Source organism: Bubalus bubalis, chromosome 16 (genome assembly GCF_019923935.1).
Source record: "Bubalus bubalis isolate 160015118507 breed Murrah chromosome 16, NDDB_SH_1, whole genome shotgun sequence".
NCBI classification, from domain to species: Eukaryota; Metazoa; Chordata; class Mammalia; order Artiodactyla; family Bovidae; genus Bubalus; species Bubalus bubalis.
The window spans coordinates 39,636,987-39,709,075 of NC_059172.1; the positions used below are offsets into that span (position 1 = coordinate 39,636,987).

At 38.9% G+C, this 72,089-nt stretch overlaps 5 protein-coding genes across 19 annotated transcripts in view; 3 read left to right on the top strand and 2 right to left on the bottom strand.

Annotated features, from left to right (window-relative positions):
- The first annotated feature begins 4,219 nt into the window (after window positions 1-4,219).
- LOC102407713 (olfactory receptor 10A4) lies at window positions 4,220-5,167 on the top strand. The gene has a single exon (XM_006049731.4). It carries the CDS (start codon window positions 4,220-4,222, stop codon window positions 5,165-5,167), a length of 948 nt encoding a protein of 315 aa, XP_006049793.2.
- A 1,364-nt stretch (window positions 5,168-6,531) lies between these two features.
- On the bottom strand, window positions 6,532-7,479 carry LOC102410015 (olfactory receptor 2D2). Its single transcript, XM_006049735.4, has one exon. The coding sequence runs from the start codon at window positions 7,477-7,479 to the stop codon at window positions 6,532-6,534; it is 948 nt and encodes a 315-aa protein (XP_006049797.2).
- Window positions 7,480-25,159: 17,680 nt separating this feature from the next.
- LOC102407387 (olfactory receptor 2D3) lies at window positions 25,160-26,119 on the top strand. Its single transcript, XM_006049730.4, has one exon. The coding sequence runs from the start codon at window positions 25,175-25,177 to the stop codon at window positions 26,117-26,119; it is 945 nt and encodes a 314-aa protein (XP_006049792.1). The 5' UTR covers window positions 25,160-25,174.
- Window positions 26,120-30,976: 4,857 nt separating this feature from the next.
- Window positions 30,977-55,516, top strand: ZNF215 (zinc finger protein 215). Of its 10 annotated transcripts, XM_045162935.1 has the most exons (8): window positions 31,229-31,510; window positions 36,897-37,454; window positions 42,665-42,753; window positions 44,153-44,285; window positions 44,826-44,921; window positions 47,551-47,795; window positions 49,122-49,202; window positions 55,248-55,516. In XM_045162935.1, the coding sequence occupies exons 2-8, from the start codon at window positions 37,055-37,057 to the stop codon at window positions 55,428-55,430; spliced, it is 1,227 nt and encodes a 408-aa protein (XP_045018870.1). In that variant the 5' UTR covers window positions 31,229-31,510; window positions 36,897-37,054; the 3' UTR covers window positions 55,431-55,516. The 10 variants fall into 10 exon arrangements, with proteins under 10 accessions (XP_025122344.2, XP_025122345.2, XP_025122348.2 ...); XM_025266559.3 differs by lacking the exons at window positions 49,122-49,202; window positions 55,248-55,516 and adding an exon at window positions 34,050-34,126 and having other exon boundaries at window positions 30,977-31,510; window positions 47,551-48,664; XM_025266560.3 differs by lacking the exons at window positions 49,122-49,202; window positions 55,248-55,516 and adding an exon at window positions 34,050-34,126 and having other exon boundaries at window positions 30,977-31,476; window positions 47,551-48,664.
- A 14,340-nt stretch (window positions 55,517-69,856) lies between these two features.
- Window positions 69,857-72,089, bottom strand: part of ZNF214 (zinc finger protein 214) — an 18,631-nt gene continuing 16,398 nt past the window's right edge. For all 6 annotated transcript variants that reach the window (XM_006049727.4, XM_006049726.4, XM_044929452.2 and 3 more), the window contains one exon: window positions 69,857-71,833. In XM_006049727.4, the coding sequence (XP_006049789.2) occupies window positions 70,143-71,833 (1,691 nt within the window). In that variant the 3' untranslated portion in view covers window positions 69,857-70,142. The remainder of the gene's footprint in view (window positions 71,834-72,089) is intronic.

A 72,089-nucleotide genomic window follows, 5' to 3' on the forward strand; every position in this document is an offset into this window, starting at 1 on the left:
CATATCTCTTACCAGCTAATAATTTAAAACACTGTTAAAAGGATTTTTACAAATATCAAAAAAGATAGTGATGAGTTTAATCCATGATGGAATCCCTAAGAATTTCATGACAAAGAGCTCCATTAACTTTTTAAGGTATTAGTGCACATGGACATGTTCAGTTGCTCAGTCTTCAGACTCTTTGCAAACTTATGGACTGTAGCTTGCCAGGCTCCTCTGTCCATGGGATTCTCCAGGCAAGAACACTGGAGTGGGTTGCCATTCCTTTCTCCAGGGGATCTTGCCAACCCAGGAATTAAACCTGGGTCTCCCCACTGCAGGCAGATTTTTTACCATCTATTTACTGTTATTTTGTGGGTACTAGATAATGTAATGTGAATATAGCGATGGATACCTTTTGGTTTGTGGCTTAAAGAAGCGTACAGTTTGCAGGCAAGGGCACATATAAAGATAACTGTGACACAAAACCATTATTATAATAAGAGTATTTTAAAATCCTGGTGGATACAGGGAAAGAGTAACTAGTTATATCCAGTTAGGGGTTGGGAATGATCAGAGAAAGTTTTATTAGGAACTTGACATTAGACTTTGGGTTAAAAAGTAAGTATTTATATGGTTTATATGTGTTTCACCTAAGGCATTTGATGAACTTTTTATGAGACCTCTGTTACTATTTTAAAGAGATGCATTCCAGATGAGAATACATATAACTCTGTTTATTTATACCCAATCATGTCCAAAATGATTTAAGGTCGCTGATAAAAATATAAGGTTAGCTTTGCTATTTGTCTAAAGAGTAAAAAATAAAAATTCGTTTCAAACCATTTGGGAATAAGCCTTAAGTTATGTGCCCTAGAGTCTTGGCTCTGTCCTAAGAAATATTTTGATTAAATATGCGAGGGAACCAGACTTCTATGGAACACTGAGTAATGCAATGCTGTTATAATGGAGTAAAGCTTTAAAAATGTCTTCTCAGTACACAGCAAAAATAAAAATAAACAAAACAAATATAACTTGGAAGATAAAATCTAATGTATCAGTTAGGATACACACACACACACACACACACAGTCTTATATGACTATTGGTTCAACCAGAGATCCAATAGTATCATCAAACTGCTTTGAAAATAGTTAAACCTTAGGCTACATTAATTATTAAGCACTTAGAGTTAAGCATTCTGCTAGTTGCAAAAGATACAAAGATGAATGAATGCATTTGTCCTCATGATGTTAATAATTATATAACAAAACAGATGCACGCATACACAATTATAAAGATGCTCTAATAGCAGTTTACATCAAGTGTTGAAAGAGTAAAAGAATAATCCCTTGATCTGGCCAAGGGAGGACCAGAAAACTTCACAAAGAAAATGATGCTTCCACTGAGACTTGCAAAATTAGCAGAAAGTTATACCTAGTTGTGAGAAGAGGTTCCCAGAGTAGAGAGCCACAGGCACAAAGGCAAGGAGGGGTGAGAGAGCACCATGTGTGCACAGAACAGAAAGTGTTTCGGTGTGATTAGAGCATCAGCTCTGTAGGGGATTTCAAACTGGAAAAATAAGCAGAAATCAGAGAAAAAGACTTTTAAGAATTTTACCTATTCCAAGAACAGTATGGAGTGACTGAAAGACAGTTAGCAGGTAAATAACCTTGTTTGAGCCACTGTCAGATCACATACACGGCAAGAATGGATCAAAGAGAATGAGATAGAGTCGGGTTCCTCGAAGATTCTAGGCCAAAGGAAATAAGAGCCAAAACCTAAAGCCATGGTGATAGAGATGGAGAAGGTGATGTTGAATCAGTGTTTAAGAAGAAAAGTAATCGAGTTTGGGGGATGAATTAAGAATTTTTAAGTCAGTTCCTGGGGACACAGCCAGGTGGCATCATTTCCTGAAATGAGGTAGATGAAAGTGGGGAGGAGAGGGTGGCGGAGGTTGGGCAGGGGGAAGGTATGACTCATCAATATGTATGCGTCTTCCGTGTCTAGATTCCTTATGAATGTGGCTCTCTGTGCCTACACACTGCCTGTATAGGTGTTTCCCTAATTATTTTCATATCTTCTTCATTCTTCAATTAATAACAAATAACTGGGCATCTGCCTTGCAAGGTGTTGGGATAAAAAGTTGAATAACACAATTTCTGCTCTCTAGGAATATACCCCCTAGAATATGAGATGGAGACATATATTCATGATTATTCTAAGAGAAGGACTGTGAAAGTGGTATTTCAGGTCTCCAGTGGTGCTAACACCTAGAAATATTCTGCCTTTCTAGAAGTAATCTTGCTTCTTTTCTCCTTTGCTACCATCCTAGGCCGAGCGCTCCAGCTTAGTCTAACCTGTGAGTTCAGATTCATTTCCGTTCTCAGAAAGGGGCTGAAAGTTGCACCTAACAGGCAAACCCATGGTTTGCAGTCAGATGCCAACACTTGCTGGCTGCCTAACTTAGGAAAATGACGCCCTTCTCTGGGCCTCAGATTCCTTGGATGTAAAGTGAAACTAGTAAGAGTCCCTACATCTTCTGGTTGTTGTGAAACAACCCTAACCCTTGCAAACGCTCAGAGTACTGTCTAGTACTGACTTGGTGCTCGATAAATGTTCATTTTTACTATGAAAATAAATAAGATTCAAAAAGTTTCTACAAAGTAAGTAAGTGATGCCCAGCTTGAGATTTTTAAAATGAATAGGAATCAAAAAAAAAATTTTTTTTTTAAGACTCTTTCTCACTATTTTTGCTCATTACCTCCCTCTTTCTTTCACCACCTTGACTTCATGTCTTGCACCTGCTCAGGACATTACTCAAAAATCATCTTCTCAGTGAGACCTCCTGTGACACACCCCACACCCTAAATCCTGTCTTCTCCACTGCTTTATTCTTCTCATCATCTAACATAATAAACATTCTATTCTTATAACTTAATATAACCCACATTTCCTGGGCTCACATTAAAAAGTGAGTTATATGAGGGTGGAGATTTTTGTTTGCTTTATTTACTAGTGTATTATCTTCAATATCTAGAGCAGTGTCTGGCACACTAAAGATAATCAATATTTATTGAATAAATTATTTTTTTCTCATAGGGATTGAAAATAAAAGGCTACAGTGATTTGGGGCAATAGATTATATAAGAAGTAGGTTTTAGAAGGTAGATCTAGCTTTAAATCATTATAATTGTAATGATTAGCATTCACTGAGTGTGTATTATAGGTCAGTCACCATGCTACGTGCTTTAGATTTATTCCTTCATTTAAGTTTATAGTCATCTAAAAAACTTTCAGGGTTCCAATTTTGAAGCTTAGTTATTGATACAATGGTGAAACCTTCTGATTCTTTTTCACAGGATTTAACATTATTAGTCACACTTGCATATTTGATTTGGTCTTTATTAATGTGTACAATTTGTTTCATATTTCCTGAGAGTCAAGACCCAAGATAACCAACAGAAGCTGATGAAAGGGTTCATACATAACATACCTGGCTGCTCACTATGGTCTGACAGTATTTTGAGTCTATGTTCTCTTTGTCTGATCACATATAGCCACATGCAGTGTATTTAGTCCTGTGATCAAGAGAAGCCACAGTTCCTATACTATTCATCTTGTTTACAATTGTTCAAGTTTAGAAATGTCTGAGTTTAGAATTGATTGAGTTTAGAAATGATTCTTCCATTATATTGAACTCTTCCATGTATGAGCTGCTCCAAACTGGGACACATTCAGGTTTCCTCCTCAGGGATCATTGGTAATGGCTGACTCACTTTCTTTGACTTTCTCCTTCCCTCTTTCATTTTGCAGAAAACACACCCTCACCATCTTTCTGTGCATTAAGACCCTTCTCTTCAGAAATGTTGGCCTGGCTTCTTTTTTAGCACTACTGACTGTTGAAGAGAGATAGGATAGAAGCACAAAAATGAAGCTGTGTCTTTGACCATCCTCTACTGAGTAAAGAAAAATTAGGACATGTATAGATATATATGGTATGCCTCATTTCAGTCTGAAAAAAAAGTTGACATTCTTCAAAAAAACAAGTGACTCCCATAATCAGACTTCTTTTTACCATTGGGAAGTATAGCTGTTTGAGCTTCAACAATAATAACAAGAGGAAGAAGAATGAGGCCATGGGAATTTCCCTTTCTAAGGGTGTAATAAAGTCTAAATAACATATGGAGACTGCCACCTTCCTTGGGTGTGAATGTCCAGTGAAATCCTGAGCAGAGGAATGATGCAGGGAAACTGGACAGTTGTCAATGAGTTTGTTCTTGTGAGCTTCTCAACCCTGTCCTCTCAGCTACAAGCTCTGTTGTTTCTCCTTTTTTTGACCATTTACCTTGTTACCCTGATGGGAAATGTCCTCATAATCCTGGTTACTACAGCTGACTCTGCCCTCCAAAGTCCTATGTACTTCTTCCTCAGGAACTTGTCTTTCCTGGAGATAGGTTTCAACTTGGTTATTGTGCCCAAGATGCTGGGGACCCTGATCATCCAGGACACAACCATCTCCTTCCTTGGCTGTGCTACCCAGATGTACTTCTTCTTCTTCTTCGGAGCTGCTGAGTGCTGCCTCCTGGCCACCATGGCGTATGACCGCTACGTGGCCATCTGTGACCCTTTGCGCTACCCAATCATCATGGGTCGCAGGGCCTGTGGCCAGCTGGCAGCTGCCTCCTGGTTCTCAGGATTCCCAGTAGCTACTGTGCAAACCACATGGATTTTCAGCTTTCCTTTTTGTGGTCCCAACAGGGTGAACCACTTCTTCTGTGACAGCCCCCCCGTCATCGCACTGGTCTGTGCTGATACCTCTCTGTTTGAACTGGAAGCTCTAACAGCTACTGTCCTATTCATCCTCTTCCCTTTCTTGTTGATCCTGGGATCCTATGTCCACATCCTCTCCACTATCTTCGGGATGCCCTCAGCAGAGGGGAAGCGCAAGGCCTTCTCCACCTGCTCCTCCCACCTGCTGGTTGTCTCCCTCTTCTACAGCACCGCCATCCTCACATACTTTCGACCTCGGTCCAGCAACTCTCCTGAGAGCAAGAAGCTGTTGTCGCTCTCCTACACGGTGGTGACTCCCATGTTGAACCCCATCATCTACAGCTTGAGGAATAGTGAAGTAAAGGCTGCACTAAGGCGGGCCATCCACAGGACCTTGGGCTTTCGGAAACTATGACTTAGATGGAAACTGAGGGGGTAGAACACATAGACAAAGGAAAGAAAAGCAAGTTCCCCAAATACGTCTTTGGTCTCTATTCTTTCCAAGAGCCACAGTATACACACTGGGACTTTGGACTTTCCATTGGGATCCATTAATGAATGAAAGAACATGAGTCATGCAATAAAGACTTCCGTAGGCCCAGTATTCTCTGGGACTAGGGTACCAATGTCTCTGAGGATGCTATATTGGTTTACACAGATTAGCAGTCTGGTGGTTGACAACTTCATTACTTTTTGTCATTTCTTATTTGCTTTGACTTTTCTTGAACTTCTTCATGTCATTTTATAATTTTCTGCTTTATTTTCTTTTGTATGTCCAAGAATTCCACCAGTAACTTTCAAAGATCTTTCTGTTTAGGAGATAAATTAATGATAATTGTGATAATAAACAGGAGAGTTTGCTTCATTCTTTCACTCACTTTTTTTTTCAAAATTTTTGGATTTAGAATCAAACTTTCGAAAATTTAAGAACTCAAAATGTCAACAAATTTTTATTTGGCATATGTCAGACATTATTTAGACCCTGAAGACACATGGGTGAATAAAACAAATTTCTTCCCTCATGGAATTTATATTCTAGTGAGAAAGAGAGAAAATAAAATGATACTTTAAATCCTCCATTTTCTTGTAAAGTACCCATGGTTAGAGGGGTATGATTTCAGGACTTCCTCTGCTACCATAATTGGTCTGTGCCTCATATGGGGAAAACTAATTCACTACATGGAAAACTGCCTTAATCTCAAACTATCCACCTTGGATATGGGAGTTGCTTGACAGAAAGGGTGTAAAAGAATCCCAAGTTAAGTAGATGTGGACAGATTATGGGAAACTACAGTGAATAACCAAAAGATTTTTTTGTTTCTAAATTTTTGGGGGGTTAATGTCATTATGATTGGATGGAATCAACTGTCCTTCTTAAGCTTGCATATCCCTCAGCAAATTTTGCTGCCCCTTTATGACTTTGTCAGTGAACATAGTTCAGTTCTAGACTCTTGGCAAAGAGCAGACTTGGGACATGGGCACTGTAGCTTTGTGTAAAGTATTCATATGAATTTATTGATAATTCATTGATATATTTATTGATATAAAATGGGAGTGTTTCTCAGGTGATTTTTTTAAAAGACCGACCAGAAGGAAGCAGAGCATCCTTCCTAATACTCCATGAATTATTGTCTTTCTTCTTCTACAAAGGGAGTGCTGGATAAAGGATGGAGCATGGGTCCACAGACAAGTACCAAGGATGAAAGTTACCATATTCCAGTCTTGCAGAGGCACCTACTCAGCCAGTCTTAGAAGTAGACAATCAGGAGGTTCTCAGCGTCAGTGGAAAACCCCAAACCTGCATGGGAAATTCCTTGTGACTACTTTCCTCAGAGCTCCCTTCACATCCTTGTTCCTCAGGCTGTAGATGAGGGGATTAAGCATGGGGGTCACCATTGCATAGAACACAGATACCAGCTTTTTCTGTTCTTTGTAAGACTTTGGTGTCATGTAGGTAATAATTCCTGACCCATAAAAAAGGATGACCACCACGAGATGGGAGCCACAGTTTGAGAATGCCTTGAGCTTGCCCTCAGCTGACCTCATCCTGACCACAGTCACTATGATACGGCCATAGGACACCAGGATTAGAGAAACTGGTATGAGGAGAATCACAACCCCCATGAAGAAAATGGCCATCTCTGAAGTGTGGGTGTCTGTGGATGCCAGGATCAACATTGCAGGGGCCTCACAAAAGAAATGAGCAATATTATTGCTGCCTTGGTAGGGCAGCCTTAGTGTGAAGGTGGTGTCCACCACAGACACCAGAATGCCACTGGTCCATGATCCTACAGCCAGCTGGATGCACACCCTCCAAGTCATGGTGCTAGGGTAATGCAGAGGGTTGCAGATAGCCACATATCGATCACAGGACATCACTGCCAAAAGGGCACACTGGGTACACCCAAAAATGAGGAAGAGTAGAAGCTGAGCTGCACAACGTGTGAATGAAATCACTTTCTTTCTGGATAGCAGGTGGACTAGGGCTTGAGGAACGATGTTGGTAGAGAAACAGAGGTCAGCCAGAGATAAATTGCAGAGAAAAAAATACATGGGTGTGTGAAGCTGAGAGTCAACCTGAATAAGGAACATGAGAAGCAGATTTCCAAGCACAGTGACCAGGTAGACACCCAGGAATAAGGTGAAAAGCAGTTTCTGGGTGTGTTGGTCATCAGAGAGTCCCAGAAGGAGGAATTCTGTCACCTGCGTCTGATTGGTCTGTCTCATGGTTTTATCAGTGTGAAGTCACTAAACGGTATATATAGGTGGGTATAGCCTATAAGATTATACAATTCAGAACTGGAAGGCTTAGAAATTGCCCCCAATCATACCAACTATCTTAAGAATTCCCTTTATTAGGCTGTTAGAAGATGACTATACTGCTTTTTCGGAATGTCTTCAATGTTGCAAAACTTAATACTTCATAAGAAGGTACATTCATTTCTAGTGTCATCTGACAAGCATATGATAGATCAAAAGAATCATCTTCATCATCTTCTCTATCTGAACATCATACTTCTGATGATAAAAACAATAGATTGAATTCACCTGTAAAGTCGTGAAATTTAATTTCTCTTTATTATTAGCAAAAATATTTGAGTCTTATTTTGCTCTTGTAACACCTCCCCCATCTCATGATGGTGTAGATATTTTTTTTAGTTTTTCAAACACTCAAATCTTCCTATTGTTTCTTCCCTGAAAACAAAACAAAACAGTCACTCACCAAGGTATAAGTAAAAGAACCAAAGTACCTTGTAGAATTGATTTTTTTCTTGGACAAAATAACCTATTTTGAAAGAGCTAGGAAACCAAGGGATAACTCTGCACGGTGTGCTATAATCTTTCTGACAGTCCTGTCCCCCACTTCAACTGGAGCTCCTGAATATAAATCTTAGCCATCAGTGAACTTTCAAAACACCATTATAACATAATTTCCATTTTAAGCCAGCACCCTGTCTGGTTTTGTTCAGACTAAACAGCACTAATCTACCACTTCCAGCCCATCATCTCTCGCTTATTATTGCATCATCGTCTGTCTTGCATTATCTGTCTACTCTTCTCAGACACTAAAAACTCCTTTGATAACTGTGTCTATGTTTTTTCATTTTTGTGTTCTTTAAAAGACATAGCATAGGACTGTATTCAATAAATTACGTTTCATGAAGTAAATAAAAATAATTTGACCACATAGTTTTTAGTCGAGTTGTTTAGAAAGCCTAGAGACACTTACAATAATGTGGGAACAATAATAAAATTTTTTGTGGAGCTGTTGCAAAAAAGAAAGGAAAGAAATTTACTTAAGACTAAACTTTAGAAGCCTATGCAAGTTTCGGTCTATCAGTCCTTTATGTGTTTGGTAAAGGTGATTTAAAGTATTTTTTTAAATATATCACATTAAAAATAAATTTAAAAATACATACATCAAATAGAATGCATAAGATTACCAAGGAAACAGTTACCAAAATAGTTTTGGGAAAAAAAAACTATGTGATATAATAATACTTGTGGCTCTTTAACACATTAAAACTTAGGCAGATCTAATAATCACCTTAGTTTCAAAATTATGAGCTTAAGTAAGATTTTGAGGTAACTTCAACAGCTGAAATATTATTTTAAAATACTTCTAATTTCTGTTGGTGATAAAGTCATGGATACTGCTACATCCAAACAAGAAAGAAATTTCAGTTAAAGTAAGAACAAAGAAGTAGCATTTATATCTAAATTGAAGAACCCTCATGGAATTGAATTTCAACTTAGGAAGTTGTGGGCTAAAGGAGTTCCCAGGAGTTTTCTCAAAAAGTCATAATTACATTCTGTGTTATCAGATAATGGAGTCTTCGGTTTCTGGATGGTTCTAGATGGGTCAATATGATGAAAGATTTCAATTCAACATTGAAATAATAAGTGAACAAATAAAACATTAGTAAGAACAATCTCATCTCTGCTTGATTTATGGCTTCCTTATCCAACCCCAAGTCACTTTTCTAGCTATTTTTCCTGCCACATACCCAGGACACACTGCATTTTTAAACCTCATTGGATTTTGCTCAGCGTAGTCTATTAACAGGTAAGCCTGCTACACAGAGATAGCATTGTTTTCCTTGAGCATTCAACACTCTTGCAATATTCAATTACCCGATTTCTGAGCATTATTGGCCAAGCACATGCTTAGTAAAGGGGATACAGATAGAAGACCCAAAGCAGAAGCCCTCAGATAGGAGGGACCAAACTCTAGTCGTGTTTCATCTCTAGTGCCATAGTCGTCCCTAGAACAACATAGATTCACAGCATATTGTGGTTTAATGAATGAATGTACTGGGCCAAGTGAGTCTGTATCACCTAACAATTACTTACATCAAACTGATATAGAATTGCTTCTAAAGGGAAATATAGTCTATTGTCAAAACAGCTGATATAAAAATAAAATTTGAGAACACAAGCTACATTAAGATAGATACTTTTAGAATTATCACCCATTTAGTGGAAGTTACTACTTCATAGGTTCTTAGTCTCCAGGATATAGTTCAGTTTGGGTCCTTTAGACTTATTTCTCTGCCACACATCCTTCCCAGAATAGAAATTAGTGCAACTGTATCAATCATGTGACTAGATCTCAGGGAAAATTAAATGGTAAGCAAATATCTTTGTGTTTTAATGCAAAGAAGTAGAGAGCATAGAACTAAACACTTGTTGCAAAGTTCAAAGTGATGCCTATAATCAGTGGTTAACTTATTGAATGGGCTGTTACAGGATATTGGTAATTTCTATGCCTTCTTCATCTGCTATAGATTTTTCAAGATACTGTTTGGGAAAAAATATTATTTTGGAACATTTTCTTTTCTGACCCACACATTTTCCCCACTCCCCACTCCCAGCCACTCCCAACAAAACAGACATAGACACACACACAAATACACACATTCTCAAACATCTAGTCTATCCTAGGTGCATAAGTGTACCTATAGCATCATAACTCTTAATGAATTATATTGAAATTATTTTCTTTCTCTGAGACTGTAAGATGTTCGGGGGCAGGGACCTCAACTGAATCATCCTTATTTAGAGTAAATAAGATAAATCCTGGTACAGAAATAATTAACTCAGCTTTTTCAAATTGATTTGACCTGAGCCAAAGTAGCAGGAGACAGAGAGGGCAATGTGAGTCAGAGATGAGTGTGAACTGTCAGTAGGTAGCAGCTCTCATGGACCTTGGGAGGCAGCATTAGAGGGCTACACTCTGACCTTGCTTGATTTGTTTTTAAAAGCGTATTATTCTCCCATGCAAGCATGGAGAAGAAAATGTTCCCCCAGGTGACTGCATATCTGCCCCTAAGGTCAGCAAGTCTTTGTAAGAAAATGATGTTTATTGTCAATCTTTCTCTTGTGTTATTGTGCCTTTTCCTCAGATTCAACATAAGATTGTAAGTTCATTTCTCTAAAAATGATATGTGTTACTGGATATGGAACAGGACAATAGGGTCACAGAGCCAGCCATTGTCTAATCTGACATTTCTTTTAGGAAGAGGATACTGAGGAAATCCATAGGAACCAACAAAAAAATATACTAAATTTATTTTCTGAGGCCAAGATCTTTTGGGCTCAAAATCACCTAGTCCCTATTTCCCATACCTATTTACCGTCTTCCATGCCCAGCTCAACAGCATGAGAAGTGTAAGAATCCCCATGGAAGTTCCGCTTATGTTTCCGTCAGGTGAGACTCACAATTCCTTGTCACAAAGAATTTGACATTGCAATTGTGGTTTGATAAGGTAAATTCACTGTGGAAAAAACCTTGCCTAGATCTATGCCAGAAGATTTAACAGGAAGAATCAGACTATTGGGACAAAATCATTAATAGTTGAATTAAAAAATTGAATCTATGAAGAGATTTAAACCAGTTCACTCCCAATACATGGCAAGTTATCCCCTTTGTTCAACTCATACCTTCTCTTTTCCTCCCTCTAACAATCATATCAGCATTTTCTCATCCAGTGGAGAAAAAAAAAAAAAAGATCACATTAGCATGTTAAAGCCAGTAAAAACATCTCAGTGTTGAGGGGAAAATTGCTGCAGGTGTATTGGTTGCAGAATTAGAAGAGCGGAGACTGGGGTATTGTGTTATCAAGTTAAATTGCTCAGTAAAATCTCTGAAGTCAAGATCAAGGACAAAGCAGGAAAGGGAATCCCCACATCTCCTGTGTCCTCCTGCTCTATCCAAAGTTCTTATTGATCTGAGGGCATATTGTGCAACAATAGTTCCTTTTAAATGAGCTAAACACCAGGATACCAGGAGCAGCCTCTGGAGCAGCTGAAGTGCTCAGGAGAATTTGAACCATTAGGGTGGATCCTGAGCTGCATTCCTCTCAGAAGGTTCCCAAATGGTTATAAGGAGAACAGAAAATAACAGAAAAAGCACCCACATCTCCATTTACAAGCCACATTACCAGTTCTTCTAACATGTCTTTTCTTTGGAGAAGTGTTTTATTTTGTAATTAAGTACTGTTTTCTGGGGATTCCCTGGTGGCTCAGACGGTAAAGCGTCTGCCTGCAATGTGGGAGACCAGGGTTCAATCCCTGGGTCGGGAAGATTCCCTGGAGAAGGAAATGGCAACCCACTCCAGTACTCTTGCCTAGAAAATTCCATGGATGGAGGAGCCTGGTGGGCTACAGTCCATGGGATCGCAAAGAGTCGGACACGACTGAGAGACTTCACTTACTCACTCACTCATTCTTTTCTGGAGGAAAAATTATCAGGTTGCAACCCCAGGTCTATCACATAGTCTGTGTATGATTTTGAGGAATTTTATAATTTATAGAATGCAAATGTAGTATGCCTCAGAACATAACTAGATCCTCTAGTTATTAACATTTAATAATACTTTATTTTCACATACAGTATTTTAATAATTTAATAGTAAGCTATAGACATGATGCCCAGAATATATAAAGAACTTCTACAAATTGATTAGAAAAGTCAGACAATTCCAGTTTTTAAAATGGGTAAAAGACTTGAATATGAACTTGCAATATAGAAAATAGTTCATAAGCACATGAACAGCATAATTAGACACCAGAGTGTATAAATTTAAACCATAGTGAAATACCACCAACCCTTAATAAAAATCCATAAAATGACTGAGGATGTGGGAAAATTTTTATTGCTTATTGGAGCATAAATTGGTACAATGAATTTTAAAAGTCCATTTGTAAGTATCTTTGAAAACTAACCTAAGCATATGTCTTCACTCCAACAACCTAGTAAATTTTTTCCTGAATATATACCATATAGAGATGCATGTTTATATTTATCACAATATATGTACAAGGATGTCATAACTCTATTCATAATAGCTACAGGCGGAAACAATACAAATTTCCATAGACAACAGAAAAGGTATACTGTGGTACAATCAAGCACTGCGATACTATTAAATAATTTTAAAAGGAAGAACACCTGCTATGTACAACCACACAGATGAAACTCACAGCATGATGTGCTGTAAAAGAAGCCAGACATACAAAGAAGTATGTACTGCATGGTTCCATTTATTTGAAGCACAAGAACAGAAAAACCTAATCTTTGCTTTTAGAATTCCAAATAATGGTTACTGTTGAAGGAGTGTTGACTAGGTGCATTTTGATATGCTGTGAATGTTCTACATTCTGACCTACATAATGATTATGTAGGTGTACACATATGTAAAAACTTCTTGAGCTATACTTAAGATTGGCTCACATTACTGTGTGTAAGTAACACCTCATTAAAAGAAAGAGAGGTGAGAGAGAGAGAGGAGACAGAGAGGAGAGAAAAAATAAAGTGATGCATTTAATTAAAGCTACTGGGGGCAGAGGTGTGAAGTGGCAGAGCAAATTCAAATTCAAAAGAGGAGATTAATGAAATAGACAACAAAATATAAACATGATAAGGTTATCAAAATACCAAACTGGTTCTTTGTAAAGATTACTAAGATAGTCAAAGTTCTGTCCAAAATTATTTTTAAGAATGAAACAGTAAAATAGAGGATCCCAAAGGGCCATCCCACCAAAGAAATATAGAAGAAAAAATGGCAAATACTGTCAGAAAAAAAATCTTTATCTGGACTCTGGAAAATACCAAAAGCTTACAATAAACAGTTGCACATTTAATCAAGAAAAAGACAACTGGAATCCAATTAGGAGAACTTGGTGCTGTTTTAACCAAGAAACTGAAAAGGACAACCTATACAATAGGAGAAAATATTTGCAAACCTTATAGCTGATGACGGTTTAGTATCCAGAGTGTATAAAGAACCCAGTCAACTTAAGATGAAAACAACCAACCTAATTTTAAAGTGGACTAAATAAATAAAGTAAAAATGCACAAAGCACTTAAAAGGCATGTCTCCAAAGAAAATGGCTAAGAAGAACATGAAAAATGCTCAACACCATTAGGCATTTGGGAAATGGAATTTAAAACCACAATGAGATATCACTTGACACCCACTAGGATAACTATAATAATAATAAAGACACAAAGGAAGGAAGACAAGAACAAGGATTGGTGAAGATGTGGAAAAAGTGGAACCCTCATGCATTGCTGCTGGGAATGTAGATTTGTGCAGCTGTTGTGAAAAAGTTTGGCAGGTCTTCAATAAGTTAAGCATAAAACTACCACACATCTCGGCAATTCCACTCCTTGGTAAACACCGAAGAGAACTGAAAACAAGAACTCAAACAAATACTTGTACATAAATATTCATAGCAGCACTGGTCAAAATACCCTGAAGTTAGAGACAACCCAAATGTCCACCAACTGAGGACTGAAGAAGCAAAATGTGTTATACCCATAGAAGGGAATTAAGTACTGATATTTGCGACAACATGGAAGGACTCTGAAAACATGTACAAGGCTCTCAATACCTTTATCAGCCTATGGTTTGCAAATATTCTTTCCCATTCTGTGACAAATTCATTTGAGGGAAAGAACCGCTGCTGCTACTGCTGCTAAGTCGCTTCAGTCGTGTCCGACTCTGTGCAACCCCAGAGACGGCAGCCCACCAGGCTCCCCTGTCCATGGGATTCTCCAGGCAAGAACACTGGAGTGGGTTGCCCTTTCCTTCTCCAATGCATGAAAGTGAAAGTGAAAGTGAAGTCGCTCAGTCGTGTCCGACTCTTAGCGACCCCGTGGACTGCAGCCTACCACGCTCCTCCGTCCGTGGGATTTTCCAGGCAAGAGTACTGGAGTGGGCTGCCATTGCCTTCTCCAGAGGGAAAGAACTAAGAAGCCCCTATCCCACTCCTTACATCAAAATACATTCTGGATGGAGCAAGATATAAATGTAAGCAAAAATATGAAAATCTTAAAATAAAGAAATTAATATTTTTAAAAAGCATAATGATTTAAAATATCAATAGAGACCTTTTAAATATTAGACTGATTTGGTTAAATTATAAAAACACATGTGATATAAAAATCCGTAAAGTAGGTCAACCAACAAAATGGAAAAATACTTATTTCTGAGGGAAAATCAAAGAGTCAATTTTTCAAAATATTCAAGGATCTTACAAAGCAGTTAAAGAAAGTTGGGGTTTCCCTGGTGGCTTAGCAGTAAAGAATCCTCCTGCCTACGCAAGAGACGTAGTTTTGATCCCTGCGTCAGGAAGATCCCCTAGAGAAGGAAATGGCAATCCTCTCTAGTATTCTTGCCTGAGAAATCCCATGGTCAGAGGAGCCTGGCAGGCTACAGTCCATGGGGTTGCAAAAGAGTCAGACAGTACTTACTGACTTAACAACAGAAAGAAAGTTGAACAACCTAAAAAGAGAAAATGAGTAAATAGTCCCTTTACAGAAAAGGAAATGAAAAGGATGAATAAACATATAAAATTATGCTCATCCTCATATATAATTGAAGATTATATAATAAAATAACAGTGAGGGTTTTTTCCCTAATGGATTAGCAAAATTGAAGAGCATGACATACCAACTGTAAGGAAAGATGTAATTAAATAGGAACTTGAATGCAATTTTGATGGAAGTATAAATTAATGCAACTGACAATATTTGTTAATATTTTAAAGGAATATACTTTTAGACCCTCAGGAAACTTACTCAACAAATATATTTGAAAAGGACACAAAGATGTGTATTCAAAAGTATTCATCATAGCACTGTGTTGATATCTAAAGATTGGAAATAACCCAGAAGTCCATTAACGTGAATATAGTTAAATAGATCACGGCATATTTATTCCACAAAACAAAATCCATTTATTTTTAATGAGTTACATTTATATGTTCTGTGAAACCTCAACTAAACTACCAATAATGTCTAAGCCAAACCACAAAGCCAGTAAAACTATAGAATTCAAATTAATAGCATTTCCTTAATGTGACAGATGATGTCTTGCTGAAACTAAATTGCCACTTGAACTATGATTGGAAAACTAACAACTTCAGGACATTTTCTAGGATCTTATATGCCTATACTATCCTTTGATAACTCGATTCTTCCATCATTTTTATCTTGCTTTGCTTGGCCTTTAGATAATATGTATGCCTCATTTAGATATATTTACTTTTTTTTTCATTAGCTTGAGAGAACTGTAGCCGTAGTTCCATTTTCACATAGTCAAAGCAGTCTTACTAGTTTAAGAAACAAAGCTAAAGTTTCATTCTACAAAACTGTCTTTTGATTGTAAATTTTCTCTACAAAAGAAAAGCTTTGACTTTGTGTTCAGTAAAAGTATACAATTTTAATATAACAGCACACCCTGTTCTCATGTGATATCAGACAGCACTAACCAAATTAAACTCTACCACTTAAGCTGATCACACAGCACCTAAACCACCATAAATTGAAATGAAAATACAAGCCCTTCACCCAAGTTGCATAACTCAATTAGAAAGCTAGCATCTGCATAGTCCAGTATCTGCTCATTTTCATTTCTATTTAATTATCATATGAACGAAGACATAATTTTTGATGACTTATGAACCTCTGAGACTATATGTGCTGACATTATTTGAATAATATTATAAGGTTTAAAAGAGAGATGATTATGATTTGAAGGCTTTAGTCTGTGATTTCAAATATAACATAAAATACACTAGGGTGCCTCAAAGGATGGAAAGTATTAAGATAATAAGGTAAAAAGGCTGAGGGTTCTTGGACTCCAGGGATTGCCCTGTTTACATCACTTTCAGGACCTCACCTTTAAATATTCCCTGGAAGGAAAATCATCTGTTCGGAACTGGGACATAGAGAATGGGAATTCGTACCTTGAATTAAGTGAGGCAGAGAAGCTTGGGTTGGAGTGACACTCACAGGATGACTCCAGTATGGACCTCGAGAGGCACTGCTTAAAAGCCTACCTACAGCTGGTGATGTTCTTCAAGAATGGCTATGCAGGCTACAGGAATCGCTCCTTCTGGCTCTTGATCCTCATTTCCTTTACCAATGACTCCTCAGCCTTTTTCTATTTTCTCTCTGCTCTCAGGTAAGAGTAGGAAAGTCTCTGATGGACCTCAGTCTACAGTTCTGCGATACAGGTTGGGGACTTGGTTGTGGGCATGGTGTTGGCAAAGATGAGCTTTGTCACTTCTCTTACCCATTAATTTTTTCCTTGCTAAACTCTCAGAGACAATTCTATTTCCAGTCTTCTCCTCCAGAATCCCAGTCCCAAATCCTCTTCCAGAATTTCTCCTTCTGGGATGAGGTTGTTTCCAAAGATGTCACATGACTTCCCTTTTGCTGTTGAAAAACAACTCTGATTCTCCCCTGCCCTCTGCTGTCAGCCCTTTGGTCTTCACTGTTCCCCCACCGTCTGCTCTTGAATAGGCAGGGAGCTGGAAGGATACTGGGAATCTTGCTTTGAGGAATCCCTTCAAGAGTTTCTTGTCTGTGAACATGCTCTGGGTGTAGGAGACGTGAAGGAACCTGGACTAGGAATACACTGGGTTTTTTTTGTTTTTTTGTTTTGTTTTGTTTTGTTTTTTCAGATTAAGCTTTTTTTTTTTAATTTTATTTTATTTTTAAACTTTACATAATTGTATTAGTTTTGCCAAATATCAAAATGAATCTGCCACAGGTGTTCTAGGAACGCTAGCACTGCCGCCTCCAATCCCCTTGATGAGTCGGAGCAGATGGAGGAAAGCTACAGTCGGCACTGTCCTTCCAGGCTGGAGGAGGACACTAGCCCCCACTGCTGGGCCATCACACGTATACCTCATATTCCAACACTCTTCTCATACGGTCAGGCACAGTGACTTCCCATATGACCCAGCCTTGGTCAGTATCCAGTTGGCCCAATACTTACTCTGCAACTCCTTTTGTTATGGTAAAGATTTGGGGGCTATGAGAGTAAGTATATAAGAATGCAAAATCCTCATGTGAGTCTATCTGTGATGTGTAGCTGTCTGTGTGTTTGTGTGAAATTGACTGAGCAGGTATGCATAGCATCGTTATCTGTGTTTGACAAGGAGTCATTCCCAAGTTTGCAGTTGTGTGTACATAAGATTAAATCACTAAGAGAAGATATCTGGAAAGACCATACTGGTTATGATGTTATTAGGGCCTCAGAGATATAAAAGATTCACTGCCTGTCTTTTTTGTTTGGGAAAACAGCCAGATTTACAGATCTCCTCCTTTTGCTTTTCTCCACATCTCTGGCTTCCTGTCCTCTATGTTCAGCCTCCCCTCCCTACTTTCTTCTAACTTAAATTCCCATTAATATTTTTCCCATCCATTTTTGCTTCCTCATTTTCTATCTGTATTTAAGAGAATTATTTAGTCAAGTTGACAAAGTTATATGAAAATTTAGAGAGTAAAGGAATAATTTTCCCTGACCTTCCTTGGGATATAAAGGTACTACATTTCATCTTATTTGGCTCTTTTTTTCACTCATTTATTACTCTCCCTTTCTGCTTGGAGATTAAACCAAATTCTTCCCCAACCCACATATATACACACACGTATGTTAAATGTACAAATCCTAGCTTAGATAGAGAGATAACCATTCTTCATATATACAGTACAGTTTCTACCTGAATTCCTAGTTTTGTTGTGTGTTAAGTTTATCAATGTGATAAGGGTATTATTTAAAGGATTCATTGAGATACACAGACACACACATACACACACACATGTTATTTTGCAACCTACTTTTTTGATGCAACAGTGTCACACATCTTCCTATGGAAAATATAAATCTACTTACCTTTTAATGGTTTATCGCATCATCATCACCCTAACAGTAGGCAGGCATTTCTTTAATGTAGTTGCCAGACATGAGCAAACCATTTTCCATTAAGTTCTTAATTTAATCTTGATAATCATACAGTGAATTTGTGTTATGTCCATTCTATGTTAGAAAACTGTCACATGCAAGCAAGAGATAAATTGTCCAGGGATACAGAGTTAAGAAATAAGGGGGAAAGGACCCGTTACATCTGCGAGACTCAGACATCTTTACTCTTACCTGTTTCTCTTGCTATATTGATTACATTAAATAGTAAATCTAGAATTTATTTAACATATCACCTATTGTTAGACTTTAAGTGGTTTTTTTCTGGAAATAATTATATATGTGAATATCATTTGAGACAAAGATGTTGAATATCTATAATGATTTCCAAAATATAAAGATCTAAAATTAGCATTGTTCAGAAAAAAAGATAAGCTTATTTTAGAATTTTGTGATATTTTGAGATTACTTACCAGAGATATTTTGGTAAATGTACATGCTACATACTTCAAATCTGTTTGCCCCACTCTCCAATACACAGTGGGTGGCTTCAATCTATTTTCACTTTTGCTAATCTTCTTATACAGGATTATATTCTGAGTTGGCTATTGTCCAATGTCTGAAAAATGATTGTTCTATATTTTGTTTTATATTTGCTTCCAGCAAGATGACCAGTTCTATACCACTTATTTTATCAAGACTAAAAGTAGAAGCAATAAAATGACCTTAGTTTAAACATCCTCAGTTAAATACTGAGATTTTCCTATTTTCATATTTTTTCCTATATTGTAACTATGTGGCCTTTAAAGAACAACTTTAAAGCATCACAGTATTAGAAAAGAAGAAAAATAAGCCACCTACAATTCCAGTACCCGGAGTAAACTGCTCTCAACATTTTGGAAAATTTTGTTCAATATTTTCTATACATTTTGAATGTGCGTGTGTGTGTATATGTGTGTGTTTGTGCTCAGTTGCTCAGTTGTGTCTGACTCTTTTGCAACCCCATGTTCTGTAACACACCAGACTCCTCTGCCCATGGAATTTTCCAGCCAAGAATACTGGAGTGGGTTGCCATTTCCTACTCCAGGGGATCTTCCCCACCCAGGGATCGAACTTGCATCTCCTGCATTGACAGGCAGATTCTTTCCCATTAGCACCACCTGGGAGATATTATTTTTCTCTCTCACACCAATGGAAGATTATTGTCCTCATTTTCATTATTGATACTCACTATTTGTAGGGTATAGAAGAAATGGTGCTCAGATAACACCTAGACAAGAGAACGGAAAAAAGAAAATGACAGACTTGACTTTGAAGCTGAGCTGCTGAGAACAGGTAAGTTATTCCCTGTGGAATTTCAAAAATAACTGGAAAAGGAAATATTTCTTTGAATAACTACAAGAACTATGCTATACAGTACATCTTTAGGACTTATCTTGTCTAACTGAAACTTCGTATCATTTGACTAATACTTTCCCATTTCCTCCTCCCCACAGCCCCTGGCAACTCTCTGCTTCTATGAATTTGACTATTTTATATCCCTCATATAAGTGATATTACCTATTTGTACTCCTGTGTCTGGCTTATTTCACTTAGCATAATGTCTTCTCAGCTTATCCATGTCATCACAAATAGCAGGATTTCCTTCTTTTTAAGGGTGAATAACGTTCCACTGTGTGTATATCCAACACTTTCTTTATCCATTTTTTATTGAGGTATACTTGCTTTATGATATTATATTAGCTTCAGGTGTACAACACAGTGATTCAGTGTTTTTATATACAGATTATACTCTAAATTTACTATAAAATGTTGACTATATTCTCTGTGCTGTAAAATATACGCATGTAGCTTATTTACTTTATACACAGTATTTGGTTCCTTTTAATCTCCTACTTCTGTCCTGCCCCTCCCTCTGTCTTTCTCCCCTTCAGCGACCATAAGTTTGTTCTCTGGATCTGTGAGTCTATTTCCGTTTTGTTATATTCCTTCATTTGTTTTATTTCTTGGGATTCCACATGTAAGTGAAGTCATACAGTATTTGTCTTTCTCTGATATATTTCACATGATACCTTCTAGGTCCATCCATCTTGCTGCAAATGGCAGAATTTCATTATTTTTCTGGCTGAGTAATATTCCTTTGTGTGTATATACTACATCTTCTTTATCCATTCATTTGGTGGATATTAAGATTGCTTCTATATATTGATAAGTAATGCTGTTATGAACATCAGAATTCACTTATCTTTTCAAATTAGTGTTTTTATTTTCCTTGGATATATACCCAGGAGTAAAATTGCTGGATTATAGGATAGTTCTATTTTCAGTTTTTTGAGAAACTTCCATGATGTTTTCCATAATGCCTGCACCAATTTACATTCTCACAGTGTTGAAGTGTTCCCTTTTCTCTACATTTTTACCAACATTTACTGTATCTGTTTTGTTTTTTTATAATAGACATCCTAACCAGGATGAGGTAATCATTGTGGTTTTGATTTACATTTCGATGTTGATTAGTGATGTTGAGCACTTTTTCATATACCTGTTGGCCATTTGTATGTTTCTTGGAAAAACATCCATTCAGTTCCTTAGTCCATATTTTAATTGTGTTATTTGCTCTTTTGACATTGTGTGTATGATTTCCTTATATACTTTAAACATTAACCTTTTTTCTGATAGATGGTTTGCAAATATTTTCTCCCATTCCATAGGTTACCTTTTCATTTTGTTAACTGTTTCTTTTGGATGTAGAGGCTTCTTAAAGGTAGTTTCACCTGTCTACTTTTGCTTTTGTTGCTTGCGCTTTTACTGTCATATTCAAGGAATCATTCAGTTCAGTCCAGTCGCTCAGTCGTATCCGAATCTTTGCAACCCCATGGACCACAGCACGTCAGGCCTCCCTGTCCATCACCAACTCCCAGAGTTCACCCAAACTCAATGTCCATTGAGTCGGTGATGCCATCCTAACCATCTCATCCTCTGTCATTCCCTTCTCCTCCTGCCTTAAATCTTTCCTAGCATCAGGGTCTTTTCAAATGAGTCAGCTCTTCACATCAGGTGGCCAAAGTACTGGAGTTTCAGCTTCAACCTCAGTCCTTCCAATAAACACTCAGGACTGATCTCCTTTAGGATGGACTGGTTGGATCTCCTTGCAGTCCAAGGGACACTCAAGAGTCTTCTCCAACACCACAGTTCAAAAGCATCAATTCTTCAGGTGCTCAGCTTTCTTTATAGTCCAACTCTCACATTCATACATGACTACTGGAAAAACCATAGCCTTGACTAGACGCACCTTTGTTGGCAAAGTAATGTCTCTGCTTTTGAATATGCTGTCTAATTTGGTCATAACTTTCCTTCCAAGGAGTAAGCAACTTTTAATTACATGGCTGCAGTCACCACCTGCAGTGATTTTGGAGCCCAGAAAAATAAAGTCTGTCATTGTTTCCATTGCTTCCCCATCTATTTGCCATGAAGTGATGGGACCAGATGCCATGATCTTCGTTTTCTGAATGTTGAGCTTTAAGCAACTTTTTCACTCTCCTCTTTCACTTTCATCAAGAGGCTCTTTAGTTCTTCTTCACTTTCTGCCATAAGGGTGGTGTCATCTGCATATCTGAGGTTATTGATATTTCTCCTGGCAATCTTGATTCTAGCTTGTGCTTCTTCCAGCCCAGTGTTTCTCATGATGTACTCTCCATATAAGTTAAATAAGCAGGGTGACAATATACAGTCTTGATGTACTCCTTTTCCTATTTGGAACCAGTCTGTTTTTCCATGTCCAGTTCTAACTGCTGCTTCCTGACCTGCATACAGATTTCTCAAGAGGCAGGTCAGGTGGCCTGGTATTCCCATCTCTTTCAGAATTTTCCACAGTTTGTTGTGATCCCCACAGTCAAAGGTTTTGGCATAGTCAATAAGGCCGAAATAGATGTTTTTCTGGAACTCTCTTGTTTTTTCGATGATCCAGCGGATGTTGGCAGAGGTTTTCCCCCATATTTTCTTCTAGGAGTTAAGTCTTTATTTTGAGTTAATTTTTATATGATGTGATATAAAGGTCCAATTTCATTCCTTGGTGTGTAAGTATCCAGTTTTTCCAACAACATTTATTGAAGAGACTATCCTTTCCCCATTATATATTCTTGACACCTTATTAACCATATATTTGGGGGTTTATTTGGGGCTGAATGTTTATTTGGGGCTGCATTGGTCTGAATGTGTTTCTAACCATTATTTCACTATATGATATGAGAATGTACTTTCTTGTGAATATTTTCTGAAATTTAGAGTATTTATTTAGAATGGACTCTTAGAGTCGGATTTAGAAATTGGGATAATGTTTGGGGGAGTTAGAAGATATTAGGCTTAGGAGGCCTTAATACTACTCTATTCCTAATAAATTCTCCCCTTGCTGCTGCTGCTCAGTCACTTCAGTCGTGTCCAACGCTGTGTGACCCCATGGATGGCAGCCTACCAGGCTCCCCCGTCCCTGGGATTCTCCAGGCAAGAACACTGGAGTGGGTTGCCATTTCCTTCTCCAATGCATGAAAGTGAAAAGTGAAAGTGAAGTCGCTCAGTCATGTCTGACTCTTAGCGACCCCATGGACTGCAGCCTTCCAGGCTCCTCCATCCATGGGATTTTCCAGGCAAGAGTACTGGAGTGGAGTGCCATTGCCTTCTCCGAATCCTCCCATTAGAATTCTATAAAAGAAATATGAATTAATGAAAACTAAGATGCCACTTTTTATTAATCAGGCTAGTCCTTAATGCCACTGAAGTTCAGAGCTCTGAAGAGCATGGATTGGGCTACATGGTCTAGTCTAAAGTTCTTTAAAGTTCCCTTATGGCTTAAATCCATATTGTATCATAGTATTGCTTTCTGGCTGGCAAAGTGATGATGAGTGCACCAAGGAACTAGTCAAAAACGAGCAAATAGAGCAAGTAAAGTTCTAAAGCATGACCTTGTTCAAGGTCCATTAAGGGACCTTAACAGTCCTCTCTTTGGAAGAAGAGAAAAAATAGAAATGAGCATGGCCTTTTAAAGCACAATAACTCTACCTAGTATTAAACATGAACCAATCAACATCCTCATGTTACAAATCAGATTTTTACTCCTCCTGGGGAGAAAGGACTAGTAAAAAACAGTTTTCTTCCTTACCCATACTACTGAGAACCGGGTCAAAGTATATGAGTATTTGAGTCATTTAATGTATTTAACAAAATTGCTTCTCAGAAATACTATATTAACTTTCCTACTTATATTGTACAAAAATGCCATTTCCTCTGCGTTTTTGTTATACAGCTAATTAATTCTGACATTTATTAATTGGGTGATTTAACCTCTTTGTGCCTCAGTTTTCTCATCTGCAAAATAAGACAGTGTCTACTTCAAGATGCTATCAGGACAATTTTATCAAATAAAACCCTTAAAGGAATGCCTGATATGTGTTAAATGCTCAAGAAAATACTAGTTATTATTTTTTGTTGTGACTTTTTCTATTAAAACCTTAGCTAATTTCCCAGGTAAAAGCTGTATCTCTCATTGTTGTAATTGTCCTTAGTCATAATAATATTGAATTTTTTTCTTGCAGTTAGTATTCGCATTTTTTTCTTTGTAAAGAGTCTGTTCATGTCCTTGGCCCATTGTTTCCTAGACTGAACAATTTTCATAGTGTTTTATATAGAATCATAATGTAATAAAGTATTTTAAGTTTTTTCTGATATCTCCCTCAAATATTTTTCTCAGTTTGTAGTTTAATTTTATTCATGATGTTATTATCTCACTGAAGTCTTTCAATTTATGTTGTAAATTCTACACTTTTCCTTCAAGGTTTCTTAGAAGGCTTTTGTGATTTTCAAGTCTAATCCTAATCATATTTCACAGCTTTAACCTATTTTTCCTTTTTTGTGTTGTTTTACTTTTACTATTTTATTCTTTAATCCAAACAGAACTGTCCTTAGTGCTGACATGCTAAGGCTTTATTTTTAAACCCAAGAAAGGTTTGCTGTTTTTTAAGAGGTCAAATTAAATTTGATGCCTGAAACTGTTTCATGCTTTTCAAGCATATGTTATAATTTAACACATAGTGTTTTGAACAGTTAGGGTACAGTTGTTATACATGGTGATAATCATAACAGTATACACAGTCATTTCCTAATAATCTGTGTATAGCCATTTAGTAACGTTCACATGAAATTTAATATCCTCATATCAGAACATACAAAACCCAAGAAGGTTTTAACAACATCATATTTATCTGTAAATAAGTGGTACTGGGAAGGGAAATTTGGGGGAAAATAAAGTGAATTTAAATCATAGCCAACTAATAAGAATAAAATATTCTACTTAGTATCAATTAGAATAAGTTGGATAGCAGAAAGCTAGAAATATCCAATTAGGTTTTTAAACTGAGCTTTAAATGAGCCTTTTCTACAGGTTGTTGTTTTAAGTGAGTCCACCTCTTTACAACCTCATGGATAATAGCCTGTCAGGCTCTTTCTGTCCATGGGATTTCCCAGGCAAGAATACTGGGGCGGGTTACCATTTCCTTCTCCAGGGCATCTTCCCCACCCAGGGATTGAAACTGTGTCTCCTGCATGGCAGGCAGATTCTTTACCACTGAGCTACCCAGGAAGCCCAATATCATAAACCCAAAGTTTATTATTTTTCTTTGTGCCAAACAGGGAAACAAACATAAACCTCAATGGGAGAAGAAAACCACACTTTTGTGGCAGAATTTATCTTCCTTGGCCTTTCACAGGACTCACAGATCCAGATCCTGCTGTTTATTCTTTTTCTCATCATTTATCTGTTAACTGTGCTTGGAAACCTGCTTATCATCATTCTCATCTTCATGGATTCTCGACTTCACACCCCCATGTACTTTTTTCTTAGAAACCTCTCTTTTGCAGATCTCTGTTTCTCTACTAGCATTGTCCCTCAAGTGTTGGTCCACTTCCTGGTGAAGAATAAAACTATTTCTTTCATGGGGTGTATGGCACAGGTCACTGTCTTCCTTCTGGTTGGGTGCACAGAATGTGCACTTCTGGCAGTGATGTCCTATGACCGGTATGTGGCGGTCTGCAAACCCCTGCACTACTCCACCATCATGACCCAACAAGTGTGTCTCCAGTTGGCCATAGGGTCCTGGGCCAGTGGTGCAGTAGTGTCTCTGGTAGATACCACCTTTACTTTTCAACTTCCTTATCAAGGACAAAACATTATCAATCACTACTTTTGTGAACCCCCTGCCCTCCTGAAGCTGGCTTCAGCAGATACTTACAGGACAGAAACGGCCATCTTTGCAATGGGTGTGGCCATCCTCCTAGCTCCTGTCTCCCTGATCCTGGCCTCCTACTGGAATATCATCTCCACCGTGATCCAGATGCAATCTGGGGAGGGACGGCTCAAGGCTTTTTCTACGTGTGGCTCCCACCTCATTGTTGTTGTCCTCTTCTATGGATCAGGAATATTCACCTACATGAGGCCAAATTCCAAGACCATAAAAGAGCGGGATAAAATGATATCTGTGTTCTATACAGTGGTGACTCCAATGTTGAATCCCATAATTTATAGCCTGAGAAACAAGTATGTCAAAGGAGCTCTCAGGAAACTGGCTGGAAGAAAGTCCTTTTCTCAGAGACGGTGACCTTTAGGTTTGACTTTTGGAGGCATGGTAACATCCTTAAAAGAAGAACAGTCAGCAGTTATGAATTAGGTCATTTCAGGAAGAAGGATAAAAGTAAGGGACACATTTCAGAAACTGTGACTATAAACAAAGGGAAGAAATAGAAGGATGAAAAGTTAGGTTACTTCTTGATTATGAAAAGGATTAAATGCTATTTTGAAGGTGCTTTTGGTTAATTCAGTTAACATGGACGTGTTCGAAGCATAGTCACTGTTGAATCTACAAGGTTTAAACTGGATTATCCTGAGATAATATCTAATATGAGTTGAATATATTATTTTAACATCAAACACATTTCAAACTTGGATGTCCCAGTCATACAAACTTACGAATAGTCTGATCAAAACAATCAACGTGGTTGGAAGAGTCTTTAATACTGGGATTATTCACGGCCCAGGGCATCCCAGTTGTAAAAAGGTTCTAGAGGCAACGCTACTTCCTAGCTCATGATGTTCTTTTCTGAAAGCTCCAGAAAATTTACTTCATTACCCCAAAGTTCATCTACCCCAGATTATCAGAGTAAAAAGGGAATTCAGTCATCTAATCCAAACATATGTCTGAGCCTTAAACTACTCTATAATATTTCTATTAATTGTCCATCATCTGTCTAAACAAGAATGATATAGCTAGCTCCCTATGCTCTAGGATCATTCCCTTTCATATATAGATAGTTTTTTACTATTAGAAAGATCTTCCTTCAGTTTTCCTATGTTTTCAACCAACTCTCACTAGTTTTACTCCTAGAATAATTTTTCATTATCCTTCTATACTAAAACTCACTGAAGTCAATTTCTATATCTACCCAAATTCATTTCTCACACCCACTTGTTCTTTTAAAATTCCTTTATCTAACATTCTTTGGTACCTTATATTCATTCAGATCATCTTCCTTTGAATGATCCCAATTTACCCAATGAATATCTCTTCTGAAAGTAAAATAGAATTAGAATTTTAGAAATTGGAGTTTACCAACTCTAGGCTGGTACCTCCATAAGCTTAGCAGTCTCTAACTACATCTCACCGTGGCTCATCTTCTCTAGAATGGTCAATTCTGGAGTTCACTTCAGGTTCTTGTGAAATCTTAACCCAAATAAACTGGCTGACAACTGCTTGGCTCTCTTACCCAAACTTTAATCAGTTACACATTTAGAGGAGATTCCATGGTAACCATTCCACAGTTACCATAAACATGGGTCAGGAACATCATGCCTCAGGTTGATTTTGCAGAAGAATATCTCCTCAGTGAGGAGACATCTAGCAGCTAAAGTTCTTATTTCTTTCATTCATGTACCCATGCAATCATTTTAAGACCATTTATTGAGCTCTTATTTCATCTTATCCAACTCTGAGTGTATGCAATACACCCAAAGAAATGACTGACACGTAATATGTTTTCATACACATTTTTTGCATTTGTCACTATCCTTTTAAAATTACTAGAACTGCACTACAATAGACAAACTCTAACTGCAGAATAAGGATCAGAGAAAACCCCTATTCAAGCTTGTGATAATTGAGGTGATATAGAAAAGGACAAAAAATTAATAGTTGAAGTTTGTGACTTGGCTTTGTGATGATCCAGATGAAATCTAATTCAGTAACTGGAGAAAAAAGAAAAAAACAGAAAATGTATGCAGAAAATGCAGACACTAATTTGGAGAAGTTTTGCCATGAAGGCGAAGGAAGAAATAAGATATGACTGTGAAAGTGGGATTGTGGACTTTTAATTTTCCTTTTTCTTCTTTTATTTATTTATTTATTTTAGATTTCTAGGCCCCTTCCCTTTTCCTTCAGACTTTAACCCCTTCCTCACTGCCACTTACCCTAACACACTGCTCTTTTAAAAGCTCTTGGTTACTTTAATTTTCACAGAGAATTAAATATCCAGATACTTTGCATTCTCATAATTCTTTGATCTTCATTCCTTCAATGATTTCAACTGTGGTCATATCTTAAATATTGTCATTGCCAACAGTTGTCATCCCCACTTTCCAAATTGTGAAACCGCAGAATCCTGAGCAAATAAAATGACTGCTGCTTTAAGGCACTAAGTTTTGAGATGGCTTGTTATGCAGCAATGGATAACTAAAGCTCGAGAGATTCAAATAGATGTCTGTGGGGCTTTTTCACATTACCAATAAAAACTACTACCTCTCCTGCTATGGAGGGAGATGGGGATAAAGGACCAAGAAGCTTCCAAAGAATTATAACAAAGATGATGTATCAGTCAGGGTTTTTAGTTGCAAGTAACAGAAACTGACTATGTATGATTTAAGCTAAAAGGAAAAATTACTGAATAATATTAATTCCTATCTTCAGCCAGAACCACAGGTCTAATTCATTTATCACAGAATGGGTCAGAATCCCATGCACAGAGGAGCCTGGTGGGCTACAGTCCACAGGGTCACAGAAAGTCAGACACGACTGATAACTGCACGCACGCATGCACGCACTGGTCAGCTGAGGACATTACTGCCACTCAGCACTAGGTGGCGCAGTTTACACAGTCAATACCGTCTTCAGGCTGGCGCAGCAATTCGCTGAACCTGGAAATTGGAATATTGCGGCTTCCTCTACCGCTGATAGAAAAAAAGAAATTGCTGACAACACAACCTCAACCAAGTGATCAAGGTTAACATCAGATCAGGTTAACATAAATAGTGTTAAATCCTGTTAACAGTATGTTCCCTTGAGATGATGTGATGGAAAAAGCACTTTATGATCGGAAGATCTTCAAACCCATAACCTCAGTCTCATCAGGAGAAAATTATCAAATTCTCATACATGGGCTTCCTGTAAAATGTATAACCTTTACTCCTCAAAACTTTAAAGGCCCTCAAAAACAAATCCAAGAAACTGTAACACCCAGGAGGAGCCCAAGGAGACATGACAACCTAATGTAATATGGTATCCTGCGTAGAATCCTGGATCAGAAAATAAGGATAAAAAACAAAACTTAAGGAAATCCAAGCAAAGTGTAAAGTTTAGTTAATAATAAGGTATCATTCTTATATTCTTAATTGTAGTAGATGTGCCGTAATAATGTAAATAATAACAATGGATTGTGGATAGTGACTGAAGCCATGAAATTAAAACTCTTGATCCTAGGAAGAAAAGCTATGGCAAACCTAGAAAGCATATAAAAAAGCAGAGACATCACTTTGCCAACAAAGATCCATATAGTCAAAGCAATGTTTTTTCCAGTAGTCATGTACGAATGTGAGAGTTGGACCATAAAGAAGGCTGAGCACCAAAGAATTGATGCTTCCATACTGTGGTGCTGGAGAAGACTCTTGAGAGTCCCTTGGACAGCAAGGAGATCCAGCCAGTCAATCTGCAAGGAAATCTGTCCTGAATATTCATTAGAAGGACTGATGCTGAAGTTGAAGCTCCAACACCACAGTTCAAAAGCATCAATTCTTCAGCACTCAGCTTTCTTTATACTCCAACTCTCATATCCATACATGACTACTGGAAAAACTATAGCCTTGACTAGACGGATCTTTGTTGGCAAAATAATGTCTGTGCTTTTTAATATGCTGTCTAGGCTGGTCATAACTTTCATTCCAAGGAGTAAGCGTCTTTTAATTTCATGGCTGCAGTCATTGCTGCTGCTGCTAAGTCACTTCAGTTGTGTCCGACTCTGTGCCACCCCATAGATGGCAGCCAACCAGGTTCCCCATCCCTGGGGGTTCTCCAGGCAAGAGTACGAGAGTGGGGTGCCATTGCATTCTCCGGCTGCAGTCACTATCTGCAGTGATTTTGGAGCCCAAAAATATAAAGTCTGACACTGTTTCCATTGTTTCCCCATCTATTTGCCATGAAATGATTCAATGATCTTAGTTTTCTTAATGTTGAGCTTTAAACCAACTTTTTCACTCTCCTCTTTCACCTTCATCAAGAGGCTTTTTAGTTCCTCTTCACTTTCTGCCATAAGGGTGGTGTCATCTGCATATCTGAGGTTATTGATATTTCTCCCGGCAATCTTGATTCCAGCTTCCTCCAGCCCAGCGTTTCTCATGATGTACTCTGCATATAAGTTAAATAAGCAGGGTGACAATACACAGCCTTGACGTACTCCTTTTCCTATTTGGAACCGCATATAAATTAAATAAGCAGGGTGACAACATACAGCCTTGACGTATTACTTTCCTGATTTGGAACCAGTCTGTTGTTCCACGTCCAGTTCTAAGTGTTGCTTCTTGACCTGCATACAGATTTCTCAGGAGGCAGGTCAGATGGTCTGGTATTCCCATCTCTTTCAGAATTTTCCACAGTTTATTGTGATCTCCACAGTCAAAGTCTTTGGCATAATCAATAAAACAGAAGTAGATATTTTCTGGAACTCTCTCACTTTTTTGATGATCCAGCGGATGTTGGCAATTTGATCTCTGGTTCCTCTGCCTTTCTAAATCCAGCTTGAACATCTGGAAGTTCACGGTTCACGTATGCTGTACTATAGCTTCTCATTTTTTCATTAATTCTAAATCTGGCCTAAAAAATAAAGTCTGTTTTTAAAAAAGCAAAGGAACTGATACTCTTCCTTTTTCACGTCACTAGCTCTTAATTTACAGTCTAGACTGGGTATATCTAATTGATTAAGTCCTAACTCCAATGCAGACCAAGGCATTTAATATCAGATGTATTCAATTTCTATGGACAGAGACAGACTCTAACTCTCCACAACACTCAACAGAAGACTATAATTATAGAAAGGTTATTCAAATGATCAGACGCCTAAAACTAACAAATATCCATGACACATAGCCCATGAAACTACCCCTTCTCTTATCTTGACAATCTACAAATTCCTGACTGCTTTTTGATTCCAGAAGAAAGGGGAGATGAGTAGGTGGGGCAGTGAAAACGTGTAAGAAAGATATTGGCCAGTTTTAGATGTAGATGGAGGAAGCCACAGAAGTTTGACAAGCCGTTTTCCCACCTACCCTAAGGGCGGGCCTCGGTTCTAGGCCCTAGAGCTGGACTCAAGTCTACAAAGTGGGAGAGGCCTGGGAAAGGGGCGGGTCTGGGAGAGGCCCCACCCCCTGATCAACTTTACGAAGGGGTCGCGGGTGCTGCTGGGGGGCGCCAGACAAGCCTGGTGAGCATGCGCAGGTGTGCTGGCCTGCTCCTGGAATTTAAGAGGTACGGAACCGGCGCCGGCGAGTAAGGGTCAAGTGTGACCCACGGTACTTCAGTTCTGCAGTGTTTACCAACGCAATCTCCCTTCCCCGACCGGGCGGGCGACTTGTGCGGCTCCTCTGAAGTGGCTCCTGGGTGTGACTGAACCCAGCCCTGGTTGGGAGCGGTACTTGCAGGTATCACGCGGCTCAGCGGGCAGTGAGGAGGCGGGTGAGTGGAATTGGGAATCCCGCTAGAGGGCATCCAGGAGGAACGCACGGGCCTCCTCGGCTTGTTTGCAGTTGCTCGGATTCCAGCTCTGCGCTCTGCAGTTTCTGCTGGAGACGCTGGAGGAGGGCGCGACCAGACAGGGGTGGAGGCCTGGGCTGTGGAAGGAAGTCAGCGCGTGGGAGAGAAGTAAGCAGGGTATGGGTGGGCAAGGCTAGGTTCCACGTCCAGATCCCCTGTCTCTCCTTCAGTTCTGCGATGCGGGAGGTCTCCAGGCGCTTACCCTGGTAAATATATCTTGCGCATGCGCAGCTTGATTTTGGAGTGATGGTGGATTCCAGATCTAGTGTGATTGGATCGATTAACTGGAAAAGAAAATGGAGACAAGTTCATTCCAACTTGCCTTGCTTTCTCAGTCATTCCTGGCCACGCGCTGAAAGTAACTTAGTAATTTTATATTTAGTAGTAAATATAATGAGTAATTTATTAATTTTTAATCTATAAATCCCTATTTTTTGTTTTTTTCTCACTTTTGAGTTGAATGTGTAATTCATCTCATTCTTGTTTGTTTATATACGTAAGGCTTCGCCATTGCCTAACAGTAGAACTGGAACTGTGCTATATAGATTTTGAAGTGCAGTGTTTCAAGTGTTTTTAATTTGAGTTGTGTTTTAGAAGCAAAAGTTAAATTTCAAAGTAGTTGAGATTGTTTTTTCTATTTCTACTTGGTGTTGAGATCTAGTCTTCATTCTGGTAATAAACGTGGTTTGTACAACTTTTATTTACTTTTTGTTTATTGAAGAATTTTTTGGTACCTTAAAAAAATAGCGGCTTTTGTAAGCATTCTCTTTTTTCAGATGCTTATTGACACACTGCTTTATGCTCCTTTTTACAAGCTAATCTCGGAAGATAAGATTCTCCTTACCTCGGGGTATTGCTCTGCCTATGACATATTGGATTAAAAACAACCCTTCTTACAGATACTACCTATTCCTCATAGTTAGCGTCTGTTCCAGTTCCTTGACGCTGTAAAATCATTTGAACTTGTGTCAGCTGGCTATTTAATCTAACTCTCCAGATTCCTGTCACCTGCGCCTTACTGAGCCCTTCCTTTAGAGTTACTGGCTTAGCGCCTTAACTCTTCATCCTGAGTTAACCATCGTCCTTAAAGGTGTCTGTTTAGTACTTTAGAGTTTAAACTTCAACAGTTCTTGACTATTCCATTGCTCGTCCCTTAAACAGACCACTTAAGCTATTTGCAGTCATGGCGGTACCTTGGTCCGTTTATCATCCAGACTGTTCCTCCTTTGAAATCTTTAAGAACCAGCATGTCATCCTGAGCATCTCTAACCTGCCCTCGTAGCTCTATAATTATTTATACTGAGTAATTTATTAATTTTTAATCTATAAATCCCTAGTGTATTTTGATGCTTTTTCTCTCTTTGAGTTGAATGTGTAGTTCATCTCATTCTTGTTTAATTATATATGTAAAGCTTCACTATTTCCTAACAGTAGAACTTGAGCTGTGCTATGTAGATTTTGAAGTGCGGTGTTTGAAGTGTTTTTTAATTAATTTGAGTTGTGTTTCAGAAGCAAACGTTAAATTTCAAAGTAGTTGAAATTGTTTTTTCTATTTCTGCATGGTGTTAAGAGCTAGTTTTCATTCTGATAATAAATGTGGTTTGCACAACTTTTGTTTACCTTTTGTTTATTGAAGAGTTTTGGTACCTTAATAAGCAGCGGCTTTTTTAAGCATTCTCATAAGAGCTTGAATAGAAATTACATTCTATCTGGTTTTATATATCAAAGTAAGCATATTCATGTCCACTGTGCTGTTAATTTTAGTTTACTTTATTTGCTAAGGACTGAAAAAGTTGTCTTAGTCTCCTATTTACATTGTGCTATTATTGATCACCTCTCTTGTCTGAAAGTTTTGCTATAAATATATTTCAGTTATGTGATTTGATTTCTTTATTTGTTTTATATCGTTAAGCTCCTTGGCTATAACAATTTCTCAAACTTGCCTTTAATGACCTTTACAATTTTGAGGAGTATAAGTCAGGTATTTTAAAGGAAGCCCATTTATTAGAATTTGTCTGATTATTTTTCTCATGATTAGATTGGAGTTATTGGTTTAGAGAAGGGAGATCACAGAGAGAAAAGTGCTATTTCCACCACATTGTCTCAAGGGAACATACTGTCAACGTGACTTACCACTATTGATGTTACCCTTCGTCACCTGGTTGAAATAGCGTTTGTGAGGTTTCTCCTGTGTGTGTGTGTGTGTGTGTGTGTGTGTGTGTGTTAGTTGCTCAGTCATGTCTGATTGTTTGCAACCCCAGAGACTATAGCCCACCAGGCTCCTCTGTCCATGGAATTCTCCAGGCAAGAATGGAGTGGGTAGCTATTCCCTTCTCCAGGGGATTTTTTCTAACCTAGGGATTGAACACAGGTTGCCTGCATTGCAGGCAGATTCTTTGCTGTCTGAGCCACCAGGGAAGCCCTTTCTCCACTATAAATGCACTTTTCTCCCTCTCCATAGTGTACTCGTTTGGAAGGAAATCACTACAAAGAGCCCACACTCAATGGAGAGTTATGCGCTACCTCCTGGAGGCCTGAGTATGTAAATATTTGGAATTCTTCTCATGGGAGATTTGTGTATTCTTCCACACTTATTGATTGATTCAGTCATGTATATTAGTGTGGCTTAAGGGTATTTATTTTATAGTTTGCGTTATAATCCAGTATTACTTCATTCAGTTGTTCATGCTGCTCCAGCTTTGGCCATTGGGAGCTCTTTCACTTAGCTTCTGTGTGCCTTTGATGTGCCCCAGTAAATGTGTTTTGTTTTGTTTCGAGCATTTCTTTTCTTTCTGGCACTTTAAGATGTGCCAGACTCATCTTATATATTTCCTACTGAGAGGGTAACAGGCAGAAAGGCCAGGGATCTCCAAATGGAGGAAATAGGCTGCAAGTGTAAGACATTTTTATCTCTCTTAAGCGGCAGGAGGAAACAAACTAGTGTATTTTTTCCTTCTCTATACAAATTTAAAAGGTTTCTCTTAAAATACTGTGTTGCCATAATGACACCTGGTTTCACCTGAAGTTAACTATTCTCACACCTTGAGTTAACCAATGCATTTTTCTTATGGAAATGTTTCTCTTAAGCTATGCTAATATACTATGCATTTACCCCAGACTCTGTCCTCAAGTCCTTTCCGCCTAATGGCTCAGAACCTACTTGACAAACCACTATGTTATACTCAGATATTGTTCCCCTAATCGATGTAAACGAAACTATTTGTATGGTAATCTGCCCTTCCACAAGATTCAAGTCAATCGTTTTATGGCCCGGGATGAATCATCTGGTGCCAAGATTATCCCAAAATGCATCTTATGGATGAGGGGCCTGGTGCCATTCTGAGTTTTAAGACATTCCTTTCTTTCGTTTACAGACTGCTAGTGACTATATAACATCCAGCTGAAGACTAGCAGGGAGGTACTCTTTCTACCCCCTTCTGATGTCTGTGTCTGAAGCTTTCTCTATCTCCTTTAGACTTTAGTAAAACTTACACAAAAGCTCTGAGCGATCAAGCCTCGTCTCTGGCCCCCGATTGAATTCTCCTCCAGAGGCCAAGAACCCCCAGGTCTTTCAGCAACAACCTTTCACTACCCCAGTCCTCAAAGCATCCATTTGTCCATGGAACTCTGGTTCCTTTTATTGAAGAATGGTTTTAGAAACCAAGATCTGGGAGTTAAGTGTTCTTCTATGCCTACTCTGCTGACAAAGCAAGGAAATACATGTGTGTATACTAACCCCTATATATTCATATATCTGTAAATATTTCTATATGTAACCTTCTTTAACTGTATTAAGCTAAACATAAGTTCATACTCATGTCTCCAGCTCTAATTCATTACCACATGGATCATTTGGCCTCCTTCCCTTGGTTATCTGAAAACTCCCACTCAAACACTGAGAAACCTGGCTCTCAGAAACTGCACTCCATTTACTTAGTATTCAGTTCCAGCACAGTGTATATCAGTATCAGAATTGTTCATTTCTACCTTTGTGGAAAATAACTATCAACTGGAGCATGTTTTCTTATGCCTTAAGTCTTATGGATTCTGCTTATTTCCAAACTCCTTTTCTTGTCCCCCCTGGAATGTCGTATTCTAAAATGTTTTCTTGTCCTCTTTCGCATTGTGTATTTTTCCTTCTATCGCGCCATCATTTCAAAGGCCTTCATATATCCTTCCCCTACTTTGTTTATTAATCCGTACTTGAATGTTGATTGATCTATTCAGGTGGACATTGCCAGTAGATGAGGTCAGGAAATACTTTTATACATAAACTTTTGGCCAGATTGTAAGGTATACTTATAGGCAGACATATCTGTGTTGTGTATGATAATATATGATAATCTATTGAATGCTTACTAGCTGCTAAGAAGTGAGGTGAGTGTTCTTTTATTCCCTATAATTCAATCAGACAGATTTTGTTACATTCATTTACAGTTGAGGAAACTCAGACTTTGGCTAAACAATTTGCTCAGGTTCATACATGTAGTAACTAGTACAGTCTGGATTTAACCTCATGTCTACAACTCCAAAGTGTGTACTCTTAACTACTATATATTGACTATATCAGGGTTTCTTAACTTCAGAATTATTGACATTTGGGGCTGGATAATTATTTTTTATAAAGGGATGTAATGTGCACTGCAGGGTGTTTAGCAGCTTCCCTGTTATACCCACTAGATGCCAGTAACAGCCCCCACTTGTGACAATCAGAACTGTCTCCAGGCATTGCCAGATTTTCTGTGTTGGCAGAATTGCACCTGAGAACCACTAGCCTAGTGGCTTACAATAAACATGACTCCTGAATGGTAAATTGCATCTGGACTGGGAGAACTGTAAACCAGATGGAAAGTTGGATCTGAACTTCTCTGACTGTAGTGACTCTTACAATCAGGCATGCTCTTTTGGGGAGCTCTGAGAGCTTCACTTGTAGAGTTGTTAGATATTGGTCCTGTGGAAGGAACCTTTCAGTCAAGATGCTTTCTGCCCAACCTGCATGGGCCACATTGCTTTGCACTTGAGCTATACTCTGTCAGAACTCCCACTGAAGAAAAATTCTAGTTCCTCAGTCCTCTGCTAGCAAGCTTTGTTTTCTGTCTAGTAGCCTTCTTAGTAGCTGGCGCCAAATATGATGTGTGGTAGACTTGTAAGTCTTGAATGTTGGGTTGAGCCTAAGATCTCCCTGTTGCACATTGCAGACTGGTTCATAGCAAATCCTAACAAATGAAAACTTTTAATTATTATAGTCTGGGAATATACTTTTTGGCCTAGATCTCATTTGTGTCTTTTTTTTTTTTTCCCCCCCCAGTTTCTCAGTTACCTGAATATTGGCTGTGTGTCTGAAGCTCCTGGAACTTTTCTCACTGCATATATACATTGTACACAAGTGCTTAGCCCCAGCCTGAGAATTATTAGAATCTTCTGGTAAGACAAATTTGAACTGCAGTGGGAGTTCTGTGGAGGAGGATGCAGCCTTTGAGCAAGCTGATGACTATCTCAAAGCCTCATAACCTGACTCCTCATGAACAAAGTGAGGTCCTGAGAGCAGATACGTCTTGGCAGCAGGAAACCATCGCAGTCATGGAGACAGATGACTGTGAGGCTTCTCGTCAGAAATTCAGGCATTTCCAGTATTTGGAAGTGTCTGGGCCTCGTGAAGCCCTGAGCCAACTCTGGGAGCTCAGTCTTCAGTGGCTGAGACCAGAAATTCATACAAAGAAGCAGATTCTAGAGCTATTGGTGCTGGAGCAGTTCCTGACAATTCTCCCTGAAGAAGTCAGGACTTGGGTGAATTTACAACATCCGAAGAATAGCGAAGAAGTGGTGAGCCTCATACAGGATGTGATTGATATGCTTGAAGATGAAGGTGAGAATATAGAAAATAGGAGGTAGAATAGTTGACCCTCTCCCATATGAGGAAAAATTATCTTAAACTTTTTTTTATTTGTATATAGTTGATGTACAATATTATATAAGTGGGAGATTTATGATATGTTATTGTTTAGTCCCTAAGTTGTGTCTGACTCTTTGCAACTCTGTGGACTGCAGCATGCCAGGCTCCCCTGACCTTTAACAGACTCCCAGAGTTTGCTATACTCTCCCGCCATCTCATTCTCTCTCACTCCCTTCTCTTCCTGCCCTCAATCTTTCCCAGCATCAGGGTCTTTTCCAGTGAATTCACTTTTTGCATCAGGTGGCCAGAGTATTGGATCTTCAACTTCAGTATCAGTCCTTCCAGTATAGTGATTCACAATTTTATAAGATTATACTCCATTTATAGTCATTATAAAATATTGGCTATATTCCTTCTGTTGTGTAATATATCATTGTAGCTTATTTTATACATAATAGTTTTTACCTATTAATTCTCTACCCCTTTACTCCCCTATTCCCTCTTCCCACTGGTAACCACTAGTTTGTGAGTCTGTTTCTCTTTTGTTATATTCAGTAGTTTGTTGTATTTTTTAGATTCCACATGTAAGTGATATCATAGAGTCTTTGTCTTCCTCTGTCTGACTTATTTCACTTAGCATAGTAACTTTTTCTGAAGCTGAATGGTGTTAAGGGCCAGATCATAAAGAACTTTACTATACTAGGAAGGCTGAACTAGGAAGGCTCTGAGAACTCAGAGATTGAGTAGGGGAGTAAAACAATTTGATTTGCCTTTCAAAAATACTCTGTTGGTTTCATTGTAGAGCAGGGGTCAGCAGACCATGACCACAGGCCAGCTATTTTTGGAAATAAATTTTTATTGGAACACGGGTACATCCCATTTGTTTACATTTTGTCTATAGCTGCTTTCCTGCTATGACTAGAGTTGATTGTTATAGCAGAGACTGTATGGCCTGCAAAGCCGAAATAAAATATTTATAATCTGGATCTTTATAGGAATAGTTGATCAACATCTGCAATAAAGGACAGCACTGAGAGCCCTGAAAATAGGAAAACCAGTTAGGAGCTATTATAGTAGATCACGTGTTAGAGAATGAGGAAGCATTGGGAAAACAGGAGACTGAACCTGAAGGATTTACATATTATCTGTGAATGGGATAAATGTTCTGGCTTGCATGAATGGGGTGTTAAATAACAGATTTTGTTGGAGGAGAGATTGATATATTAATTATGTGACACATTGAATTTGAGGTCTTTGTGCGACAGCCACAATGAACCATCTAATATGTAATTAACAATTTGGCTTTAATGTTGAAGCCGTTTTAGTAGAAGTTTAGTAGTTTTTGTTGCTGCTATAACATGTTACCATTAATTTTATTACTTAAAACAATATGAATTATAGTCCTACATGTCTGTAAATTAGTGGGTCTTTCTGCACTAAAATCAAGAAGGAAAAATACGTAAACTTATAGGTATGAACAGGAGTAGAAGAAATACAGATTCTTAGGAAGACCCACTATTTAAGAGTTGGTATAGATATAACTCCCTGGAGGAAGAAATGGCAACCCACTCCAGTATTCTTGCCTGTAAAATCTCCTGGACAGAGGAGCCTGGTGGGCTGCATCCCATGGGATTGCAGAGTCAGACATGACTGAGCGACTGAGCACACACATAGCTTCAACTACCATTATAGAAAACATAGATCTAGGATAGAGGAATGTGTTAAACTATACCATGGGAATGCCATTAGTAAAATCTAATTTGTCACAAACTACAAGACAATCCAGTTTTCTAGAACAAAATTCTAAGGAAGTAGGGCGGGGCATGGAAGAGGGATTTAGAGATTAAAAAAAACATGAAAGATAGGTAACTGATCATGTGAATGTGTGGACCTTATAACAAACATGTGAGGCAATTGACTGGATATTTGACTAAGAATTATTAATTAGAAACAGTGATGATACAGGTGTTGGAGTTATATTTAGTCTTTATCTAAAAAGTAAATAAAATGAAGGACTGAGAAAAATAAGAAAACTCAAAATAAGGTAAGCAGGCTAGAAAGGTAATCCAGAAAGTCAAAGAACCAGGCAAGATTGGTGTCTTGAGCTAAGAAAGAAGAAATCTGAAAGAAGGGATTGTTGAACACTGTTGCAACAAAAAAAGTCTTATAAAAATGAGTACTGAAAATAATTGATTGAAATTGTTGGTTAGCTCAGTGGTCCAGCGTGGGTCTGTCTGGGCTAAAATCAAGGCTTCAGCAGTTCTTGGTTTCTTTTTGGGTCTCCTGCTCCCTTTCCCCCATCTTCATACTGGCCATGGTGAACTGGGTCCTTTACACACTGCCATCTCTCTGACACTCCATTCTGTTGTTACAGTGTGTGCTGGCACACATGCAGTTGCTCACACTCATTCTTTCACTTTCTCTGTTTCACTGACCACAGCTGGGAAAGGTTCTCTGCTTTTCAAGAACTATGTGATTTGATTGAGACCACCCAGATAATCCAGAATCATTTCTTCATCTCAAAGATCTTTAATGTTACAGAATCCCTTCTGCCATACTATCCAAGGGTTTGGGCATGAATATCTCAAGGGGCCTATTATTCTGCCTATCACATGGGTAAAAAAAAAAAATGAAATATGAGGTGAGAGTGTAATAATGATTATAGACTATTCCTGAGAAGTTTAGTTGAGAAGGAAATGAGAGGTTGCAGGGTAATACAGAACTGGGAAAGGCTTTTGGTTTCTTATAACATGCTGTGGATCCCTGAAGAATCCACTTAAAGGGTTTGCCTTTATTTGTACTTAACTTAGATCTCTCAGGAGGGCTTCCATAGTGGTTCAAACAGTAAAGAATCTGTCTGCAATGCAGGAGTCCTGGCTTCGATCCCTGGGTTGGGAAGATCCCCTGGAGGAGGAAATGGCAACCCGCTCCAGGATTCTTGCCTGGAGAATCCCATGGACTGAGCCTGGCAGGCCACAGTCCATGGGGTTGCAAAGAGTTGGACAGGACTGAGTGACTAAGCATACACAGACCTCTCAGGGCTGAGAGGCTACTGGCTAGCATTTGTTGAAAACATTTAATGAAAACTATATTAGCTACTGCCACCTAGAACAGCAAATAAACAGTTGGGATAAACATAAACCAAACAAAAAGATTGGGAGGAAAGGTGCTTTAGGGAGTAAAGGATTTGAAAGCTCCTACAAATTCTTAGAGATCTAGGAGGCTGGGTATGTGTTCAAAAAGACCTGAGGATTCCCTGATTCTCACCTCTGTCCAGTCTTCAGGCTCCGCTCAAGCAGAGGTGATAACTATCTGGCTAAATGTTGAAGGCATTCCCTATGCAGACAGCCCATCTACAAAGGCTAGGGAATGGTTTTGAGGTTTTCCCCCCTCCACAGTTCAGTTCAGTTGCTCAGTCATGTCTAATTCTTTGCAACCTCATGGACTGCAGCACGCCAGGCTTCCTCTCCATTTCAAGCATTTAAGGGAATCTCTGTGGAATCGCTAGCTAACCACTAAGCTGACAAAAGACACTTAAGTGGACACAGAAAACAAAGAATATAGGCTTTATAAAATTTTTTAAAAGTTGAAGATTAGCAATATTGATAAAAGTTTAGCTACAATGATCAAGGAAAAAAAAAGACTAAAATCACTGAGATCAGGAATAAAGGTAGAGGGATTATTATTAAACTTGCATAAATCAAAAAGGACACTGTGAAAACTTAGATGAAATAGAAAATTTTCCAAAACGACCCAAACAGATTCTGACCCCATCTATAACAGCTGAAGAGATTGAATCCGTAATTTTAAAAATGTCAAGCAAGTAAAAAATCTTTTTGAGGAAGTGGGGATGGAGAAAGTATGACTATATCTAAGCAACTACCAAGACCATAGTAGTGGAGAATGAGAGGAGGTGAGTTTGGTGGGCAAGATCCATTTTAAATTAAAAGGGAGAAAGAATATAAAAAGAGCTTGGGAATGTATTAATTTGTGAATTTTTCTTTGAATGGCATAAGAGTTTCAGAGAACACAATTGTAAAGGTTTAGAAAGGAGGTCAGGAGAGAAAAAAGGAAAGGAAACAGTACTCAATGAGAGTGATAAAATGGAGGATGGTTGATTTAAGGCTTTTGCATCTTTTCAAGATATATCTTGCATATTTCTAAGAATGACAAGATCAAAAAATGCAGTAGTCACTGTCCGAGGAATTATGGGACCGGGGTTTCACAAAGTGTTATAGGCCTGAATAAAGTTAACAGACTATAATCTTATTGGCAACATTCAAATGGCATGTTGCTGAAATTTTGGGGTTTTTTCTCCTCAATTTTGCCTTTATTTACAAAATGGTCTCATAAATATTTCTTGCATTGTTTTTGTTTTTTCTTATTTCACCCTGAATCAATAAGGGTGAAATACTTACAGACCAGTATTGGTCCATAGACTGACATTTGAGGATTAGTGGTGTAACTAATGAATCTTGGAGTAACATTAGAAACTGGCCCTTGGGTATATATATATATGTCTCACCAAAGGGCTGGAGAACAGAATTGGTTGCCGCAAAGATTTTTATGTCATAGAAGAGTCATTAAGTCTGTGTGTAGTATACACAAAGCAACTTAGAGGAAAAGAATCCTTGCGCAGAGTAATCCCCAATGTCTTTGAGGAAGTGATTGGTTAGGTAAAATATTATTAGCTCCCAGTAGAATTACAGCCTGTGGTGGCTAAGCCTTAATTAGGATTTAGTTTTGACAAGATTATAGTTGTTATTTTTTTGATCTGCTGTAACCACAGATGAGGCATCAAAGTATTATTTTCCCTCTTCTCTCTGATCTAGTAGTTCGCCACCCCTGGTAGAATATCAGAAACACTTTTAGACCTTTTTAAAACTATAAGATCAGGGACTTCCCTAGTGGTCCAGTGGTTTAGACTCCTCGCTTCTACTGCAGGGTTGTGGTTTCCATCCCTGGTTCAGTGAACTAAGATCCTGCATGCTGCATGGTGCAGTCAAAAAGTAAATAATAATAAAGAATTAAATAAAAATCTGGGCCCCACCCCTGGAGATTCTGGTTGCTGGTAGAACTTGACATTTTTTTCAAGCTTCTGAAGTAGCATGGTGAAACTGCTGTAATTATTAGAAGTTTCTCTGGGGAAAAATGTTTCTCCCTAATGTTTTCTTCATCTTCAGGTATAACCTGCAAGGATTCTGTCCTACATCAGAAAGGGAGCTTCAAGAAAGAGAAAATGGAAGCGGACTTAATAACAGGCAAATCCCAGGTAAATTAGGATTCCAGTCTTTATTGAAACATCCTGCCTTTTCTCTCTTGGTCTTTGAACTTTTGCCAAACATAAGGGCATGACTGTTATGCTGCCACAGGACACTGGACCCATTTTAGTTGATGATACACTCTTTGGAAAAAATTTAATTTTGTATATTCTCTGTGCATCTATGCCCTCAAGATTGTAGATGATAACTGAAACTGTAGGCATAGGGCCTCCCCAGGGAATGTTTAAAATTCAAAGTGAAGAAAGCCAAGGGCAGAATCCTGAGCAATGTCAGTTAATAGGCAAGAGCAGAAGAAACCTCAAAGGATACTGAAATGAAGGGACCAAAGTTGTAGAGGAAAACCAGGTCAATATGATATCACCTTGAAAGCAAAGGATGAGCATTTTCAAGTACATTTCATATTTCAGTTCTTCAAAAGTTCAGGAAAGTACAGCTGAGTAGTGTCTGTTCTCTTAGTGTCAAGGAGATATACGCATGCATGGGAACAGAGGCCAGATTGTTGAGGGTTGAGGAGAGGAAAAGTGAGGAAGTAGGCAGAACACATGTAGACAGCTTATTCACAAAGACTGGCTCTGAGGTAGAGGACGGTTTGTGTGATTTGTATTTCAGTGTGATTGATGGTGCCTAGAAGGACAAGGTTAAGAGTGCTGAACAGAGAAGTGCAACAACTAATGGGATGAGGACCTTTATAATAAGTATTTTTGCAGTGCCTAACATTTCTAAGGGCTGGGAATATGACAGAAAACAAAACAACCTGCCTTCGTGGAGATTATATTCTAGTAGAAGTAGACAGACAAATACAAGCAAATAAGATAATTGCAGATAGTAATAATTATTACAGAGAAAAATAAACATAACCCAGTAGACTGATTAGGAAGAAGGCCACTTTGTTGGGTAATCAGAGGGGGGGGAAAAAAAACGTATTTAACAGAGTGACATTGGGCTCTGAGACCTGAAGGATGAGGCATCAAAAGGTTGCATTTCCCAATTAGAGATGCTCCCTCTTCTGCTAGCAGAGACTACATCTTCATTACAAATTTCCTGCAATTATACCTTAAACTCTTCCTGTTCTGAACTCTTTGTCTAAGTTATTTGTACTCTATAGTAATTTTTGTTCCACAGTTATTCCAACTGTTTTTTCTCTTCAATTAAAATATAAGCTCATCTAGAGTTAGGACGGCCCTTCATTTTCCTTTTGCAGCCCTCACAGAGTACCAAGTTGATAGGCCCTCATGTAACTTGATTTTTACCACTTAGAACTCCCAACACTGTCCTATCAATTATTTTGGTATATTGTGACCACCTACCCTATTCTTTCCAAATTCATTTCTTCTCTAGTAATACTGATATTTTGGAGACCTTTAATTAAATAGGAACTTAATGTTTTAGGAACCAGTGAAATTCAAAGATGTGGTTGTGGAATTCAGCAAAGAAGAGTGGGGGCAACTGGACCCTGCTGTAAAGAACCTGTACAGGCATGTGATGCTGGAGAACTATAGGAACCTGAATTCACTGCATAAAGGTGGTATCTGTGTATTTACCTAATCTGCCCTTTAGTAGTCTCTTCATGCGTGCGTGCTCAGTCACTTCAGTCGTGTCCAACTCTTTGCAACTCTATGGACTGTATGTAGCCTGCCAGGCTCTTCTGTTTATGGGGATTCTCCAGGCAAGAATACTGGAGTGAGTTGCCATGCCTCCTCCAGGGGATCTTCCTGACCCAGGGATCCAAGCCTCATCTCTTATGTCTCCTGCATTGTTGGGTGGGTTCTTTACCACTAGCGCCACCTGGGAAGCCCAGTAGTCTCTTCATCTTCTGTTAAAAACTAGGACTGCTGAAGTGGTTGAGGATATTTGAGTTTGGGTTTAGATTTTCTAATAACTTTTGGGAACAATAGCGGATGCTCTTGCTGAATGTGATTGAAAGTCCTTTCTGATGTAGAGCTAGAATACACAGGTTCACTGGCCTTATCTTTTAGCAGCTCAGAGACTACTATTTTGGGATTGAATTCTCTTCCCTATAAAAATGTCTGAAATGTCTTTGTTTCCTTTTCCCCATGAAAAGAGCATCTACTTTCCAAACCATTTGAGACCTCCAAGTTGGAGAGTAAGAAAGAAAGTTGGATAATGGAGCAAGAAATCCCAAGAACAGCTGTTTTTGGTAAGAATCAGGCAGATCTGAGGCATTTGTAAGAAGCTTCTGTTCATTAAATACACAGATAATGTATGACCCAGTTTGAGTTGATAGTTAGGAGGTGACAACAAACCAGCTAAACTTTGAAGAAAAAAAGTCATTGCTTTTCGTTCACAGACTTTTTTTTCCTTATGTGAACAGGCAAAACAGTGGTGTGGGTTAGAAACACAGACTCCTTATTTTTTTTTTTTAATTGATGTGTAGTTGATTTACAATGTTGTGTTAGTTTCTGGTGTACTGAAAAGTGATGCAGCTAGGCATGTATATATATCAAAATATATCCTCAGGATCAAAATTATTATATCTGTTAAGGATTTTGTAAGATGGCCAGATATAGTAGGTTTTCTACATCTTAGAACTAAGTGACTTGAAAATAACAAAATACATTAAAGTGATTTTTTAAATAGGAGTAAAGTTATGTGAAAAATGAGTTGTACAAATGTAAGAACATACTTATTAGGGAAATACAACCAGGAAATTTGCTGTTCAGTAAATACTGCTAGAACAATTATGGTTTTGATCATCTATTACTTCTTACAGATCATCCTAAAACTTAGTGACTTATGTAATTCTCACAATTTTGTGAGTTGACGTAGGAATTCTTACATTCCATATGATGTTGGCTGAGGATGCGGTGTTCTGGCCACTTGATTGGGATGGAATGGCCAAGATGACTCATCACATAGCCAGAGGTTGATGCAGGCTGTCATGGGAATTTTGCTGGTCCTGTGGACCAGAATACCTGTACCTGGCCTCCTGAGGCAAGGGCTCCTCACAGCACAGCAGCCATGCTCTGAGAGGAAACTTCCTGAGAGGAGTTGGAAGCTGTCAGTCTTCTAAAGGCCAGGCCCAGAAGTAGCCTAGTATCACTTCTGCTACATTCTGTCGGCTAAGCAGGGACAGGATCAGCCCAAATTCCCGAGGAAGGGAAAAAAAACACTAAAAAACCCTGCACTTCTCTCTGAAGAGCATATCAGAGAACATGCCATAATTTTGATCTGCTGTAGTTTGTCCTCTGACCACAAATTGACTTCATTTTCCTCGTTAATTACATTTACTCTCTCCCCAGATGTCATCTCATTATGGCATCAAGTTTGAAGTCCAGAAACTCATTCTGTGAATTAAGTCCAGGTTTGGAAGAGATTCCTCTCACTCTGAAAACCTGTGACTTCAAGGAACAGGTTATCTGCTCCCACACATCCAACATACACTGGTGAGATGGAGACAGGAAGACTGCAGTCGGGATTCCCAGTATATGCCTGGGCTCCACCCTGGGACACCCTGATTTAATAGTCTACGTTCTAGCATGGGCATTGTATAGACAAATGATGATTGCTCCTAGAAATTAGACTAAAGGAGGCTGAATTGATATATACTTGACAAAGTTGGATGTATCAATGGGAGCTGCTTTGAGGTAAAAGTCATTTCATCAAGTAAAACAGTATTACCTAAGGACAGATTAGATGTGAGAGATGAAGAGCCGTGGTTATTCAAGTTTTCTTTATAAACTCCAGTGTAAATGTTAAAAGACCAGTGACTCATTGAACAAAAATGAGGATGTCAAGGGAAGCTGTTTCCACATGGAGGGAGATAGTCTCTCATTTGTTGAGTTTTGGAAGAGAGTAGGAATAGTCAAGCGGAGATGTCCTAGAAACTGTGTGAAACTGCAAAGCTGAAGATCTTACTTAACTACTGATAAATCATGGAAGACAACAGTGTTAGACATATCTGAAATTATGTGGAAAAAGAGAAAGAAAGTTCATTTAAATTTAATTTTTAAGAAATGCTAGAATGCATTTACTGGGTATATATATATATATACACACACACACAGAGAAACTAAGTGAAAAGGAATTTTGAGAAGGGAAGTGGAACTTTATCAAAAGAAATACAGAAACTTAAAGAGAGGTGAAAAGAGAAAAACACAACCTGAATCAGGTAAAGTTTTGAGTCCTAAGAAACACATAGAAAAATATTTGAGCACTTGTAGAATCCGGAGTGATTTTTGTGCCCAGAATAAGAATAGTTTCCATGCTATCATATATTTCAGTTCTTTCTGCCTCTGTTAAATACAGGGAATAATTGCTGCCATAAGGATAATAGGGGCACTAGGATTGCAGGTTTGCTTTCAGATGGTTAAGGTATGGGGCCTATAAATTTAGACATGTTCCTAAAGAAATGATTAAATTGGTATTTTAGAAGGGCTTATTTTTTGAAACAGCTTGGGTTAAGAGAGACAAGTTATTGGAGAAAGCAAGATTAGGTATAACTCTCACAGACTAGTTATGAACCAGTGATGGCTTGAAATGTGATATGCCATGCCATCTCTGTATATATACTGATATTCTGCCAAGTTCTGTGTATTCTCCTTAGTATTCCTAAATAGCTCTCCTCATATTTTATGATCTCATCCTCTTTTTAATATTTTTATCTCATTTATTTCTTCTATAGTCCTTATTTTCTAACCCCACCTCACATTTCAATTCTGTATTTAAAGATCCATAAGATATGTGTATACCCTTATGTGGCTTAGCATTCCTTTCCTAATTAAGCAATTTTCCTTCCAGTTCATGGCATTTTTTTTATTTATTTCTAGACAGAGAGAGAATTTCAGAAAATCAGGAATTAGTCCCAAAACAGAGAATTTCTGGAGAAGAATCATCCCATGCAGTGATTATGACAAGATTGACTGAAGGTGAACATTTTCCTGTAGATGCCTGGAACAGTGATGACTGGTTATATAGGAATCAGGAACCCTGGGACATAAATTTGCCGCAAGAAGTTTTCATTCCTAATATAGTGTATACTGAGGAGGGAGACTTTGAATATAGTGAAAATAAGGTAAGCGCTGATATTAAGTCAGTTAAGTCAATTTTTGATACACAACAGGGAATTCCTATGAGAAAGGATTCCCCAAAGTGTGATCAGCTTAAAACTAACTTTGAATTTAATTTAGACTCAATAGGTAAGCAGCATTCAGAATATAAGTGTGGGAGTGCCTTGAGCCTGAGTACAGATATTCAGCACCCCAAAAGTCATACCACCGTGAATTTCTATAAATGTTATCAGTGTGGAAAGGCCTTCAGCCGCAGTTCATCGCTCATTCGACATCAGATCATTCACACAGGAGAGAGACCCTATCAATGCAGTGAATGTGGAAGATGCTTCAACCGACGTTCAAACCTTACAAAGCATCAAAAAATTCACGCTGCAACAAAAGCCTGGGAAGGCAATCAATGTGGAAAAGCCCTCAGTGAGCATGAAGACAGTAATAGAAATCCAGGACTCCATTCTACAAATAATCTCTATGAATGTGTTAAGTGTGGAAAATCCTTCACCCGTGGCTCCTCACTTACTCGACATCAAACGATTCATACAGGAGAGAAACCATTCAAATGTAAGCAATGTAAGAAAACCTTTAACAGAAGTTCAAACCTGCTTAAACACCAAAAAATTCATACTTGAGAGAAGTCCTGTGATAGCAACAATGTGGGATTCCTTCAGTCAGAGTGCAAAACTTATTCAAAGTCTGTGAATTTCTTCTGGAAGGAATCCTGTGAATATAGTAAATGGAAGAAAATATCTGTCAGAGAGTATTCTTTAATTGATATGAATGAATTAATACTGGAGATAAATTGGATAGAAATCTGAGGGAGCTTTTCCAGATTTCATATGAAGCCATAGGGTTCGGAATTAAACACAGCAACGTGGTAGTGTTTGTCCTTATTCTGATGTCCATTGGTCATTTCCTAGGCAGGTTGATAAGGAGTCTAGGGGTCCCCAAGGAGAGAGGGGTCTGGAATTCTCAAGGAGGAAGAAAGGACAAACTTTTTTTCTTTCTCCACATTCCTTAGGATTATATAACAATAATGTATCCTGCCTAAGGACAGTCTCTGGGTTAAACCTTCTGGCTAATTCTGTTATCTTAAAATGTAAATTATGGGAGTAGGTCTGGTGAGGTCTTTACAACCTCCAGACATTCTTTGGATTCATTGGAGAGTATATAACTTCATTGCTAACACTAGCAAGCGGGTACTCTTTCTGCCCCCTTCTGATCCCTATGTCAGAAGCTTTCTCTATCTCCTTTATACTTTAAAAAAACTTTATTACACAAAAGCTCTGAGCGATCAAGCCTCGTCTCTGTCCCCGGATTGAATTCTTCTCCAGGGGGCAAGAATCCCGGTGTATTCGCGTGATTCAACAACAACCTTTCATCTTGGGGGCTCATCCGGGATCCTTCAGGACAAGGTAAGGATGCTTGGAGCTTAGTTCTTTGTTCTCTTAGCGAACATGTTTTCTGCCGTGCTTTACTAACTCTACCGTGTGCTTGTGTGAATGAATGGCATGCCCTGCGTGAAGCAAGCAAGGAGCCCTGCTCTGCGGTTCCACAGTGATCTCATACAGCTTACGGCAGAAACCTGTCGGGGCGTTATACCGACCTGCTAATGCCAAGAGGCACCCAATGTCTCCTTCGGGAACCAACCAGAAATGGGCAAAGCGTGTGGACCAAACTCTCCTTTCTCGGTCAAACTTTTCAGTCTCTTTGACCATTTCATAACTCTTTGGGAATTAGAAGTACTAACCTAATCTATCGGATCATAGACTTTCAAGGGACTTGTGATCTATACTGTTACTGTGTACTGTGGCTTAGGTCCCAAACTTGGATTGGTGGCCAATAAAGCGCCTAGCCTCGCTAGGAATCGAAAGTTTGGAAGCTAGATGGAGCTGTAGCTCCCAGAACATCTCTGATGTTAAAGGTTATTCAGATTGGGACTGCAGTGGGTTTTTTTTCCTTTGGTAACGCTGGCTCTTAGTGGATCAGAGGAGGCTGTTATAATGGTGTGGTGATGCTAGAAAAGAACATCTCAGTTTTATGTTCGTGTCGGTCTTATTGTGGTCAGGAAATACTCAGGGTCGTGCACAGGCACTCAGGTGATGAATGTTTCCCACAGCAGTCTTAGCTTGGGAGGCATTCCGGAAGGTTACTCTGATTCACCCCGGGTGACATCAGAGGCAAGCAAGGTTAAAGGGGAAGAGCTGGACGTCAAGTAGGGATGCTATCAAGTCTACCCCTGGTACATCCCCACCCCATCTCAGTGGTAGAACCGGGAGGGACGAGTACAGCGCCTGTGTCGGTAAGGGACAGACTAAGTCCGACCAGGAAGGAAAAGCTTTTGGTGTAATGTCTGTCGACACCCCCATCTAGAGCAGGGAGGGACGCCTCCAGTAGAAAAAATGGCGCTGGTTGCTTTTTTTTCTCTCTTACAGATGGGAGCTAACAATTCCAGCCTCACTCCTTTGAACTGTATCCTGAAAAACTGGGATAGATTTGATCCCCAGGGCTTAAAGAAGACACACCTGTATCCTATGTGATACTGCATGGCCACAGTATCCATTGGAGGACGGCGAATGGTGGCCAGTTGGAGGGTCTCTTAAGTATAATACTGTTCTACAATTAGACCCGTTCTGTAAGGAACAAGGGAAATGGGTAGAAGTAGCATATGTGTTGCCCTTTTTCTCTCTGCGAAATATGCCAGACTTATGTCCTAAGGGTATAGATTTGGGCGTGAAACCTTCAGCTCCCTCTTGTCCTCTTACTTTGCCCCCGTACCAGGGACTCCAAACTGGGATTCAAACTGCCCACATGGAGGTCCAAACAACTCCTGTCTCAGTACGACCTCAGACTACTCTGGTTCAGTAGAAACTCAGACCTTCAAAGTAAGAGATGAGATGCATGACAGGAGACAAAGAGAAAAAGAAAAACAGGTTTCTCCAATCTATCCCTGGGCTCATATGCGTAGAGCAGCCAGAGAGACTGAGGAACAGCCACACAAGCTGTTGCCTCTTTATGAAACACCCACTGGGAGAAATAATCAGTCTGTGAGAGTTAATAAGCCTTTCTCTTACCAAAAAATACAAAGAATCAAGGAGGATCTGCGAGACTATTTAGATGACCCAGAAAAATATATTAGAGCTTTTAAAGGTGTTACTCTGCTTTATGACTTGGAAGGATTGATGTATATCTTGGGACAAACGCTGACTCCCGAGTCAAAGACTCAAGTTTTGGGAAAAGCGGTTGCTTATGGAGATGAATGGCTTGGTAACAAATCAGTAGGGAAGAGGGAGAACGAGATAGCGGCCCTCCTCACTGGGAATCAGGCGGTCCCAACTATAGAACCAGACTGGGACTACAACACAGCTAAAGAAAGATGGGATCAGAGTCATTTTGTTAAATGTATTCTTGAAGGACTTAGGCAGGCGCGTTCTAAGCCTTTAAACTATGGCAAATTGGCAGACATAGAACAGGAGGCGAAGGAAGCTCCTAGTAAATTCCTAGATAGACTGAGAGAAGCCCTTCGCAGATTCACTGAGATTGATCCCAAAAGTGAAAAGGAAAAAGTGATCTTAAAGGATAGATTTCTCACTCAGTCGGCTCCAGATATCCACCGTAAGCTATTAAAACAGGCGTATGGACCAAATCAGTCTTTAGATACTCGGTTACAACTGGCTCAGACAGTCTATTATGATAGGGAATATGAGGAAAAGAAAAAAAGGCAAAAAAAGACAAAGGAAAAGGCGGAAGTCTTCGCCCAGGCTATGAAAAACGTTCTTAAACAGCCTGAGAAAAATGCCCAGAGGGGCCCAGGTGAAAAGGGATGGGCTTGCTATTACTGTGGAAAGGAGGGGCACCTGAAGCGGGATTGCCCTCAAGTATCTAAGCCGCCCCCGGGCTCCATGTCCGGTCTGCAAAGGACCACATTGGAAGAGAGACTGCTCCCAGAGGCGTAGGTCTCCGGGGTTGGACTCTCAAGACAATCAGGACTGAAGGTGCCCGAGGGTCCCCACACAAGCTCCTGTCCTAATTACACCTGAGGAACCCCAGGTATTAATAATTGTGGGGGGCCAATCCGTTTATTTCCTTTTAGATACTGGGGCAACTTATTCTGTGCTTACTGAAGCCCTTGGCCCACTTTTTTCCCGATCCACTTCCATAATGAGACTGTCTGGATGAGCCAAAAGGTATTATTTCAGTTATTCTTTATCTTGCAACTGGGATTCTGTGCTGTTTTCACACGAGTTTCTGATCGTGCCAAAATCTCCCTCACCCCTTTTGGGAAGGGATATACTGAGCAAGGTCCATGCCTCTGTTTTCATGACTATGGAGCCCTTCCTTTCTCTCCCTTTAGTTGAACAAAATGTAAATCCTAGAGTATGGGCTGATGGAAAATCTGTGGGTCGAGCACAAAATGCTATTCCTGTAGTTGTTAAGCTCAAAGACCCACACGTATTTCCACATAAGAAGCAGTATCCACTGAAACCTAAAGTTAAGAAAGGGTTAAAACCCATCATCGAAAATTTAAAGGAGCAGGGACTATTAATTCCCTGTAACAGTCCTTGCAACACTCCTATTTTGGGTATAAAAAAATCAAATGGTAAATGGAGACTAGTTCAAGATTTACAAATAATAAATGAGGCTGTAGTTCCTTTACACACCGTGGTGCCTAATCCTTATACTCTATTGTCTGAAATTCCTGAACGGGCCAAATATTTCTCAATAATTGATTTAAAGGATGCCTTCTATTCAGTGCCTTTGGTGGAAGAAAGTCAATTTCTATTTGCCTTTGAAGACCCTACGCAGCCAGCTTCTCAGTTAACCTGGACAGTTTTGCCCCAGAGATTTCGTGATAGTCCTCACTTATTCGGACAAAGTTTGTCACGGGATCTACAAAACTTTAATAGCTCTGAAGCGGTGGTGTTACAATATGTAGATGATATTTTGCTCTGTGCTGAGACAGAGGAAGCTTGTTCGCGAGCCTCAGAAGATTTCTTAAACTTTCTGGCAGGCTGTGGTTACAAGACATCAAGAAAAAAGGCTCAGCTTTGTCAACAATCAGTTAGATATCTGGGCCTAATCATATCAGAAGGGACTAGGGCCATAGGCCCTGAGAGAATTAAACCTATACTAAATCACCCCCTACCTATGACTTTAAGACAATTGAGAAGATTTTTGGGAATCACAGGTTACTGTCACATTTGGATTCCGGGTTATGGGGAACTTGCCTGGCCTTTATATAAACTTATAGCTGAAACTCAGCAGGCCCAAACTGACAAACTGGTTTGGTCTCCAGAAACTCAAAAGACTTTTAAGGTTCTTCAGACTGCTCTCCTGCAAGCTCCAGCTCTGAGCTTGCGCACAGGGTCAAAATTTAATTTGTCACTGAAAGAAAAGGTGTGGCATTGGGAGTTTTGACACAATCCCGAGGGCCTCACCAGCAACCTGTTGCTTATCTAAACAGAGAATTAGATGTAGTTTCACGTGGGTGGCCCCACTGCCTAAGAGTAATTGCGGCAGCGGCTTTATTAGCACCTGAAGCTTTAAAAACAATGGACAAAACCTTACTGTACTGACTTCTCACGATGTGAGTGGAATCTTAAATTCTAAGGTTAATATTTGGATGACAGACAGTAGGCTTCTTAAATATCAGTCATTGTTGTTAGAAGCACCAGTAACTAAGCTTAAAGTTTGTGGAAATCTAAATCTTGCCACTTTCCTTCCTGAAAAGGAAAATGAAACACCTGATCACGATTGTTCTCAATTCCTAACTTTAAACTATGCAGCTCGGGAAGATCTAAAGGATACCCCATTAGACAATCCTGACATGGAAATATTTACAGATGGCAGTTCTTTTGTTCAGGATGAAAAGCATAAAGCAGGTTACGCCTTGGTGACTGCTGAACAGGTTTTGGAAGCAAAATCTCTCCCCCAGGAAACCAGTGCTCAGTTAACGGAGCTTGTGGCTCTGACCCGAGCTCTAGAGTTAAGCAAAGGGCAGCGGGTAAATATCTACAGAGATTCTAAGTATACTTATTTGACTTTACATGCTCATGCTGCAGTATGGAAAGAGAGACCCTTTAAAACAGCAACAGGAGAACCTATTAAGCATTTCAGAGAGATCGAGAGACTTTTAACTGCTATATATTGTCCTAAAGAAGTAGCTGTTATGCACTGCAAAGGGCACAGCAGGGATGGGAGTAAAATAGCCGAAGGTAATCGTCTGGCTGACTGTCAAGCCAGAAAAGCCGCACTTTACGAAACCCCTTCTCTACAGACGCCTTTGATCTGGACAGGTCCTGTGGAACAGGAAAAACCCCAATATACTGAGAAAAAATTAAAAAGATATGAGACACGAGGAACAAAGATTACTGATAAAGGATGGTTACAGTCTGAGGATGGACGATTAATAATTCCTAAAAATGCTCAGTGGAAAATTCTTAAGGGTTTACATCAGAGTTTTCATTTGGGTGCCGAGAGTTCTTATCAGATGGTTTCTCGTTTGTTTAAAGATAAAAATGTAATGAAAACTTTAAAGAATATTATCAAAAGGTGTGAGATTTGTCAAAAAAATAACCCAAAGACTGAAAAGCTAACAAAATCTGGATTACAACGAAGTGAGAAGTATCCTAGAGAGGACTGGGAAATTGATTTTACTCATAGGCCAAAAGCTAATGGATATTCTTGCTTACAAGTTTGGGTAGATACCTTTACTGGATGGATTGAGGCTTTTCCCTGTCGTAGTGAACAGGCTAAAGAGGTTATAAAGATTTTAATCCATAAAATTATCCCCAGGTTTGGGCTGCCACGGAGCCTTCAGAGTGACAATGGCTCCGCCTTTAAAGCTGCTGTAACTCAGGGGGTGTCTAAAGCTCTAGGAATAGAAGATCACTTACACTGTTCCTGGAGACCCCAATCCTCCGGAAAGGTTGAAAAAGCTAATGACATTATCAAAAGACATCTGCGCAAATTAACTCAAGAGACGCAGGACAAATGGATTAAAGTCCTACCCATAGCTTTAATGAGGGTTCAAACTACCCCCAAAAAGGAGGGACTGTCCCCCTTTGAATGTATTTATGGAAGGCCTTTCTTACTCACAGACATTGTTATAGACCCTGAAGCCTTGGAATTAACTAATTATGTAACTCAGCTCTCAGCTTTTCAACAGGCATTAACAGAACTCCGGGAGACGACTCCTGACCCAGCCTCCAAGACAAGCAAGCCTCTATTTGAGCCAAGAACCAAGGTCCTCATAAAAACATTGGGATCCGGGGGCCCATCCCTTGAGCCTCTCTGGGAAGGTCCTTACCAGGTTATTCTTTCTTCTCCCACAGCTGTCAAAGTGCCAGAAATTGATTCGTGGGTACATCATACTCAAGTTAAGAGGTGGCACCCTGACCAAAATTAAGTGACTTCATTTTATGTCTTTACTTTCTATGCTCTGACTTTGTACCTTTTAGATGGACCTGATAACCTATGTGAGCTTACTTCTGCTGACGCCAAATATCCTGAGTCTGCCGTTGGATCCTCAAGACAATGTCTTCCTGTCCTGGGCTCACTCCTATGCTGCATTCCACAATCGGTCTAACTGCTGGGTCTGCGGAGCGCTCCCCTCTTCGTCAGTAGAAGGCTTCCCGTGGTAGACATCCCCACTTCAAGGAAAAGACTTTCTCCAAGTCTGTGAATACCTTCGACAGCAATCACATGCGATGCCTCTTCTTCATCTGATGACATCTACCAACCCTAAAATGGACTGTGCAACACTTTACACTTTAACTATGGACATAATGTGACTTTTAATTTCTATTTTAACTTGTTTTAATGACTATGTTGCCTGCATCTGTAATTGTATAACTGGGTTTGTTTCTAGCCACATGAAAGCTTTTAAGTTACAAATAGTTGCTCAAACTCCTGCTACTGCTGTAGCTTCCTCCAACTACTATTTGGGGCCCCTGGATAAGATATCCTCAATATGAGGATTAGGAGAATATGTTGCCTCACCAATTTAGGGACAACGCCCCTTGTCAGCTCAAAAGTAGTTATGGAACGAGAACGATGCCCCTTTTCCCTAGACAACATAATTCTAAAAGAAAAGTGGGGAATGAGAGAATCATTTCCTAGGCAGGTTGATAAGGAGTCTAGGGGTCCCCAAGGAGAGAGGGGTCTGGAATTCTCAAGGAGAAAAAAAGGACAAACTTTTTTTCTTTCTCCACATTCCTTAGGATTATATAACAATAATGTATCCTGCTTAGTCTCTAGATTAAACCTTCTGGCTAATTCTGTTATCTTAAAATATAAATTATGGGAGTAGGTCTGGTGAGGTCTTTACAACCTCCAGACATTCTTTAGATTCATTAGAGAGTATATAATTTCATTGCTAACACTAGCAAGCGGGTACTCTTTCTGCCCCCTTCTGATGCCTATGTCAGAAGCTTTCTCTTTCTCCTTTATACTTTAAAAAAACTTTATTACACAAAAGCTCTGAGCGATCAAGCCTCATCTCTGTCCCCGGATTGAATTCTTCTCCTCCGGGGGCCAAGAATCCCGGTGTATTCACGTGATTCAACAACAACCTTTCACCATCATCTCTCCCTAGTTCATAAATGAAACCTATGGAATACTTATATTCACCTGATCTATTGATGAAGTAGATATTAGGGCAGAGCCAAGCAATACCCTTGGAGTTGACATCTAATAAAACTCAAACTTTCAGTCCTTATAAGAAGATCACAAGCAACCAGGAGCTCATGAGAATATAGAAGGACACTTCTAAGGACTGACTCGGAATTAATGCAAAGACCACAGAGACTGCCAGTTACCCCACCCGTGGTGATGTCCTTGGGTGTCCTGGTGCTGAGTGGGGCCTGGAACTGGAAGAGTATTATCAGCTGCAGTGGTGGGTAGATATGTTGTTAATCTACATGTATTCTCAATATCTGCATTTGTTAAAGTACTCTGGGATCTAGGCTTGAGAAACATCCATAACCCTAAGGCTGTCATTTATCCCAAACATTAAAAGGTCAACAGAGTCCTAATCCTCTGTGTACCAGAACTGCCTCTTTCTTCTGTAAGCTGCCTCGGGATCCCAGAGGATTCTTGAACCGATATGCTTATGTTAGTTTGCCCCCAAAGAAACACACTGGAGACATGCCCAGTGAATGTTGATGGTGGCTTTTGTCAGGGTTCATACCTTATCCAAAGGTGGAAAATGTATTCTGAAGTGAACCACTCCCTGCTGCTGCTGGTGCTGCTGCTGCTAAGTTGCTTCAGTCATGTCCAACTCTGCGACCTCATAGATGGCAGCCCAGCAGGCTCCCGCATCCCTGGGATTCTCCAGGCAAGAATACTGGAGTGGGTTGCCATTTCCTTTTCCAATGCATGAAAGCAAAAAGTGAAAATGAAGTCGCTCAGTCATGTCTGACTCTTCGCAACCCCATGGACTGCAGCCCACCAGGCTCCTCCATCCCTGGGATTTTCCAGGCAAGAGTACTGGGGTGGGGTGCCATCGCCTTCTCTGGAACCCCTCCCTACAATGAGTTAATAAATGTGAAAAATTATTCTGTGTTCATTTGTTCATCCTTTATACCACAAGCTGTTAACTTAAGACAAATCCCTACAGAAGTAATTGATAGGATTCTCCACAAGTTGTCTTTTATTTATATGAATTTCCCGAACAAAAGCAAAACACTCCAAACATAAATTCTTGAGGTACATAGTTCAGTCATTCATCAAAGCAATGACATGTTTAATATAATGGATTACGACATTCTCATTTTAGGCATTCTGAGTCTAATAGTTTACCTTTTTTATAAGCTATTTTCTTTTGGGTAATTGAAAGATAAAAGTACTATTTTCATTTTTTATCTTTTTTTCTCAGGAAAATGCTTATTTTTCCTCCTAGATCTCTAAGCTTTCCAAAAAATAAAAGATATGTATACTAAGTTAAACATACTTGGCTTCAAAGAAAACCATAGATTTAATAAGTGAATTTAGATACACTATATACATCCCACTTCCCTCAAAAAAATACCTTGAACAAGTGGGAATATGTTTCTAGATGAGAAGATTATTGTAGAGATGTTGAGTCTCCCCACATTAAACTATTAAATTTTAATTAAACATTTCATTGGGAAGATTTCTTTCACAAAGTGATGTAAGGTTCACTTTGTAGAAGTAACAACGTTAAAATAACTGAACGTTTTATTAAAGAGTAGTGATAATAGGAACCTTAGTATATCATAAATTAACACTTCACATTGGTGTGGGGAAAAAAAAACTAGTTAATATTACATAGTATGGTACTAACCTAGGAATTGAAATCTCTGGAACAGAACTGTAACTAGACCTAGATGGTTTGTAAGAATTTAGTATATCATAAATTATCACTTCACATTGGTGTGGGAAAAAAACTAATATTACATTTATATCATGCAGGTACATTCATTAGATGAATTTATAATGTAGGTTGATATTTATTAAAAGCAAAAATTAAAAGTTGAACATCAGTGAAAACTGGCCTAAAAAGTGAACTGTCAATTCATGAAAAAAGGATAACCAATAAACAGGGGATATACTGTTTTTACTAATAATAAAAACATAGCATTTGGTGCTCATAACATATGAAAGGAATAATAAAGCTTAATTTTAACAGGATTGTCAAGAAATGGCAACTATAACCATTGGCATAATGGTTAACCAAATGGCAACTAATAACCACTGACTTACTAGCTTTCTGGAGAGCCAATTTGACAACGTGTATGAAGAACCTTTAAAAAGAATACATTGAAGGGAACAGGTCAGGAGTTAAGGATTCAGGAACCTCAAGAATTCATGACTTTCCCTAGAGGGCAGGCAGCACAGGATCACAGTCGACAACAGGAAAGCACAGAAGAGTTGCAGAAAGAACCAGGCATCCAGCCTATAAAGTAAGGGAGTAAGCAGAGCTCAACCTGAGATAGCAAAAAAACCAAGCATGATTCAAGAACCACCTGACTCAGCAACAGCAGCAACAATCAGTGAGGAACTAGGTCAGAGATGAGCTAGGGGTGAGCACATCACACGGGTTCTCTGATATCTACTTAAATATAACAGTAATCACTTAAATATTTGTCCATCTGCTCCATATTTAGGGAGCTGTGATCAAGTTTTCATTGGCACAGATTCCTCTGGATCAGAACACTGATAACTCCTACCTTCCCGTAACTTATTTCAGTACTTATGATCCTTTGTCTCTAACACATGCCCACTATCTGTCATCTGCCTCTCTTGAATTATATGATTACCATTAAGATCAAGAAACCCATTTCCTTTGCAGCAGTTTTCACCATCCTCTAGCTTAGACTGCAAAACTCTTCAAGAATGTCTTTACACCTTTTTCAAAACATCTCTTATCTTTGGAGAAGAGAGTAATAATCCATTCCAACATTCCATCACCTTGTACCTCTGAACACTGTTCCCTATGGTATTTGAGAAGTTATTAGAAGTAGGCCCAGTTTGATTCCAGGTTTTAATTAGCCAGTTTAACAGAATAGGTTGTTTTCTTGTGTTTAAAGTAACACATTAAACTCCAGGCCCCAGATGTTTGCATCCATGACAGTGAATTCAATCCAAATGTAATTTACATTTGGTCCATCTTAGAATCTATTCCCACAATTTCTCTCATGGCTTTTGCTAATACAGAGATACTGCAGTTTTTACAGTGCTAACAACAGGTATCTAGGATCTGGGAATGCTCGCATTTTTTTGTATCAGGGCTAAGTTGAGATCTAAGTCTCATTATGGGCCTGGAGCCAGTGACAGTGGTAGGGGTGAGTAGTGGAGAGGTGTGGTATCAGCTCGTGAGGCAAATGCTCCAGGTGTATTCAGGAGTAAGCTTGAATCGTCTGGAGGTGTGACATGCTCAAATAAGTAGATAAAGGATACTGTTTCATCGAAGAGGGGTTCTGAGGAATGGGGTGGCCGTGTTAGCCTCATTGGTGTCTACCCAAGTGCCTGTCCATTGTTCTTCCCCAGTTTTCTTAACTGTATCTCATACCAAGTTCTGAATTTAATTGGTACTGCAATTCTGCAACCATTTCAATCAGAGTGGGGTTCAATCCTTAGTCATATTTGCCTTGCAATTGTTGAAAATCGGAACTACTTCAAAATTTCCATAGGGTCCTTCTGGTGATCCTCTTCTGGGTCTGAATTGTATGCTCACAGCTCTTGGTTGCTCCTGTTCTCTGTGTTTATTCTCTAAGGTGACTGAAAATCCAGACGGCTCCACATCTTTAAAATCATTATTTTCACCATAGCAACTAAATGCCATGGCCACTTGATCTCTCAACACCTTGCCCTCACCTGCACTTTAATTCACTTCTACCACTAGTGATAATTGGAGAAATCTCTATGCCCTAAAATTATTTTCCTCCCAGTAAGGAGGTTATCTCTGTGCTGCTCCTAGCAGCCCAATGAACCCCATTTAAAGGATCTGTTTTGTATGTCCACATTGGTCCCAGTAAATATTTCAGTCTGGGTCCTAGCTGGAAACAGATTCTAATTTTAGAATAATTTGATGACAGTTTGACAATATAGGACTATTTAGGAGGTATGGACAGAGTTTAGGGAAACCCCAAGAAATAGGGGAATATTCCAGGGGTAGTAACAAGGGGATATCTTATCGCTAGGCCTGCCTGAAGAGGCAATAGCAAGGAGAAGCTAGAAGGAGGTCATGTAAAGAAGGCACTTTGGTAAGAAATGTGACTTCAGATCTAGAAAAGTAGCCTGTCAAAATCAACCCTCCAGTCTGTCAAAGCTGGAATCCTAGGGGAACCATTTAGGTCAGCCTTCTCATGTTAGAGAAGGATAAAGAGTGGATTTAGAAAGGCAAATGGAAGACATCCCGGCAATGGACAGGATCCAAAATGATCTGATGAGAGACTTTTAGTGGACCTCAGTCTTTTCTTGATATATCTGTGATGTCTATAGGGTGACCAGATCTCCTTGGAGTGGCTTCTGTACCCAATTAGATTATCTGTAGCATAAATAGAAGTGTTTTTGTTTGTTTTTGAGATACAGTTGACATATAACAGCTTCAGGTGTACAACATGATGGTTCATTATTTGTATATATTGTGATGACCACAAGCAGACTAGTTAACATTTGTCACTGCATGTAACAAATTTTTTTTTCTTATAATGAGGATTTTTAAAATTTACTCTTAGATGGCAAAACTAATACAGTTATGTAAAGTTTAAAAATAAAATAAAATTAAAAAAAATTTACTCTTAGAAACTTTGAAATACACAATACAGTATTATTAACTATAGTCTGTTCATACTGTACATTATATCCCCAAGACTTATTTATAACTGGAAGTTTGTGCCTTTTAACCACATTCATTCATTTCATCCATTCCCTGCTCCCTGACTCCTAATAACCACCAATCTGTTCTCTGTGTCTGTGAATTTGTGGAGTTTTGTTGTTGTTTAGGGGTGGTTAATTTTTTTTTTTTTTTTTAGGATTCCATATATGAGTGACATCATACAGTATTTGTCTTTCTGTGTCTAACTTACCTTATCATAATGCCATCAAGACTTCCCAGGTGGTGCTGGTGGTAAAGAACCCCTCTGCCAGTGCAGATGATATAAGAGACATGGGTTCAGTCTCTGGGTTGGGAAGATCCCCTGGAGAAGGAAATGGCAACCTGCTCCAATATTCTTGCCTGGAAAATTCCACGGCTAGGGAAGCCTGGTGGGCTACAGTCAGTGGGGTTGCAAAGAGTTGGACACGACTGAGCGCTCACACACAATGCCATCAAGATCCATCTGTGTGGTTGCAAATGGCAAGATTTCCTTCCTTATGGCCGAATAATATTCCATTGTTTATAAATATACATACCACATTGGACACTTAGGTTGCTTCCATGTCTTGAGTATTTTAAGTAAAGCTGCTGTGAATATGGGAGTGCAGGTATCTTTCTGATTTAGTGTTTTGTTTTTTGGCTAAATACCCAGAAGTGGAACTGCTGAATCATACAGTAGTTCTATTTGTAATTTTTTGAGGAACCTCCATATTGTTGTCCAACAGTAATGGCTGTACCTATTCACATTCCCACCAGCAGCGCACAAGGGCTCCCTTTTGTCCACATCCTTGCTAATTCTTGTTATTTCTTGTCTTTTAGATAGCCATTCTAATAGATGTGAGGTGGTATCTCATTGTGGTTTTGAGGACATTTCCTTGATGATTAGTGATGTTAAGCACCTTTTCATGTACCTTTTAGCCATCCATTTGTCATCTTTGGAAAAACATCTGTTCCAATCCTCTGTTTTTTCATTAGATTGTTTTTTGCTACTGAGTTGTGTTTATGTATTTTTGATATTAACCCCTTATCAGATATACTTTTTTTTTTTTACAATTATTGTCTCCCATTTGGTAGGTTGCCTTTTCATTTTGTTGATGGTTTCCTTGGCTGAGCAGAAGCTTTTTTAGTTTGATGTAGTCTCACTTGTTTATTTCTGCTTTTGCTGCCTCTGCTTCTTGTGTCAAATCCAAAAAATCATCTTTCAATAAGTCAGATAAAACTGTGAGATGCTTAAAGTATACATCCTGGTGATTTGCTACCTGTACATTGTGAAAGGATTCCTACCATCTAGCTAGTTAACACATCATCTCCAGGCCAGCCAAACTGCTTGAAGGTGTTGTCCATACTGGCTCTGTACCGATGATTCCACTAACATACACCAGTATTTTTTTCAAGTTTATATGTTTCTTTGAATTAAAAAAAAAAAGTATTTCTATTGTTCACACTAAATTATGACTGGATTATGAACAGTGGTCCTGATATCTTCATGAGTGAGTGTGAAAGTTGCTCAGTCATGTCTGACTCTTTGCAACCCCATGGACTATACAGTTGATGGAATTCTCCAGGCCAGAATACTGGAGTGGGTAGCCTTCCCCTTCTCCAGGGGATCTTCCCAACCCAGGGATTGAACCCAGGTCTCCCACATTGCAGGCAGATTCTTTATCACCTGAGCCACAAGGGAAGCCCAATTATCTTCATAGATGTGATCTTTAAAGTTAGTAATTTACCAATACCAGTTGTGCTGTCAATTTTCTTTTAGAACTCTTTGATATCCAAGTTGATTTTTCTTGCTCTTATTACTTCATTTTGATGCAGTAATGGCTGAAATTGGTTATTTCTTACAAGAAAGATTTACTTTTGTTTGTCAGAGATAAGTAGGTTACCGTTCTAGCAAGTGAAGAAAATCATAAGCAATACCACTTACTAAATATATCTGACAATGAGTTTAGTGACTAAAAAAATGTTTCTGAGGAAAATATGTAGGATTTGTATTTTGATACTCACTTTTCAATGAAAATTTTTATAAAACACCTACATCTCCTAATATAGTCTTAAGAGATGGAAAGTCAAACTTCTAGGTTTTAATTCTCAATTTGCCACGTCGTTGTTGTTGATTGAGCCACTTCAGTTGCTCAGTCATGTCTGACTCTTCGTGACCCCATGGACTGCAGCACACCAGGCATCCCTGTCCTTCACCATATCCCGGAGTTTGCACAAACTCACGTCCTTTGAGTCGGTGATGCCGTCCAACCATCTTGTCCTCTGTTGTCTTCCTTTCCTTCTACCTTCAGTCTTTGCCAGCATCAAAGTCTTTTCCAATGAGTTGGCTCTTCGCATCAAGTGGCCAAAGTATTAGAACTTTTTGTCCCATAACCAGTTATTTAACTTGGGATTCTAATTTTTATTTGAGAAGGGATAGTGGGTCCACATTTTGATTGTTATATAGCTCAAATGGAATAATATTATTATGTATTATATAAGTACAGGAATTGCAAATAAAATGCAGATATATGATTTTTAGCAGTGTTTGACTTATTGTAAATGCTAAAAAGTCACAGCCATTATAGATGTTAATCATTGACCAAAGCAGCAACAGCCTGGCTCAGAAATTGTTTAACAGTCAACCCTCTAAAATATCAAATGCAATAAAGTCTAGCTCCAGGGATGAAGGATTCCTCAACTTATGTGTTTAGATTTTCTAAGAGTGAAATTTATTCTTCTCTGGGAGAACCTTTAGCCCTAGAATTCATCACTGATACAGCAATTCACTTTTGACAGGGATAGATCCCACTCTGCCCCCACTATTTACTTTAGTATATTTTCAGCTGTGAAATGGTGTTTTTTTTTTTTTTTTTTTCAGGAGAGAGGCTTACCTTTACTTTTCCTATCTATCACTGAACTAGAAAAGGAAGGTAACAACTCTTGGAGACCTATTCAGAGATGAATATCAACTATGGAAAAATCCATTCAAAAATCCTATGCCTGTGGCAATACTCTCAATAAAGTGTGTCTGTGTTTACACATTCAGACTTTATTTTGGGGGCTCCAAAATCACTGCAGATGGTGATTGCAGCCATGAAATTAAAAGACACTTACTCCTTGGAAGGAAAGTTATGACCAACCTAAATAGCATATTAAAAAGCAGAGATCCTACTTTGCCAACAAAGGTCAGTCTAGTCAAGGCTATGGTTTTTTCCAGTGGTCATATATGGATGTGAGAGAAAGCTGAGCACCGAAGAATTGATGCTTTTGAACTGTGGTGTTGGAGAAGACTCTTGAGAGTCCCTTGGACTGCAAGATCCAACCAGTCCATTCTAAAGGAGACCAGTCCTGGGTGTTCATTGGAAGGACTGATGCTGAGGCTGAAACTCCAATACTTTGGCCACCTTATGCAAAGAGTTGACTCATTGGGAAAGACTCTGATGCTGGGAGGGATTGGGGGCAGGAGGAGAAGGGGACGACAGAGGATGAGATGGTTGGATGGCATCACCGACTGGATGCACATGAGTTTGGGTGGACTCTGGGAGTTGGTGATGGACAGGGAGGCCTGGCGTGCTGCGATTCATGGGGTCGCAGAGTCGGATACGACTGAGCAACTGAACTGAACTGAATGTTTACACATGTGAATCCAGGCTTACCAAGGATAGCAGATACTGACTAGCTCAAAGAAATTGTTTTAAAAACAAGAAAAACCAGCAGAAACTAACACATGGGAGCATACTCATCTGTTGTCTGACGATCAGAAAGTGGGTGTTGATAAGGATCTGCCCAGGTGGAAGACAACAGGAAAGCAAAGGGGCCTTTTGCCCATTGGAAGATAAAACCAGCTATCTGGTCTAATACTAAAATACAGGCATACCTTGGAGATACTGTGGGTTCGGTTTCAGACCACCTCAATAAAGCAAAAACTGTGGTAAAGCAAGTCATTTTTTATTTTTTGGTTTCTCAGTTCATACAGAAGTCATGTTTACACTGTACTATAGTCTATTAAGTGTACAACAGCATTATTTCTTAAAAAACTGTATATAACCTTAATTTAAAAATAGTTTATTGCTAAAAAATGCTAACCATCATCTTACAATGCAGGGTTGCCACAAACCTTCAATTTGTAAACAATTAAAAAAACCCCAAACCTCAACATCTGTGAAGAACAGCTAAGGGAGGTATGCCTGTATGCACGTCATAGAGGAAATCGTAACTAAAAAGCACAAGAGATAAAGGGGTTGAGGGAAGAAAAGGAAGAGGCTATTAGATTAAACTTCCCAGAATAACAGAATTTTCCTTTGTGTTTTCATGGATACAAAATGGTAATATCTCAGTGGTTTTGATTTCTGAATGAAAATGTGTAATCCCTTGGAATTAAAAAAATCTAAATCAATATTCTGCATCAGCTACTATTTGATTCTTTGATCCTAAAATAATTCCTTCATGTTCACTATTTAGTGGATAATACAAAAGTGGAGAGAGAAAGCGGACATGAGGACAACCTGCACAGTGATTTGCTTGATGCTGTTTTAAAGTTTTATTTCTTCTCAATTGCATTATGAATATAAAAAATGCTGTAGTTTAAAGAGGAGGGGAGTTTTTAAGTCAGGTTTCTCTTCCTATGACTCAGTTTTCATACAAAAGGAACTGGAAATACAGGCTTCCTTGGTGGCTTAGACAATAAAGAATCTGCCTGCAGTGCAGGAGACCTGGGTTTGATCTCTGGGTGGGAAAGATCCTCTGGAGAAAGGAATGGCTATCCACTCCAGTTTTCTTGCCTGGAGAATTCCATGGACAGAGCAGCCTGGTGGCCTGTGGGGTCACAAAGAGTCAGATGTGACTGTGCAACTAACATTTTAACTTTTTGTGGGGCACCTGTGAAGACTTTAATGGATTCTTGGCTCCTAAACCCCCAAAATTCTTTTCCTCTCAATAGACTTGAAATCATTCAAAGATGTGAAGTTAATTAAGATGATGTCTCTTTAACAGTATCCACCCCTAAAACATTTATAGTATGTCAACACTGTGCTAGAAGTTGGAGACCCTCCAGGAACTCATGATACCTATATAGAAGGTACTGTACAAATGATGTGAAAGCACAGGATTCCAGAGACCAGATTTGGCTAAGTTTAAGCCTCCACCTTGGGGACAAGATCTTTGAGACGACTCTGAAACTGCATTTCAGCATGAAGAAACACTAAACTCATTTTTTAGTGACTGTGTTTTCCAGTTTTACTCTGGTGGGCATACTAATGAAGTGAAAAATAAATTCAACTTTTATAAAAGGAAACTGCTTCCTATTATAAAAACTCATTGACACCTCCTGGTTGTCATGTCTACTGTATGGCCTCATGACCTCCATGCTTGCTCCTTCTTTGATAGCAGCTGGCTGTATACATCATGTAATTTCATTATTCCATTTCTTTACCAAATTATATTTCTGCTTCCTATCTTTTAACCCAATAACTGAATATATAAAATCATTATAGAAATTACCTAAAGTAATAGAAAACTTGATACATGAGCACATTTATGGTAGTTCAATTCATGATATAAAAATTAAAAATGTAAATCCCTGATAATATAATTACGTATTATGACACAGTCACACAATGGGATATGTAGCCATTATTTACATTTTAAATTTTACGTAAAAAAGTTTATATGAATCTAATACACCAATAAAAATATAAAAGATACAGAAAAACATGAGGAACATTAAGAACCACAATTCAGCCTATCAAACTAATAACATTTTTGTATATTTCCAATATTCTCTCCATGAAAATATAAATATATATTTATATATAAATAGAATCTTATCCTATATAGAGTTCTATATATATCTTGTACTTGTTCTCTTAATACCATAAGTATATCCTTATCCTTACAACATTCTTGGAAAATATAAGTTTTAATGACTGCATAATATTACATCATGTAGATGCATCATAATTTGACCTTTCACCTATTTTGGGGGGGAGGACAGCATAAAAATATTTCTGTGAATATCTTGAACACTTATCTGTGTGTGTGTTCTAATGTAGTTCAGAATGCTTGGCCCAGACCCACCACTTTCTGGAGAAACCTAATTGAACATCAGTGCTAATCACAATTATATACCTTATCAGTTCATCCCTGGGCATGTTTGAAAACACCAGAGTTAACATCTGAACAAAGCTAGCCAAACCAAAGGCTTACCTACTAGCCTATGGTTTGGCCCAGACTAAAAGACTTGTCAGGAGGTAGTAATGATAAGTTGAGCCAATCATCTCCCTGCCACTCAGAAATCTGGAGACCAGAAAGAAGTTATAAGTTAGTGGTGGGCAAAAAAATTGAAAAAAATATATGTATATTCAAGGGTGTGGTGCGATTATAAGCATGCACACAGTGAGTAAATAGGAAGTCAGTCTGTAGAGGAGTGGATAACCAAAGAGAAACAAAAATAAGTTCTTGAAAGAGTAGCCTCATTGTCTAATGGCTTTCTAGAGCAAGTTCTCATATTTAAGCTTCTGTCCCAGTGGGTTTTGTTGTTTTGGTGAGATTCAGAAACATAATGTTATGTAACACTTTTTGTATGAAATAAGTAGAGCTTTGCTCTTTGCAAATAGGATTTCCCTAATAGTAGGTAACTATTTCCATAGAATATATACCTAGATATGAAATCACTGTAGGAGAATGAGTAATAATGATTTTAAGGCTTATGATTCACCAAATAGCTTTTCCAAAGTCTATCAATTTACTCTCAACATAAGCAGTATATAAGTATCAATCATTCTGTACTCACTGAAAAATAGCTTTTATAATTTTTGTTAATTTAAAAAATGGTATTTCATTGCTTTAAGGGGCTTCCCAGATGGCGCTAATGGTAAAGAATCCACCTGCCAATGCAGGAGACAAAAAGAGACATGGGTTTGATCTCTGGGTTGGGAAGATCTCCTGGAAAAGAAAATGGCAACCTGCTCCAGTAATCTTGCCTGGAAAATTCCATGGACAGAAGAGCCTGGTGGGCTACAGTCCATGGGGTTGCAAAACGCTGGAGATGACTGAGTGCACATATACACACCGCTTTAATCTGTTGATGTCCTGTGCTATTTTTTAAGCTAGCTGTCCATCTCTTATATTAATTTTATAAATTAAGCTTATAACTACCATAATCATAGCAAATATTTTCCCTGTTGTTTTACCTCCTGTATGTTCTTAACCTATAGTTTAAAATTTGTTAATGTGGTCAGATTTCTGAGTTCCATTTCATCAAAGTTTAAAAAAGTGTGTGTTTTCAACTATATAAAACACACTTCAGTGAATTATAAATAGTTTATGTTTAAAGTGATAGGAAAGTGAAAGTGAAGTCACTCAGTCGTGTCCGACTCTTTGCAGCCCCGTGAACTGTAGGCTTCTCCGTCCATGGGATTTTTCAGGCAAGAAGACTGGAATGGGTTGCCATTTCCTTCTCCAGGGGATCTTCCCAACCCAGGGATCAAACCCGGGTCTCCCGCATTGTAGACAGACGCTTTACCGTCTGAGCCACCAGGGAAGTCTCAAAAGTGGTAGAACCTCCTCTAAAAAAAAGAGAAAATGAAATCTTGGTCTAATATTGAATACAAATCAGAAGAAACGGATGGGGTTAACTTGTGATTTGTTTTTGATGAAGCAGACTTCATGAAACCATATACAGTTTCATGGAACACAGTTTGAAAACTTGTGCTTTAATCAATACATATTAGATCAACATCTATATGATGTTGGCCATGAGACGAAAGCTTAATTTTATTCTTCTCCAAAGAGTTAAATAATTTTCTCAGCACCACTTACCAAATAATCCTATTCATAAATCTTTTATCATATGTAAAGCATCTAAGCATTGTTATATACACATATGTAATCCACACACTGATTTGTTTTTTAGTTAATAATAACTGAGCATTCTAAACATTTTTTTCAAATGTATCATCAAGTTCTCAATATTTTAACTTCAATATATCATTTATTATGTATTTTTGTCTCTAGTGGCTCAGATGGTAAAGAATCTGCCTGCAATGTGGGAGACCTGGGTTCGATCTCTGGGTTGGGAAGATCCCCTGGAGAAGGAAATGGCAATCCACTCCAGTATTCTTGCCTGGAGAATCCCATGGACAGAGGAGCCTGGCGGGCTACAGTCCATGGGGTTGCAGAGAGTCGGACACGACTGAACAACCAAACACACACGTATCATTTACTATATGTTAGGGCAATCTCATTAATCTTTCTTATAATTGTCTTTGCTCTTCTCTAATACCTATTTTTCTTAAACTTTTTTTCAGGAAAAAGAATACTTTTTTCAATTTCAAATCTCATTAGGATTTTGATCAGATCTGAAATAAATCTGTACATTAACATTCCAAGAAAATTATGACTTCTCTATTCAAGCCCCCTTTTATTTTCAATTAAATGTTTTTTCATTATTTTCATTCTACATTTTTGCTATTTGTTCCTTTTAAAGAAAACTTAGTATTACAAGGGCTTTCCTTGTGGCTCATCTGGTAAAGAATCTGCCTGCAATGTAGAAAAAGAAAGGGAGAAGGAAATGGCAACCCACTCCAGTATTCTTGCCTAGAGAATCCCGTGGATAGAGGAGCCTGGTGGGCTGCTGTCCATGGGGTCACACAGAGTCGGACAAGACTGAAGCGACTTAGCATGCATGCATGCACTGGAGAAGGAAATGGCAACCCACTCCAGTGTCCTTCTTGCCTGGGGAATCCCAGGGACAGGGGAGCCTGGTGGGCTGCCGTCTATGGGGTCACACAGAGTCGGACATAACTGAAGTGACTTAGCAGTAGCAGCTTAGCAGCAGCAGCAGAAAAAGAAAAAACTTTAAAATACTGTCCTAAGCATCTCTTCTTAAAGCAAATGATTCTTAGTAGGAATTAGAGGAAATTTTAAATGATGCTTGGGATTATTTGGGTTATTTATAGCACTTTTTTCCAGCAGCATTTACTAGGCTTAAAGAGAAGCTTTGATTAAAGCTGTTACAACAAAATGAACAGAATTACAAGGTTTCTCTTCTGCAGTTATTGTAAAGATGTGAATTCTGATTGAACCCCTTGTAATACTCATGGCATTTATAAGTTTTCTCTCCTGTGTGGACTCTCTGATGAATTCGAAGAGCTGAGCTGTGGCTGAAACCCTTACCACACTTAGCACACTGATAAGGCTTCTCTCCTGTGTGGATCCTCTGGTGAATATGAAGATTTGAGCTGTGACTAAAGCCCTTTCCACAGTCATCACATTTATAGGGTTTTTCTCCAGTATGGACTCTCTGATGAATGAGAAGATGTGAACGCTGACTGAACCCTTTACCACACTGTTCACATTTATAGGGTTTCTCTCCAGTATGCACTCTTTGATGAGTGTGAAGTTTTGAACTCTTGCTGAAGCCCTTCCCACATTCATGACAAATATAGGGTTTCTCCCCCGTATGGACCCTCTGATGAATGCGCAGATCTGAGCTGTGACTAAAGTCCTTCCCGCAGTTGTCACATTTGTATGGCTTCTCTCCTGTATGCACTCGCTGATGGATCTGAAGATTTGACCGCTGGGTAAAGCCCTTACCACAGTCACCACATTTATAGGACTTTTCTCCTGTGTGGACTAACTGATGAATTCGAAGATTTGAGCTCTGACTGAAGCCTTTACCACACTCATCACACTTATATGGTTTCTCTCCGGTGTGGACTCTCTGATGTACATGAAGTACTGAACTCCGACTAAAACTCTTACCACACTGATCACACTTAAAAGGCTTCTCTCCTATGTGAAGTCTCTGGTGAATGTGAAGCAATGAATTTCGACCGAGGTCCTTATCACACTGCAACTTATAGCGTTTCTCTTCCAGGTGGACTCTTTGATGATGGTGAAGCCTGGGGATCTGACTGAAGCTATTACTACACAGGTTACATATATAAGGTACCTCCCCTGGGTGGGCTCTCTGATGAAAGTGAACACCAAAGCTCTGACTAAGGTTACTGGCAACTTCGTCACATCTGTACAGCTGCTTACCTGTGTGGATTCTTGGATGTCTGTATAGGTCTGATCTCTGAGGGAAGCATGTGGGGCTGATGGAGCATGGATAGAACTTTTCTCCAAGTTGATTTCTCTTGTGGAGAACACACTGTGAGTTCCAGTAATAAATTTCTTTACATTTTTTACATCCACAGTATTTCTCTTCCATAGAGCCTTTCTGCAGGTCATTTTGGCATATCTCCCCAATGTACTCTGGAAAGGCTTCCTGTCCTGGGATAGAATGCTGACGCATGAGCTTCTGTTCTTTTTCCAGAGAGAGATTTTTCCTGGATATGCCCACAGGGTATCTGAGTCCTTGAAAACCACATGAATCACTCACATAGATTTTTCTACCATCATCTTCAGAGTGTTTCCTTTCTAAGGACTGACAAGGTATACACTTGGTATATTTTAAGTTCCTGGGACTTTTGCTTTCAAAAGTCAGTTCATAGTTCCCGTACGCTGCTACTTGTGTGGCGAGTGTTGACCATTCTTGATAGTGAGAAAGGTGTTGCTGCTTTAGGTCTTTGGAATCTATACCTTGAACCATTTCCACATAGTTTTTATTCTCATACATCGGAGTGCTGGCAGTCTTCCAGCCTTGCCAGCAGGAAAGATTTTCATGGTCTAAATATCTGAATCTTTCTTCCTGGGGTTTGCAGCTCTCTTTCCAATTTCCTAAAATATAAGCAGATAATCCAGTGGTAAGATGAGAGCTATGTTTAAAAATTTCCAAGTATCTCAGTCAACAAGCCCCAGAATTATAGGAATACATAATTTCTCACAAGTGAGAAAGAAGGGTTATGACTTAGACTGCTCCGTATTTGGGTGTGAAATTCATTTGTTTATTCATTCATAGATGTATTCATTTCACTCATTCATTCAATAAACATACCTTGAGCATCTATACTACTTACCAAGTACTGTTAGAAAT

Excerpts from the sequence above, each read along its gene's own strand:
- LOC102410015 (XM_006049735.4), bottom strand. The coding sequence starts at position 7,479 with ATGAGACAGACCAATCAGACGCAGGTGACAGAATTCCTCCTTCTGGGA.
- LOC102407713 (XM_006049731.4), top strand. The coding sequence starts at position 4,220 with ATGATGCAGGGAAACTGGACAGTTGTCAATGAGTTTGTTCTTGTGAGC.
- ZNF215 (XM_025266559.3), top strand. The coding sequence starts at position 37,055 with ATGCAGCCTTTGAGCAAGCTGATGACTATCTCAAAGCCTCATAACCTG. Across the intron at positions 42,754-44,152 it reads TAATAACAGGCAAATCCCAG|GAACCAGTGAAATTCAAAGA; the intron begins GTAAATTAGGAT and ends TTAATGTTTTAG. Across the intron at positions 44,286-44,825 it reads CCTGAATTCACTGCATAAAG|AGCATCTACTTTCCAAACCA; the intron begins GTGGTATCTGTG and ends CCCCATGAAAAG.
- LOC102407387 (XM_006049730.4), top strand. The coding sequence starts at position 25,175 with ATGGGAGAAGAAAACCACACTTTTGTGGCAGAATTTATCTTCCTTGGC.